Source organism: Pinus tabuliformis, chromosome J, assembly GCF_031772625.1.
Source record: "Pinus tabuliformis cultivar Carrire ecotype Pingquan chromosome J, CPIR1, whole genome shotgun sequence".
Lineage (NCBI taxonomy): Eukaryota > Viridiplantae > Streptophyta > Pinopsida > Pinales > Pinaceae > Pinus > Pinus tabuliformis.
This window is the reverse complement of record NC_142295.1, coordinates 628,657,524-628,721,202: the sequence shown is the minus strand read 5'-3', so window position 1 is coordinate 628,721,202 and position 63,679 is coordinate 628,657,524. Positions and strand designations below refer to the sequence as shown.

At 38.8% G+C, this 63,679-nt stretch overlaps 1 protein-coding gene across 1 annotated transcript; it reads right to left on the bottom strand.

Moving 5' to 3' along the window:
• Positions 1 to 17,146: 17,146 nt before the first annotated feature.
• LOC149228520 (uncharacterized) lies at positions 17,147 to 54,792 on the bottom strand. Its single transcript, XM_089375694.1, has 5 exons — positions 54,579 to 54,792; positions 54,410 to 54,480; positions 17,760 to 17,784; positions 17,500 to 17,615; positions 17,147 to 17,362 (listed from the first exon to the last, which is right to left on the bottom strand). The coding sequence occupies exons 1-5, from the start codon at positions 54,744 to 54,746 to the stop codon at positions 17,260 to 17,262; spliced, it is 483 nt and encodes a 160-aa protein (XP_089231820.1). The 5' UTR covers positions 54,747 to 54,792; the 3' UTR covers positions 17,147 to 17,259.
• Between the last annotated feature and the right edge of the window lie 8,887 nt (positions 54,793 to 63,679).

The following is a 63,679-nucleotide window of genomic DNA, read 5'->3' as shown; positions in this document are numbered from 1 at the left end:
CTAGACCCAAATAGACTCTATCCCAAGAGAGGCCTATTCTTAGAACCTTATCACAATAAACAATATATCCTTTTACGAAAATTAAAATACAAATCTCTCTCTCTCTCTCTCTCTCTCTATATATATATATATATATAATTTAATAATAATTCAATTGAGTAATAGCCCCATATATATATATATATATTAATAATAATTCAATTGAGTAATAGCCCCATATATATATATATATATATATATATATATATATAATTTAATAATAATTCAATTGAGTAATAGCCCCAAGGGTTAGCTCAATTGGTTGAGTTCCTTTTGTTAAGTATCTCGTCAATCGGGAGGTCACACGGTCAATTATCTTTGATGCACTTAGGGTTAGGTCCTACTAGTCTGGCCGACGGGCGTTAAAAGATTCCCTTCGGGGTTGATCTACCTAGATTTTCCGTGGATGTAGCAGCCACCCGTAAACCACCTCTAAAAAAAATCAATTGAGTAATAAATTAAATAATAAGTTAGTAGCTTTTTTTTAGATAGAAAGGATGGAAATTCAAGTAATAGGTATATCCATCTTGTAACCAATTAGTTATTAGCTATTATATTAATAAGACTTACTGCTCTTTTTTTCATTAACATAAAAATTGTCAATAGATTTATCTAAATTTTTAAATAAATATATGTAGCATAGAAGAGGTTTGTGGATAGATACTTTTACTATGGAAAGATAAAGTTGTGCCTTACTACCATGCATGTCTATGATATATATTAATATGTGATAATCTTTATGCATGTGTATGATATATGTTGCTATGTGATAATCTTTATGTAAGGAATGCTCTTCAAACCTCCATGCTCAATTACAAAGTCTAATTGTAAAGTTAATGTTAAATAAAACATTGACATAAAGTGATATATCACCCCCACAAATTTTACTATGTACCACATGGTTTACATTGACATAAAGTTGACATACCACTCTAAATTTTACTATGTACCACATGGCTTAATATTGTAGTAGTAACAACCTTTATCATTTTTCATAAAAATAAAAAAGTTTAATAATAAAAAAATGTGAATGTGATGAGGAGCAAGAAGAGGAGATGTATTAACATGGAACAAAATTTTAATATAATTTTTTGTGAAACAATGTCTCACATAAATAATAATCAATATAAAAATATGTATTCTAAATATAGTAGATATAAAGATATTTGATTGTGTATTTTTTTTCAGTAAATTAACAAAAAAGTTCTCATGGAAATGTTGAAAATGGCAACAAGAAATGCTAAAAATAGCATTGCTATAAATAGCAGTTTGGGTACCTGTGTTGGGCATAGCAACAAGGAATGAAAAATTGGAAGTGCTAAAAATAACATTGCTATAAATAGCATTTCGGGATAGATTCCTATTTTAGTTAGTCCATGAACTAAAATTGAGAAGTAAAATTCGAATTTGTTCTTAGTAGCTGTTTGATTAATAATTAATTAATTCATCTTTAGTTAATTAGTTGGAGAAAATCAAACATGAAGTCTATGTGAAGACATGCAACAATTTCTCCATTGATTGAGGAATTTATCCCTTAGTTAAGGAGATGAGGATGAGTTGTAATTAGTTAGCTTAGTTAACTGAGTTAAGTCCAGTTAGATTAGTTCTAACAGTTTGTAGAATTAATTGTGAGTTCAGTTAGTTAATGCTTGCATGCATGTAACTGCTGCTCTCCAGATAACTGAATATTCTCTCATAAATAACTCATGCATGTCAGTTCAGTCAGAGACCCAGTTGAGATCAAAGGAAGGGACAGTGTACTATCAGTTGGAGGAATTTTCCTATATAGGAAACTCATCCATGCAAAAGGAATTATCTCCTTCAGGATTGCGCAGTTACTACTGAGCCAAGTGAGCAGTGTGAGGTGGGAATTCACACAAGTGGAAGCACTGAACCCCAGGAAAAATTGCGCAAGGAAATAGGAGGCTTGGAGGGCAAAGGAGAAGGTTTGTGAGAAGCCTTTGACTGTCTATGAGCAGCAGAGGGATTGTACTGAGAGCTGGATAGCTTCCGAGCTAAGGCTTTGTGTAATCTGGACTATTTTCCACTTGTATGATAATACAAAGATTGGGGTTTTAGGCTGAGGCTTTCCCCAGGATTATTCTTTTGTGTTCATGTGTGTATGCTTTCTCTTCATCTGTTATATGTGTTCCATTTGATCTTGCTCATAATCGATTAAGCTTCCGCAAAGTTTGTTGTAGAAGTAGATCTAGTATATTGCTTTAGTACATTGCATTATCAGTTGATCTACAAGTGAAATTTCTACATGGTATCGGAGCAAAGGTGATCAAAGCGGAGAACAGTATACAAAGAAGGGAGAAGTACGAAGTTTAGAGTTCCTGATTATAGAAATCGAGTTCTTATCACATCTCAATTTCATCAATGGCGGTCAACGATTTGAGACTTGAGTATGCCCTTGATGGCAACTCAAATTATATAGCCTAGAAGGATTGCATGGAAGCGGTATTAGAGGATAACGGTTTGAAGGACTTCATTGATCAAGAAGTCCCCAAGCCTGCAGCAACTAGTGCCCAAGAATTGATGGAAGGGAAGAAATGTGTGGCTAGAGTAAGGAGAATCCTCCTGGAGGGAGTTCGAGACCACATTGTCTCGAGCCTCCATGAGAAGGAGACACCGTTTTCGATGTGGAAAACATTGAAGGATCTATATCAAAATAGCAACAATCAGAGGAAGTTGGCGTTGAAAGACAAGCTTCGGAAAATCGTGTGAAAAGGGCGACACAATCTCTACTTTCCTTAACAAGCTCACCACCTACAGAGATGAGCTTGGAAGTGTAGGGATCACGATAGCCAATGATGACATGGTGAGTCTAGCTCTCCTCAGTCTTCCTAAGAGCTAGCATAGCTACCAAGACTCGGTAAACGGAAGAGAGAAACTGCCAGATTTGGAACGACTTTGGTTGGATCCGATGTAGGAGGAGATAAGAAGCACCAGAGATGGTTCTTCATCCAAGGAAGATGAAGAAAATTGTGCCTTAGCGAGTAAGGCGAAGAAAGGGAAGGAGAATGATTCTCATCCCAAACCCAGTTCTTTCCATGGTGGGAAGAAGTTTGACAAATCGAAAGTGCGATGCTTTCATTGTCATGAGGTGGGCCAATTTGATACAAATTGTCCACTGAAGAAATCAAAGAAGGGATCCTTGGAAGGATCAGAAGATGAGACACTGGCCTCATAGTTCGAGTTGGATTTCACACTCATCGCATGCATGGTTTCATCCATGGTGGGATGTGGTTGGTTTCTTGATAGTGGAGCTTCTTTCCACATGACCGGCGACAAGAGTTTGTTCAGTACCTTGGAGGAGAAAGATCTCCAGATACTTATAGTGATGGGTAATGATGAAAAATATAGTGTCTCAGGTGTAGGCATGGTTGTTTTTTAGAGGGAGCATGGAGCTCGCATTACCTTGACCGATGTCAAGTATGTACCAAGACTGAGGAAAAATTTGGTGTTGATTGCAATGTTGGAAGATAAGGGCTATGATGTAGTCTTCAGTAAGGGAAAGGTTTTCCTTAGACCCATCACCACTAGACAGGTGAAGCAGATCGGTTCATGAGTCAAGAACCTGTATGCTCTTGAGGTTCAAGATGCATGCAAAGCCTTGAGGAGCAAGGCGACTATTAGAGACTTGGTGGTTGAGACAGAGAGTACACTACCTCTCAACATGCAGCACTAGAAGAAGTCTCAGACAATTGTAGAGGAGCCTCGATTGGTGAAGCAGCTTCAGGAGACAGAGTGGAGGCATCCACTCATGCAGAGACCTCTAGTAGGGGGAAATTTCGAGCCAAGTGGGCAGAGGGATCACATGCAGCCATACCTCCAGGTGTGAGGTGGGGCGATGTGACGAGATAGTCTCATGAAGGCCGAAATAGGGGCAGGATCCTCGAGGTACCCAACCTCTTGGATTAGACCTTGCTACAGGATCCCCGACAAGGGAGTACCAAGACTCGATGAGTGGGTAGAGACAGATGTAGATGGAGCGACAGAGAGAGCTATAGTGCAGGAGTCCCAAGACTATGCAGAGCTAGCAAGTTGCAGCAATGCGAGAGGCACAGGAGTGTTGCACCAATGCAGGATGGCACAAAGACGTGTGCAACGGTGCGAGATGCATGGAGTGTTGCTACAACTCAGAGGTCAGAGAGAGAGCACTTGTCAGCGGCAGAGGGAGCTTCAGCATCAGAGGATGTTTCTAGCCCAACAGAGAGGTCAGTTGGGAGTTTTTTTGTTTCTAGAGTTGCTGGAGCAATAACACTTGGGCGACGTGTTGCATGCAGAACATTCCAAACGTTCATGATCAGGTTCAAGTTGAATGCATTTCTTGTTGAGAGGGAGTGTTGAAAATGGCAACAAGAAATGCTAAAAATAGCATTGATATAAATAGAAATTCAGGTACTAGTGTTGGACATAGCAACAAGGAATGAAAAAATGGAAGTGCTAAAAATATCTTTGTTATAAATAGCATTTTGGGATGGATTCCTATTTTAGTTATTCCCTGAACTAAAATTGAGAAGTAAAATTCAAATTTTTTCTTAGCAGCTATTTAATTAATAATTAATTAATTCATCTTGAGTTAATTAGTTGGAGAAAATCAAACATGAAGTCTATGTGAAGACATGCAACAATTTCTCCATTGATTGAGGAATTTATCCCTTAGATAAGGAGATGAGGATGAGTTGTAATTTGAGTTATAATTAGTTAGCTTAGTTGTTGGACTATTGAAGTAGTTTTCCTTCACCTGAGTTCAGATCAGCTACCTCATGTGTCATCTTCTTAGAGAAGATCTTTGCTCTTATTATGACAAGTCAAAATGTTGATTTCTGACGTATATGTACTATCTCTCTCTCTGCTAAACTATTGAAGAAGATAAAAAGAATTGATCAAGGGTTTCCCCACATTGGGGTTTGTCCTTGGCTAGCGCCACATCTTATGTCCTCTTTTCTTGGCTTGTTTTTTGCGATTTATATTTAGGTTCTATCTGCATTTTACTATCATGCTAAATGTGATTGCTAATCTGGAATTGATATTGAGCTAATATGGAAAATTGAAGTAAATTTACTCTCAGCATAGAACACACCTAAAATTAACAGTTACCCAGGTCCCAATGTGTATGGATGGGTGACAACCATCAAAAGCATAATTTCATGAACTGAAAGGAGTTTAAACACAAATTGTGCCTCAAACATGCTGAAAAAAAAAAATATATATATATATTTCAAAGAATTTGTGAGCTTTTCTGATGAGATCTTCCCATAGCCGGCCATTATGAATTATGCTAATGGATGGAGGTAGTGAGATTAGAGGATTTCAAAACCCCTTTTCCCCATCTCTATTGCTCATATTTATAAGTGCTTTCAGAGTCACATGGGCCTGGCAAAGAAACTCGACCGAAGATGGAAATGTTAGGCCCTTGTTGGCAAGTAGGCTATAAGATTTCAAGTCATTTGGAGGGCCACCTCTTGAACCATTTGCATCGTCTCTAATTCACTGAGGACTAGGAATCAAAGATAGGTTGTCTACAATGGGTCTCTAAAATCCTTATTGTCCTCTCTGTTATAAGGAGAAGAAGACTATTTGTTCTAAATTCTGCCCACTTGCCAAATATGCCTAATCATGGCTACCCAGTCTTGAAAAGCCTCACTTGTATGATCAACTATACTGGTTGGTAGCCTTTTCAGGAGATATGATGCACTGATCTATATCACTTTCCATTTTCATGGGCAACTTTCGAGGGTGGAATTCTTTGTTGCATTTAGAAGCATTGCAACAACGTCATTTTTAATTTTGGCTCCCTTCAGTTGAATGAAAAAAGATGTAATGCATTCTTGCCTTTTACAAATGCGTGCACTAGGCCACTGGCTAATAAAGTACGGTTGGAGCTCAACCATTTGGTATAGTCCTAGAGAATTGGAGTTTATCAGCCTGTTCCACAAGCAGATAGCCATCAACGAGCACCCTGCCTCCCCCCACCCCATAGGGCACCGCGGGCACCAGAAAAAATAAAAGATGGAAAGAAATCAGATGCAAAAGTGACATAACAGAGCAGACAGAGGGGTAAAGTCCTAAGGAATGCGCTTTAACAGCAAAGGCCCATTATGTGTCAATAAGTGGGAAACTGCACCATGTGACAATCGACAGCAAGAAGATCCGAAGTTCAACATTTTGATGACTAACCCATCTCCCTGGCATTGGAAGGAAATACAGGTGGTCGGGAAGGTGGGGGTATGAATAAGGACATAGCTCCGATGGGACTCTAGGGGTGGAGAATTAAACCACCTGTGACCCAATATGGATAACCCTGCACCCCCAAAATGATTAGTTGCTTCTTGCAGTACAGTTGTTATCGACTTATATTTTGAAGGGCCTAAATTTCTTTTATGATCTTAGACTCATGCCTATGATCCAATATTTTTTCTGTGTTATGGCTTTTAGACGGGTCCGTTTCGTTTCTGTATGTTGAATTTGCTGACTCCTAATTTAGAATTTTAAGTGTAGGATGTCTATCATTTTTTAAGTCTGCATATCCTACCTAGGCCCTTTGCAATCTACAGAGAAGAATTTGTGCTTGTAAGCTGATGATATTTTCAATTAACTGAAGCGTCGTATTTAAGACAACAAAATGGAAAGAAAATAGGTTATCTTTAGGAACTAAACAAGTTACAGTTGAAAAAATCTAATCATTTCTCAATGAAGAAAAAAAAGTAACCACATGGCCTTAACCGTTTTCAAAAGACATTTAACATCCAAAAATAGCTTTGAAGTTTGAACAAGCCTAAACAACAATGCTACGGAAAATTTTCATTGCAAAACAAACCTTAGGAGCCCACGTAATCGAAGACTTCGAGTACAGTATACCGTAATCCCTCCATTATATAAAGAAAATCTTGAGGGGGCAACCAAAGGTATCACTGGCCAAACAGGGGATTAGGTCTTGGGAGTACTAAGATTTTGGACGGAGTGTGATTACCTGTAGAGAAGGATTGAATCATGCCTCGAGCAATGAGGCAAAGCTCACAAAACTTGCTTTAATGAAACGAGCCTTGTTGTTGGGGGATCAAGAAGTTTGTGGTGGAGGAATCCCCTTATATTTGTCAATTTGATGAAAGGCACCTAGACAAAAAATAGTGGAAATCGAAAGCTTTTCGAGGAAATTAAAGGCCTCCTTACACAGCTTGAGAAAACAAATCTAGAGAATATTTGAAGAAACAAAAGCAAGTTGGTTGATCAATTAGCTCATCGAAATTCAGAGCTCATATCCACACGAGAAAAAAATTAAAAGAATAATCTTGTACACAAATTACCAATTTTTTATTGCATAATGGCGTGAAGTTATAGTATATAGTTTTGCTTTTAAGTTTTCCTAATGAAGATAAGGATCAATCTTCAGCCCATGCTAGATCAGCCCGGGATACATATATGGTATGTCAAATTGTCCATAACAATCCAGAGAGGAAAAAACGTACCAAAGCAATCATGCTTCACCTATTCGCCTGTATAAAGGGATACATATTTGACCTTGCTTTTGCTCAATGATGTGTCATTCGTGATAAAATTTTCTCTTGTATGGTAATGAAATGTGGAATATCTGACCATTTACAAGAGTAAAAGAAAATTGGAGTGTATAATACATTTGAACTAAAATGAAAGGATGAATATCTTACTTCATTGTGTTGGATGTGGCACTGTGTACTCTATTGTGTCTTGAGGCTTGCATATTCTTTGTACAGAACATCTGATTTAGAAGTAAAAGACAAAATAAACAAAACAATAATTAAAGATCCAATTTAGGCATCCACGGACGAAAATTATTTATTGGGGCAACACACTCATGAATTGTAGGCGAGGCAATAATATCTTCTTTCTGAGGCGGGTGACCATTGCTTTTGTGGAAGCTGTGTTCCTAGTCTTTAAGCTCCTTTCTGATGCATTTAATCAGCTCTTCGTTCTCTTCCTGAGTAGCTTCATTTGCATGAGAATTCGATGAATTTGTGCATGCCATTTTGGCCCTCACTCATACTATAGGAAGAATGGGTTTTAGCGAACAAGTGCAGAGGCTCCACGGACAAAAAGCCTGCCAAAATGTTGAGATTTTAGTTAATGCATTGATATGGCAGGTAATAAGAGCAGGGTCACATGGTGGAGGCGCTGGAATTTGTAACTTGAATCATATAGAGAGGAATGCTATCTACATATTAATGTGATTATCACTCCATCACAAATTGATAAATCCTCCCTTATATCTTCAATTTAAATTTATAAACTTAAGGTGATTTACAAATGAGTTGTATCTTAAAATTCAATTTAAATTGATTTACAAATGAGTTGTATCTTAAATTTCAATTTAAATTGATTTAAAAATGAGTTGAAAGGGGGATTTTATTTTAAATTGATTTAAAAATGAGTTGAAAGGGGGATTTTTATTTTTTTATTACGATGAATTAGTAAATTGTTTAAGTAATTTACTAAGTTTACAATGAAAATTTTCAATTATCATTATAATTGGAGTATATTTATAATGAAAAATTCCAATTGTCATTATAACAGAGAGTATATCTCATCGGTAATAACCCAAATACATCAATAACTTATTTAGCAAGAGTCTAGACCCAAATAGACTCTATCCCAAGAGAGGCCTATTCGTAGAACCTTATCACAATAAACAATATATCCTTTTACGAAAATTAAAATCAATTAAAAAACAAATCTCTCTCTCTCTCTCTCTCTCTGTATCTATATATATATATATATATATATATATATATATATATAATTCAATTGAGTAATAGCCCCAAGGGTTAGCTCAATTGGTTGAGTCCCCTTTGTTAAGTATCTCGTCAATCGAGAGGTCACACAGTCAAGTATCTTTGATGCCCTTGGGGGTAGGCCCTGCTAGTCTTGCTGACGGGCTTTAAAATATTCCCTTCAGGGTTGATCTGCACAAATTTTCCATGGATGTAGCGGCCACCCGTGAACCACCTCTTAAAAAAGATAAATTGAGTAATAAATTAAATAATCTGTTAGTAGCTTTTTTTTAGATACGAAGGAATGGAAATTCATGTAATAGGTATATCCACCTTGTAACCAATTAGTTATTAGCTATTATATTAATAAGGCTTACTGCTCTCTCTTTTCGTTAACATAATAATTGTCAATAGATTTATCCAATTTTTTAAAGAAATATATATATAGCATAGAAGAAGTTTGTGGATAGATACTTTTACTATGGAAAGATAAAGTTTTGCCTTACTACCATGCATGTCTATGATATATATTACTATGTGATAATCTTTATGCATGTGTATGATATATGTTGCTATGTGATAATCTTTATGCAAGCAATGCTCTTCAAACCTCCATGCTCAATTACAAAGTCTAGTTGTAAAGTCAATGTTAAATAAATCATTGACATAAAGTGATATATCACCCCCACAAATTTTACTATGAACCACATGGTTTACATTGACATAAAGTTGACATACCACTCTAAATTTTACTATGTACCACATGGCTTAATATTGTAGTAGTAACAACCTTTATCATTTTTCATAAAAATAAAAAAGTTAATAATAAAAAAATGTGATTAAAAGTGGAAAGTCAAAAATGAATGTGATGAGGAGCAAGAAGAGGAAATGTATTAACATGGAACAAAATTTTAATATAATTTTTTTGTGAAACAATGTCTCACATAAATAATAATCAATATAAAAATATGTATTATAAATATAGTAGATATAAAGATATTTGATTGTGTATTTTTTTAGTAAATTTACAAAAAAAATTCATGGAAATGTTGAAAATGGCAACAAGAAATGCTAAAAATAGCATTGCTATAAATAGCAGTTTGGGTACCTGTGTTGGACATAGCAACAAGGAATGAAAAAATGGAAGTGCTAAAAATAGCATTGCTATAAATAGCATTTCGGGATGGATTCCTATTTTAGTTAGTCCCTAAACTAAAATTGAGAAGTAAAATTCAAATTTGTTCTAAGCAGTTGTTTGATTAATAATTAATTAATTCATCTTGAGTTAATTAGTTGGAGAAAATCAAACATGAAGTCTATTTGAAGACATGCAACAATTTCTCCATTGATTGAGGAATTTATCCCTTAGTTAAGGAGATGTGATGCAGGAGCATTCAACTCAAGGAAAATCATTGTCTTTTAGTAGACATAGGGGGTCATGCGTTTTCAATGAAGTTGGTTTCCTAAGAGTGAATTAAATGTAATTATTAATGTTTTGAGTTATTTTAATAAGAGAAGCTAGAATAGAGAATTAATTGAATATTGTGAGGCATATTTGTAAATGTTCTCGAATGTAGGAGAACATGAGAGAATTAGGATAGTTGAGAGATTGAGGGATTGAGAATTGATTGTAAAACTCAGATTAGGAGTCAGTTCATGAATTTATGGATTAGAGAGGAGTTTTAGGAATGAGGAAGAGATTTAGGAATTTTGTTAAGGAATTTATGGATCTAAACCAGAATTGGTTTTAGAATCCCTTTGTATAAATGTAAGCCTAAAAGGCAAAGACAGAGGGTTAGAAAGTTAGAAGCTAGATAGATAGGTGTGACAGGTTTGATTGTAAGCCTACGGGCAGAGTGTGCAACAGAGGCCACTGACATTGAAGATCAGGCCAAAGAGAGTCTTTTATGTAAATATTTGGTTATTAATACAAACAACTCAATTCTGAGTTCGAATGTGTATTTCGAGTGTTGAATGATGAGTGATGACTGAATTGGAATTCAGTATAAATATGTGTGCAGGCAGAGTCGAGGCGAATACACAGAGGAGGAGAAGAGATAGAGGATCTTAATGGGCGTTGAACGATTGCAGAACCAAAGTAATGGTTGAATCGTTCGTGAGTGAAGAACTCACAAAGTTAAGCCAGGAGGAGTGCACAACGGAATAGCGAGGACGAGAAACCTTTGAAGAAAACCCAAAACCCCAAAAGAACATTGAAGAAAGGCGGATTTATAAAACCACAAGTGGATATCGGGCGGAAGAAAGGCCGTAAGTGGTAATTTCCCCATTGGCTCCGATTCCATACACCATTTGACACGTAGCACTCGAGAGGAGAGAGGAAACCGCTTTATCGGGCGGTTATCCTCCGTGCTTGTGTCTCACCCGAATTTGCTGTCAGCCATCGGATCCGCTAAGTGCAGATCTACGGTGGAAGATCATCGGGCGACTTTTGGATCGGGAAAGGAGATTGATCGTTGGATCGGAACCAGATCAACAGTCGTGATCTAATCACAAATCAAAGATCGCAAGGGCAAGCGACAACGGACAATAGAAATGCGATGTTGCGATGGGCCGATACGCCGATCGCCGATGAAGCGCTGATCGGAGGTATCGGGCATCGGCGATAGCGATGAGGAGATGAGCCGATAAGCGATTGCGATAAAGGGCGGACCCGAAGGAGTTATAGATGCGGGTGGAATCTATTTGAGATCCAACCTTGGCTTTCGGTCAGGTTTCCACGTATTCTTGTGTATTGTGATAAAGGGTTGTTGTTCGGGTTTTTATTACAAAAGCGCAGTTAACGCTTTCGATAGAAGCGATGAAGTGATGAAGGGAGCAGACCCGAGAAGGTTATAAGCACAGTTATATAATATTGGAATCCAATATTGTGTTATCGCATATCGGATGCGACAGAGAATGTGTTAACAAAACCCCACGAAGGAGCGATTAGCAATAGCGATAAAGGGACATCTCGAGAACTGTGCAAAGGCTAGGGAATAAGCGAAAAAGGTATGTTACGCATGGGTTATGTGATTTCCATTATAAAAGAATTATAATAAAATTAAAGCAATATGAAGGGTTGGTGGTTTAAGTCATATATAACCAATGTTAAAGAGTGGGGAGAATTATACATGCGAGCATAAAGTTAATGAAGGTTTAGAAGGGTGAATGAGTCCCGATATTAACCTTAACGAAGGTTATGAGGAGTTTTAAAATTCCGATAGTAATTAAAGGATGGATTTAAAAACATTAGACTTTGTTAGTCTATAAATAATTTTGGGCTGTGAGATAAAGGGGCCCAAACCATTGATGGTTGAAGATTTGACTCCTTAGAGAGTTAAAATTCCTAGGACAAACAGCTATATGCATAGACATATGCATACTGTGGGTAAAGCAGGGGTAACCCTACGTCATTTGGTATCAGAGCATAATTGTTATTGGAACAATTGATAACAGAACAGAATAAGGGAATTCTGTAGAAAAGAACTTAGAACAGAGTTGTGTTTTAAGATGTGTATGCAGGCAAGGGAGATCAGATTTTAATCTGACAAATAGTAGGCACACAGAGATGATGTGGAGCAGAACTTGCAGATGCAAAAGACAAAGGACAATCCATTCAAAGTACAGGAAATGGTAGAACAAGATCATGCAGAGATCTTGAAGGTGAGATGACATGTTTTGTTTAATTTGATTTGAATACTGGAGAGTTGTGGTTTTTTATATTGACACACAGGTGACAGCATAAGGAGGTGAGAAGATTGCAGCAAGCCTAGAGCAAGGAGTGCTCAATTGGTTCCAAAGGAAAGAACCAGAGAAATGCTAAAAGACTGAGCTCAGAGGAGAGAAGCTTAGTGAAGCATATGTAGCAAGGAGGAGACTTGTTACTACAGAGGTATTGTTGCAGCTCACAAAGGTAATTCCACAAAGGATGTGGGTAGAATTGCCAAGGTAATGAAGGAAACTAGTAAGACTTTCTAAGTGAAAGAAAAAGTGGTCAGAACCAAGTATTTCATGGTGATTGAAATACAAGAGGACAGTTGTGTTCTTGAGAAGGTGCAGATGAGTTGAAGCCTAAAGGAGCCGTCGAAGATGGTGTGTTCTCAAAGAAAAGTTAGTCCAACACTCCCTTTTCTATGGTGGTCAACTTAATCTAAATGTTCTCATGTAAGGTACTTCTTTAGTTGTGTGGCGCATGCCCTCATATGTGCCCAATGCCACTCCCATGTATGCTAGTGTGTTCATAAAGCTCCAATGTTCCTCCTCAACAAATGTGTCTATATCCATCACCAACCTAAATCAAGTATGTTCCTCAACCTAAGTGTCCTCAAGTCAGGTGTCCAATTTCCCAGATGTGTATCACATGGTCCCAAGCTCTAGGGACTAAGTGCCCTCCTCTAAGTGCCAATGCTCCTTCCTAGGTAGGTCCCTCTCTTAATTGACCATCCAACTCCCCCATTATGTGTACCCAATGGGTTAGTCAATATGTTGATCAAAGTAACAACCTCCTAAGTAAGGGCACCATGTTAGCACTATAAAGTCACACAACCACCTACATTAAACCATTCATATGTCCATAAAGCATCACCAAGGGGCTAGGAATCCCAACGTACTCCTAGCAAAGTAAAACACTTATGGAACAACCCCAAAAGCTAACACAACCTTCAATGGAAGGTAATATGCATTACATGATGCAAGAAGAGTGGGTCAAGAAGTAAAAATTTCAAATCTAGCAAAGGTTTGAAACCATATCCTTCATATTAAACAAATTACTTTACCAAAATACTTGTGAAATTAATTGAACCTTTCAAGTATGATAGTCAAACCCCAAGTTTATGCCTACACATACCACATTATAAATCCAATTGAGCTTAGAAATTATGTTTTCCAATGTCAATTTGACAAAAATCATGTTGGTGTAATTTCGACTTAGATCTTCTTGTTATTATGATATATTATAATAATCAATAGTGTGTATATTATCAATATTAGTATTATTATAATAAACTTGAGTGTGGGCCAAAAAGTCACAACCCTTCCTATTTTGTATTATATATTCGGCCTTGTACCCTCTTTATTACAACCACAAATATTGATGCATATTGAATATTTATCTTCTGAGCATATTTCATCGATCATCATGTTTATTATGTGGAGTCCTACTTTATTCAATCTTTATTGCCTACATCAAAGTATATAGTAATTAGTGGCACATAAAATGACATGAATGATATTGCATAATAACATTGTAAGAATGTATACAAATTATGAACTAATATCACTTGCAGTCATTCCAAAAATAGTAAGTATTCCATATGTGCAAATATAAACATATAGAGGCTTTAGATCACATGTGCCTAACTTAGGATACAAAGCACTGGAAAAGGAAGGCTTGGATGGACAACAAGCTTGGTGGTGGAGAATTATTTGGAAAGTAAAGTGCCCATTCAAAAATAAAATATTTGTGTGGTGACAAGGCTCCTACATGGGAGGTTCTCCAGTAAAAAAAATAATTTTAATGGTCCAAGTTGTAGTTTATGTAAACAAACAAATGAAACCATATGCCATCTAATTCTTTCATATAAATTCACTATAGAGGTTTGGAAAGAAGTGGATCAGCACGATAAGACATAAAAGCGTATGGAAAGGAGATGTGGAAGAAGCCTTAGGATCTTTGTATTCCAATAAGGACACAGAAGATCAATGCCCTCCCCTTGGGGAGTATGGCTTTCTAGGAATCTGCTTATTTGAATGATATTCTCCATCTCGAATGTGTGATTCAGTCTCTCAATATCACAAATGCTTACCCACAAGCGGAGGAAAAACAAACTAGACCCGAACTCAAAACTCGAAGAAGAGGTAATAAAAAGGCTCTCCCCTAGGCAATTTTGATGGAGCTTTATCAGGAAATCCCCTAAAGGAGGTGCAAGAAGAATTCTATGTCTATCCTCCACCCACCACATCTCCTTCAGAGCAAAAAATGGTCAAGAATCAAACAATTTATGTGCACTAATGGCACTCAAATTCTTCGGCTGGCACAAGAACATGGTCTCCAACAAATTCAAGATTGTTGTGACTGTGTCCTAGACATCAAACGGATTAGAAAGGAAGCACAAATCAGAAGTTTCACCTTGCAGCCCTTATATGATGATATACAAATGCAGATGACAAATTTCTCACTCCACAGTTTTGGCACATGCTCACTGGATACCTTTTTTTCTCCGATCACAGCCTTTCTTTTTCTGATGTAACCATCACCAGCATATATGCATGTGTAATGCATATATGTAAAGATATATTATCTGCTCTAACAGAGCACTAATTTCGATCGATCATCAATAGATATTACATATGATGGTGGGGAGTCCTAAAAGCTAACTTTGGATGGGTTCAATCTTTATATATGCCTTTGACCATGAACAATTTCAGTACATATAGTTAAAATGGATAGTGGCTCACAATAAAATGTAACATCCATGTAAAAGAATGTATACAAATTCCGAACTAATATCACTTGCAAGTGCATTACCAATCAAATCATAACTTAAAAATCTTTGGGCCACAAGATGCACAATGTGAACTAAATTAGCACTACCTTCAACATGAGGCTGGATCCAAAGGAAATGGCTTGGAACAACAAGCTTGGTGGAATGGACAAAAGAGTATTGGGTGGTAAAAATATTTTTGGATGAGGCTCCACATGGGAGGTTCTCCAGTAAAAAAAATAATTTTAATGGTCCAAGTTGTAGTTTATGTAAACAAACAAATGAAACCATATGCCATCTAATTCTTTCATATAAATTCACTATAGAGGTTTGGAAAGAAGTGGATCAGCACGATAAGACATAAAAGCGTATGGAAAGGAGATGTGGAAGAAGCCTTAGGATCTTTGTATTCCAATAAGGACACAGAAGATCAATGCCCTCCCCTTGGGGAGTATGGCTTTCTAGGAATCTGCTTATTTGAATGATATTCTCCATCTCGAATGTGTGATTCAGTCTCTCAATATCACAAATGCTTACCCACAAGCGGAGGAAAAACAAACTAGACCCGAACTCAAAACTCGAAGAAGAGGTAATAAAAAGGCTCTCCCCTAGGCAATTTTGATGGAGCTTTATCAGGAAATCCCCCTAAAGGAGGTGCAAGAAGAATTCTATGTCTATCCTCCACCCACCACATCTCCTTCAGAGCAAAAAATGGTCAAGAATCAAACAATTTATGTGCACTAATGGCACTCAAATTCTTCGGCTGGCACAAGAACATGGTCTCCAACAAATTCAAGATTGTTGTGACTGTGTCCTAGACATCAAACGGATTAGAAAGGAAGCACAAATCAGAAGTTTCACCTTGCAGCCCTTATATGATGATATACAAATGCAGATGACAAATTTCTCACTCCACAGTTTTGGCACATGCTCACTGGATATAAGGAATACTTTCTTTTTTTCTGATTAAGGACCGATCACAGCCTTTCTTTTTCTGATGTAACCATCAATGTAACTTTGTTTGAGAAAAGAAACAGCTTGCTGATATATGCACCTGTTCTATGTAATTTTTGAGGAAAGAGACACCTTGCTGTTATATGTATCAAGATAGGAAAAATATGAAAAGGGTATCTGCTCTAACAGGTTCTTGAGCACTCTTTTGAATGCCAGGAGGCATACAACTTTGTAATTTTGTTTTCGATAAATAAAATTATGAATTTTTCTCTTTGAAAAAAAAATTAACTATATAAAAAATTAAGATTAATTCAATAGATATAAGAAACTACATATGAAAAATTTAAAATCATTAAATAACTTAGGTGAATAGGGAACTAAACCACTGAAAAAAGAAAAACTAAAATAATTAAACAGAGAACCAAATTGAAAAGCTAACTGAAATTGGAACTGGGTTCTTCAATTAAGTCACTTTATATATGTTATTTCTTGAATGTAGAGTGCAAAATTTGAGAAAGGTTTGAACCATGAACAATTTCATCCATCTCAATGATTGACATATGTGGAGTTAAAATGGATATAGGCTGGTTAACTCACAATATAAATGTGCCTCTCAAGATTTACGATGCTGACCCGTCTGGATCATTCGAACAGTCACTCTGAAAAAGTGTTTCCCCTTATCAGAGCTGGCAAAATTTACATCCATAACTAAAAGGGAATTGAAAAGAATTTTAGTAAAGGCAGAGATCCAAGTCAACTAGAAACTTCCACCAAATTGTGTTCAAATCTGAGCACTGCAGTCGACTGGATCACTTTGATTGTGGAAAGCGAAGAACAATGCACAATGTACAAAAAATCTGTACATAGGCTGTTGGCATAGTAACATACAATGTTCCAATTGACAGATTCTGAATATCTGCTTAGCCATCAGGACAGACTTCCGAAACAACATATTCATAATGTGGTATAGGTGTTGAATAATTATACTAAGCAATTGAAAGCATCACTTTAATCACAAAGGAAAGAAATTAACTTATTGGCTGTAAAATCTTTGACCCGCCTCTAAATGCCACAAGCTCTGAGGCAGCTGCCTCTTTGACAATATTAAAGTCAATTTTCCAATATCGCCCCCTGTCAGAAGTTAAAATATGCTAAATTATGTAGTAGAACACTCTCTTAAGTGTGAATGAGCCTTCACCACATGAATAAACTACCAAAAGGCTCTTTAATGAACACAAAATGATCCAAAGTGAAATGGTTTTACTTACCAGAAATGATTTTTGGACCAAATTGCAGCTGGATATGCAGGGTTTGACATGCCATGCATAATTCTTGCAATAACCCTGGGAGTAAAGTTCATCTCCGTGTTGCTCTGTAAGAATACCTGAGTAAGGACAAACGATAACAGAGCTGATTGGTCACACTTCAGTAACCTGAGTAGTTTCCTATTCAAACAGCAAAACGGATCACGCTTGCAGGGCATGAGAAAAGCTGTACAACCTCTAAATATCCACAATGACAACCTTACCTTGATGTCTGCTGGCAAAAAGGGACTGCAATAAAAGAGAAGTTCAGATGATTAGACCCGCTTTAATCCCCTCTTCCAAACAGGCACAATTTCAAAACAAAACAGCCAATAGTAAAACTCATTGCATTGGTCATGCGGCATACTTGTAAATAAAATCTTAGACCAAAAACAAGGCACCTTTTATGCTTTGAAAACGCTGAACACAGCTCCCAAAAACATCTAATATTGGTCAATATTGCATAGCAGATGTTTACAACTAAAAAGACAGAAATAGAGAATATGGATAAAAAGAGTCAGTTTCTAGGATTAACCCTCCGAGCAATAGTGAAGAACAGAAATAAATGACTCGTAAAATTTAAACACTACAACAAGAGACAGTCTTCATGTGTTGCTAACTGCTAGTTTTGATTCTGTAGTTTTGCTATGAGAAACAATATGTTTTAAAAACGTTTTAAATCAAAGTAAAGACCCTGATTCAAATTGAAATGAGAATAAACAAAAACCATTATAGGTAAATCAAATAAGATGTAGGATTTTAGACACAAGCTCAAGATCTATGTGTGAAAAAATACCAGACTAGCTACTGCAAAACAAGAGAGAAGAGAGAGAACCAGTTCAGATTAGGAAGAAGAACATGGATACAATATATAGACCCTCCAGGAGGAAGAACCAGTTCAGATTAGGTTGTGATTTCCTCATGCACTCTCTCATATAACTAGAGTAGTTTCCTAGAATTAGCCAGAAAACCAAAAATTGAAGTGGGTGGCCCTTAAATTAGAAAAATATCTAGTAAGAGTTAAATGAAAGTCAGTGAAGATAAAAATCAGTTAGAACTGATGCAACAACTCTCACGTGCAATCAGTGCCCATGCAAACTCCAGAAATGGCACTGAAAGACAATAAAAAGGCTGGTGGGTGAGTGGACAAGGTTGTGGATAAGGAGGTTTGCCGAAATAAGGGAGGGAAATTGTGTTAGGGACCTTAGGGATGAAATAATGGAGAGGAAATTGACATGTCATAGCTCAATCAATGTCCAATCACTGCGACATGTCATCGTAAGTGTCACACCCTACTATAAGTAGAAAATAGGAAATGATCTCAAATGGTAAGAATTGTCTAGTAGTGAAAGAAATGTGATCATATATGGGCCCTCCATAATGTATGGAAGAGGGTCAAATAATGGCCACAATAGAGGTCTTGATAAGGTCCCAATGAACTACCAAGTGCAAGGTCCTTGAAGCACAACCGAGTATCCCAGTTAATGAGTCACAACAATTTTCAGTCATGTTAAGTACTCATGTACAAAATCAATAAAAAATAAAGTGAGGTAAAGAGGTAAAACCTAGTGGGAAGAACCCCCCTCCCCCTCAAAATAAGAATGCTTATGCCAAGAAGTTCAGCTACTAAGTAGTTTTGTCCTTTACTCCGAAGAGCTTCTACAAAGCTATGAGCCTTTGTTGAGTGAAACTCTCGGTGTTTGTAGTTTGTGCAGAAGACCAATATTGCATATCAATGCCTCCTGTATGGATCAGCTCTCTAACGTAGTGCATGTGAGCCTCAATGTGCTTGCTCCACTGTCTTCTAAACTAGCTCTCTACAAAACATGGGTGTACTTTGGTTATCACATCATATCAGTGTAGTGCATTGAATCCGTACACCAAACTCTGCCAAAATGTTTTGCAACCATATATTCTAAGAAACAATGTTCATTGCACCCCTATACTCTGCCTCTGTTGAAGAAAGAGCAATAGTTGCCTACATTCTCAACCAACATATGGGACCAAAACCAAGGTAGAGAACATATCTTGATGTGGACTTGCAATCTGTGCATCACCAGCCCAATCTAAGACAGTATAACCAACAAGATCCAAGGAAGATCCTATTGCATAATGTAAGCTATAGCTAGTAATGCCCCTGACATATCTAAAAATCCCCTTAGCTGTTTTCTAGTGTAACTCATGTGGCTCCTGCATGTACCTAGAAACTACTCCAATTGCATAAGAGATTTCTGGTATACAATGTGTATGGTATAAAAGAATCTCGATCAATTGTCGATACCTAGTAGAGTGCATCAATGTTGGAGCATCACCATCATCTAGCTTAACTCCTAAAATCTGTCAAGAATGTCCTTGGCATATCTAGACTTAGTCAACTTGATCCCATTATCATCCTAGCTAATCTCAAGGCCATGAAAGAATGACAATCCCATATCAGGGATGGCAAACCTATCAGGAGGAAGAGGTACCAATTCCCGAGAATTGTTCTCCATGAGGGAATTGTACTCCTCTCTCATATATGCTTCCCAAGATGGGTTCCCTTTAATCTTTGCACAGGTCTAATGCTCTAATCCAAGCATCAAATAACAAAGAATAAGATATGAAAGATTCATGATAATTAGAGCTTGCAGAGGCTCCACAAACTATGAATAGGTTCTCCGTGGATCAATAGGATCACCCACTAGATCACCAGCTGCCTGAAGTGTCTATTGCACCCATCAAGGCATCTACTATGGACCTGCGAATTCTTGCCATTGTTCTGAAATATCATAATCTAAAATCTAACATGATTTCTGATTTGAAGAAGTATAACTAGGATCTAGCACAAGCAGAGGTGGGGAGGATGAAGTACGGTGCTCTGTAAGTGCCTATAGGGTACCTTTTTCAAATCTAACACTTCTCTGGATGAACAAAATGTCTGATGAAGAGACTAATAACTTGTATCCCTTAACTCCCCCTGGATATCCCACATATATGCAGTCCTATCCTTTAACTCCCTCTGAATATCCCACATATATGCACTCCCTGTTGTGAGGCTCCATAGCCTTCCTCCTATCAGAGGGAATACTAGCCCACGCCTAGGAACCACAAACTTTGGAGTAACATTCAATTTCTTCCCTGTCGAGGCCTCAAAAGAAGTGATCCCCTTTATTGATTTACGAGGAATTCTATTATGAATGTATGATGCACAGCTAATAGCTTCAGCCATTAGCTTAGGCGGTAAATATCTAGCACGTGTTGGAAACACTGAGAGGGGGTGAATCAATGTTTCTTTTCAATTGTTACTTTTACCAGTTAGATCACTTATATTTAGAACACAAAATGAACAATGATAAGAATAAATGCTTTTATTAATTGAATCAAGTACAAATGAATGAGTACAATAATTGTTGCCAAGCTCCAACTTGGACTTTAGTGAGGCTCCGACCTCTAGGGCTTCGACCCTATTTTATCCAAGGCACCAACCTTGAGTTTAGGAGCACCAACTCCAAGGACACCAATCCTCAATCTTCCAGGCTCCAACCTGTATTTGCCAAGCACTGACTTGGACTTCCAAGGCTCCAACCTTGTCAATTTTGAGGCACCAAACTCAAGGACTCCAATCCTGTATCTGCGTCAAGTACCGACCTGGTTTCTTGAGGACTCCAATCCTCTAGGGCTCCAACCCTATTCTCCAAGGCACTGACCTTGTTGTTCGAGGCTCCAACCTCCGGGAACCAACTCTGGGCTCCAACCCACTCTTGTACTTTGTCCAGATGTGTTTGATAGTATTTCACTGCTCCCAATATCTTCTTCACCAAGCCCTACCAGTGTTCAAGTTCATTAGTGTCTCCATGTCACTTCATCAATGATAACCTTGTCTTCTTAGAAGGTGTCGCCACTGCTCTTCATGTTACTCAAACAAAGATCTCCAAGGTTACTCCATGAGGACTTCAGCTCTGCATCATGTCTCCAAAGATGTCTCCAAGTCAGCTTCAAAGAAAGTTCTTCAAAAGGTCTTCAATACAAATCTTCAAGAGTGTTTTAACCAGGTTGTTGTTCAATTGCTCAACAATCACAATGATTTCTGAACAATGATTGAATCACTGTCACATAAATCTGTGTAAAGAAACAATACCAAAATTGAATGCTCTGTTCAGCATTTAAAGGCACTGTTGTTCGATAGGTGATGAGACCATGGGGGCACTGTCTGAGTCCACTGTATTGTTTTAACAGATTCGCATAGAGTCCGAGCCAACCATTCTGAAGACTGATCCGAATAGAAGATGAACCAATCGTTCTGATTACTAAAGTGCACTTCGTTAGTCTTCAAGTCTGATCCGCATACAAAATGAGCCACACGATCTGATTTCAACAATGTGCCACGTTAATCTTCAAGTTCGATCCGCATAGAAAATGTGCCACACGTTCCGATTGCAGCAATGCTCCACGTTAGATCTGCATAGAAAATGAATTCTTTGGTCAGCCTTAGACAGATGCAGTCTCTAGTCCAATCCGTATAGAAAATGAACCATGCGTTCTGATTCTTTGGTCAGCCTCAGACAGATGCAGTCTTTTTCTGGAAGTTTCCTCGATAGTTTTGTTCACGAGATGTGAAATGTTCTTCTCTATACTTCGATATCTTCGTTAGAAAATCTTATATCTTCCAAATGAACTTGTGTCGTAATATATATATGCCAGCCACGTTCAAACTTTGAAATCGACCAATCAAATTTGGAAAGCCGACAAAACAATTTTAATTTAATTAAAATATTACCACGAGGCTTTCATATTGTGCATATTAGCCAAAAAAAATCCCGTGCCACTTTCGCTGTCTATTTTGGAGTGAACGTGTATTGTGTATTGTGTGTGGGACCTTTTTTTTATTATTATTATTTATTCATGTCCTTATAACCCATCAATACTACTTTTATTAGTGTATCCTATTATTAATATGCTTTAGGGTTAGGGTTATAGGTTTGAGCATATTAGGGTTTTCATTTAGCCATTAGGGTTTAGTAAAGCTAGGGTTACGGTTTGAGAGTTCTAGGATTAGGGTAACATAAACTAGGGTTAGGGTTATGAATCATAAGAATATTTGCCATCTTGATAATGCCATATTGACATTAATGATAACTTTGATTAACAATCTCCCCCTTTGTCATTGATGGCAATATTCTTGTGCTTCCAACATTCTCTCCCCCTTTGACATCAATGGCAAACGGGGTCCCCAAGTACCCCAAGTACTCCCTTTGTCATGTTGTTTCTCTTCTTCATGAATAGTAGATCTTCATGGGTATGTTACTCCCCCTGTCATGGTGCTCTTCTTTCTCGCAATGTGGTCCATAATAGATGTGTTTACATTCCTTCATGTGATGAACCAACGTCTCCCTGTCTGTACAACCTCCTCTAGCTCATGAAATATTATCTACTTAGTGATCAAGTGGAAGAGATCTTCAATAATAGTTCATGGATGAATAAGGGATCATGTTCTTCACTAGAATTGCTCCCGAGAGACAATCTATCAAAGGATGATTGTCCATGTGGCTCATCAAGGATTTCATAGGGTCCATTCACGAATAGCTTTTGCAAGAATGTTTAATCATCATAAGCTCCCCCTAACTGTATGCATGATCTTCCTTTTGGCAGAGTCTTCCCATCAAATGCTTAGATTGTCGAAGATTAGGTCAATGACATGTGTTGTTGGCTGGAGAGTTCAAGAGACTTCTAGATTGTATTTGCTTCCTTCTCCATACTTGTGTAACCTTTTTCTCTGGTATGGTTCTAGCTTGTGTAGGGGCCCAAGTCAAGTTACAATCACGTGCCATATGTCCAATGTTATGACACTTGAAGCACTCTATATTGTTCATGTATAAAAATTCATGACTTCTTCTTGCAAAATTGCTTCTTGGAGATTGACGGGGACCATAATAATTATCTTTGTGATATGCCCTACAATCTTTTGCCATGTGCCCAAAGTTTGTACAAGAATAGCAATAACCAAGAAATATACTTTGGTACCTGGGAGAAGAAGGTTTCCTTGATGTACTTTTGAAGTCTTTTTGCCTTGGGATTATTTGATGATATTCATTGCCTTTTGTATTCTTGACACCATTTGCAAGTCTTCTTGGAGTAGGATTTCTTTCAATGTGTTCTTGATTCTTCTCCTTGCCTTTGCTGGAACTGGGAGCATCAACATTTCTTCCAAGCTTCCTCACATCCTTGTTGTTTGAAGCATTAGGGTTTGCATCATTCTTGCTTGAGGATTCACCTACATAGCCGAGACCTGATTTATCAAGGGGAGACCTTTGATGACTTAGGATGTCATCTAGGGTTTGAGAACTCTTCAAGTTCTTATTCAGCAAGTCAACTTCCTTTTTAAGAAAGAAAATTTCTTCTTTCATGTTCTTGCATTCTTCATCCTTCTTTGATAGTATGAGCTCCATTTCTTCCTTCATCTTAGTTGCTTCACATGATTGAGCCTTAAGAGAAGTGATTTCTGATTTTAACTTGGTGATGTTATCATCCTTTTCTTCTAGTTAGCATATCATGGTGTTTCTCTCCTTTTCTGCTTCATCAACTTGTCCTTCTATGAATGTCAAAGCTTCCATCACCTTCTCAGCTCCTTGCGCTTGTTTCCTTGCTTCTTCTAGTTGAGATCTAAGGGAGGAGACCTCTTCCTTGTATTGACCAATCTCTACTTCAAGCTTGTTCAAGCTCTTGTGCCTTTGTTCAAGGTGGCTTAACAAGGTATATTCCCATTTCTTTTCCTTATCCAATTGATTTGTCATGGATATGACTTCTTCATGATGCTTTCTTTTGTTTTGATGAAATTCTTCCTTAATCTTGGTGAGCTCCTCATCTCTTTCTTGTACTTGAAGCTTGACAAGGTCAACTTCCTTCCTTGTCTTGTCCTGGTCACCAACTTGCGCTTTCTTCTTAAGTTCCTCATTTTCTTTTTTCAAATTGTTAATCTCTTCCATGGCAGCCATAAGTTTACTGAGGAGATCTTCTTCATTCGCTTCATCTTCTAGGTCTTCTTTAGCATTGATGTCATCACTCTTATCTTCAACTTCCTTGATCGGCTCTGGATTTCCTTCTTGTTTTCCATCATTTTCTTTACTAGAGATCATTGTCAATGCTCATTTTGAGTGAAGATCATGAAGTTTATCCCATATGCCTTTTGCTGACGAACATTTTTCAAAATTGGCCTTCATAGAATCAGGTAGCCCATTCAAGATTGCTTTTATTGCTTTTATATTATGTTCCTTGGATTCTCCATCCATCATGCTATCAGTGATTACTGATTTCCAGACTTCAATGCCTCAAGTCTTTAAGAAATTCCTCATTCTTGCTTCCCATATATCAAAGTTTCCATTGAACAATGGAGCCTTCACAAATTGATTGACTTCGATTTCGGTGGTTGAGGGAGACACATCTTTAGGAGGATTGGAGACTTTCTTCCTTGGCTTCGCCATTTGTGTTCTAATTATCAACCTTCAAGCGATTAGGCTTTGAGTGAAAGTACTAGCTCTGATACCAATTGTTGGAAATACTGAGAGGGGGGTGAATCAATATTTCTTTTTCAATTGTTACTTTTACCAGTTAGATCACTTATATTTAGAACACAAAATGAACAATGATAAGAATAAATGCTTTTATTAATTGAATCAAGTACAAATGAATGAGTACAATAATTGTTGCCAAGCTCCAACTTGGACTTTAGTGAGGCTCTGACCTCTAGGGCTTCGACCCTATCTTATCCAAGGCACCAACCTTGAGTTTAGGAGCACCAACTCCAAGGAAACCAATCCTCAATCTTCCAGGCTCCAACCTGTATTTGCCAAGCACCGACTTGGACTTCCAAGGCTCCAACCTTGTCAATTTTGAGGCACCAACCTCAAGGACTCCAATCCTATATCTGCTTCAGGCACCGACCTGGTTTCTTGAGGACTCCGATCCTCTAGGGCTCCAACCCTATTCTCCAAGGCACCGACCTTGTTGTTTGAGGCTCCAACCTCCAGGCACCAACCCTCTAGGCTCCAACCCACTCTCGTACTTTGTCTAGATGTGTTTGATAGTATTTCACTGCTCCCAATATCTTCTTCACCGAGCCCTGCCAATGTTCAAGTTCATTAGTGGCTCCATGTCACTTCATCAATGATAACCTTGTCTTCCTAGAAGGTGTTGCCATTGCTCTTCATGTTACTCAAACAAATATCTCCAAGGTTACTCCATGAGGACTTCAGCACCGCATCATGTCTTGGAAGATGTCTCCAAGTCAGCTTCAAAGAAAGTTCTTCAAAAGGTCTTTAATGCAAATCTTCAAGAGTGTTTTAACCAGGGTGTTGTTCAATTGCTCAACAATCACAATGATTTCTATACAGTGATTGAATCACTGTCACATACATATGCGTAAATAAACAATACCAAAATTTAATTCTCTGTTTAGCATTTAAAGGCACTATTGTTCGATAGGTGATGAGACCATGCGGGCATTATCCGAGTCCACTGTATTGTTTTAACAGATTCGCATAGAGATCCGAGCCAACCGTTCTGAAGACTGATCTGAATAGAATATGAGCCAATCGTTCTGATTACTGCAGTGCACTTCGTTAGTCTTCAAGTCTGATCCGCATACAAAATGAGCCACACGTTCTGATTTCAACAATGCACCACGTTAATCTTCAAGTTCGATCCGCATAGAAAATGTGCCACACGTTCTGATTGCAGCAATGCTCCACGTTAAACTTCAAGTCCAATCCGCATAGAAAATGAACCACGTGTTCTGATTCTTTGGTCAACCTCAAACAAATGCAGTCTCTAGTCCAATCTGTATAGAAAATGAACCATGTGTTCTGATTCTTTGGTCAGCCTCAGACAGACGCAGTTTTTTCTGGAAGTTTCCTCGATAGTTTTGTTCACGAGATGTGAACTGTTCTTCTCTATACTTCGATATCTTCGCTGGGAAATCTTATATCTTCCAAATGAACTTGTGTCGTAATATATATTTGCTAGCCACGTTCAAACTTTGAAATCGACCAGTCAAATTTGGAAAGCTGACAAAACAATTTTGATTTAATTAAAGTATTACCACGGGGCTTTCATATTGTGTGTATTAGCCAAAAAAAATGCCGTGCCACTTTCGCTGTGTATTTTGAAGTGAATGTGTATTGTGTATTGTGTGTGGGACCCTTTTTTAATTATTATTATTATCTATTCATGTCCTTATAATCCATCAATACTACTTTTATTAGTGTATCCTATTATTAATATGCTCTAGGGTTAGGGTTATAGGTTTGAGCATATTAAGGTTTTCATTTAGCCATTAGAGTTTAGTAAACCTAGGGTTAGGGTTTGAGAGTTCTAAGATTAGGGTAGCATAAACTAGGGTTAGGGTTATGAATCATAAGAATATTTGCCATCTTGATAATGCCATATTGACATCAATGACAACTTTGATTAATAGCACGAAGCATATGGTCACCATTCCTTTTAGTGTTTTATTTTTCCTCTCTACAACTCCATTTTGTTGTGGAGTGTAAGGAACTATATTATGCAACTCTATGCCCAATTCTAAACAATGATATTTAGCATTCTTATTTACATATTCACTCCCATTATTTATTCAAAGGCATTTAATCCTCTTCCTTGTCTGACTTTCCACAAGTTGCTTGAAATGTTTGAGATGCCCAAAAACTTCAAATTTCAACTTAAAAATGACAAATCATCAATGAATGTTAACACATACCTTGCCTTACGTATTGTGGGTGAAAAAAGGACTGGTAATGTCACTGTACACTAGTTCAAGTAGTGAGAAGGCTCTACTAGCCTTACTTATATCAAACCTCTCTTTAGGATGCTTTCCAATTATGCAGCCCTGACAAACTCCATCTGTGTATTGGATATGTGGAAACCCTTCAACCATTCCATGTTTGGGTAGCTGATCCAAAAGCTTAAAATTAAGGTGATCAAATCCTTCATTCCATAACTTGCTTTCTTCAATAGCATGTGTTAGAAGAGGAAAATCATATTTAGGGATAAACCGAGAGGGTGTATAACCTAAAATGGTGGTTCACCTCTCCAATAGCAATTCTAGAACCATCTAACATGTTGGAAATCACCATTGTATCTAGAGTGAATTCTACTTTCTTGCCTAAAAATGTATGAGTGATTTGATAAATGGAAAGGGAGTTAGTTGAAAGCTGAGGAACATGAAGTTCCTTGTTAAATTTTGTGAAATTTCCTTAATTGCAGCAACTAGAAATTAATCTTGTAACTTATGCAGTTTATTTTTCAGAAATTATAATGGCAAATAATGATTAATTCACTACTACAATTTTCACAAATAAATACAGGAACTAAGAAATAATGCACACACAAAATTATGGACACCAAGATTTTTGGACAAATCATCCTTGGAAAAAGCCTAATGTGAGGAAACCAATCTGCAAATGAGGGTTTATATTAATTCTTCAGCAAATTAAAGAGTACACTAATTTCTTTCCCGAGACTAGCAAAGCTCTGGTAATTTTCTCCACTATAAAAATCAATCTGGAAATGCAAAGTTTCCTTCTGCAAATCAATTCGGCCTCCTGCTTGCAACTCACACCCGCAAAATATGGAAGTGTGTACAACCCTCCAAGAATTCGCACTGCCTCAGGAAATCGTTCCTGCAACTCAACTGAGCTATTCTCTCTTCCTCCCAGCAACTGGAAATCAAACAACTGCTCAGTAATGTGCACTAGCTAATGCGACCTCTCTACAGAATAATTCGGTCATTATTCCCTTCTCTCATAATGCTAGAATATCGTGAAGAATTCCTCCAACAATCACTCAATTCTTCCTACTAAAACCCTTGTTGTTGATGTCTCCCTCTGCTTTAACTGCGCCCTTCCTAATCCCTGCAACTAGGTAAGTCGAACTGCTTGAGTTGATCTCAAATGTCCCATTGACTTGCTCTTGTAATCTCTCGTTAAGAAACAAACAGTCACGATCTAATCACAATCGATGGTTAAGATCATCTTGACCCCATCAAGTGACTTTTCCAAAAGTTTCTAGAGCAAAATCGATTTTTCTCAATTAATTCAATTTAATTAACCAAATTTCCTAAGTTAGACTTAAGAAAATAATTAATAATTGGTTAATTAATCTAATTGAGGTGTTTCTTGCGAAACCTTTTCAAGGTATTGGAGAAAATGTGTTACCATAGAGACTAGAACACATGTCTGCTACTACCAAAATCTAACACTGCCTCTTAGCGAGAAAGGTGTTCTCCACTACTTCCATCTTATCCTTGAAGTAGACAAACTTTGCCTTACCCAAGGCCTTCGTGAGAATATCCACAACCTGTTGATCTGTGGGAAAATGTTGTAGCCAAACTGATCCATGTTGCACACAATCTTTGATGAAGTGGTAACTTATGTCAATATACTTTGACCTGTCATGAAAGACTGGATTCTCAGAGAGCCTGATGCAACTCTAATTAACACAGTAGATACTGGTTGAATCCACCTGCTAACCAAACAAACCCGCTAGCAGCTTTCGAAGCCAAATAGTCTTGCATTGGCCATGCCAACTACCATGTATTACGCCTCTGTAGAACTCAGTGCCACGAACTTCTACTTCATATTGCACCAAGAGACAACCCCTAATCTAATAATCAAGCAACAACCTGACGTGCTTTTTCGATCCACTGAACTACGCCCAGTCTTCATTTGTATATCCACACAAACTAGCACCATCACCCCGAGCATATCTCAATCCATACTCGATTACGCCACACAAACACTTCAAAACTTGTCTCACTATTTTCTTATGCACCCTCTTCATCTCCACCATAAACTTGACCGCGAAACAAATGTCTGGCCTTGTGTTGACTAGATACATGAGAGATCTGATGAGCTTCCTATACAAGGTAGGGTCTATTAGCCACTACCTGTGGGCAGTATCCATAGGAGAAATTTTTTCTCATAGATGGACCTCAACCGATAGCCAGCAGCCCCTTGCGGCCACCAGATGGCTCGATGTGCCACTATATCTGCCACTTGAGCCAGCCATATGCTCCCTCACCCATTTGTTATGATTGTATCTTTGAAGGTGGGCCTTCCAACCCCGAAGGTATGGCTTTTCATTGTGTAGTTGGGTAATTTTGATTACTTATCATGGACACTTTTGGACATGAATCAGTGGGGGGATTCGACAGAAAGAGTGGCCTTGGTTTGTACTCCTGTCTCCTTTGTCCAATTTGATGGTTAGCCTTGTATCCTATTCCCGTGGGATCTCCTTTATTGGCTACTAGCTTTTGGAGTGGCACTACATGGGAAACCCCAATTTTGGTTGCATCGTCCCACTCCCTACACCATATACATCACTCCCCTCCGCTCATTATAACCCCATTCACCATATTTCCCATCCAGGTTCACATTTGTCCATTGGATCCACAAGGAGCTAGCCTCCCCCTCCCCTTGTCCACACCTTGGGTCAGGCCTGGAATGATGCCCCAGAGGTTGATCCAGCTAAAAAGAAAGGAAAATCATAATTTGGCCACTCTCAATAGGAAATGTACCATAAAATGCAAAAAATGGTCGGGACATACAAATTTCGCACGTGGGCAAAAGACAACACAAGCTCTACCCCTATGATTATGGCCATCACCCTAGTTCCTAGGGCCCCTCATATCGACCCCTTTCATCATTAAGGAACCCATGATTGTCCCAACCCCTGGTGGGCAATGAACTGCCCAACCTTAAGGGGGCATTCACTACTATATCTCACACATCATGTTGTCGTCTCCTGGAGCCCTAAGCAATTATAAAAGAAAAATCAATAAAAGGGAAAAGGCATATGAAGAAGAGTGGAACAACAAAAGCTGAGGTAACTCATGTACCACAATTGCTCCCTCTTACATTCATACACCCAAGTGTGGGCTTCCATTATTATAGTTAACCTTGTATTGTGGCATGTGCCTTGGAGCCTTCCCTTGATGTCCCACTCCATTCCATCATTATATCACACGTCACCTGCCATTTGATGGTTGTACCATGGATATTTCACTCCCCTTAGACGCTGAAACCACCTAATAGGGTCCTTGGTTAACCTTCTTCTTGAACTTGGAGACACTTGTACGTTCTAAAGCCCACTATGGAAGGGCATGCCACTATGAAGCGTCCACTTGGTTCCATGATTTCTAAGCTCATTTACTTAATTGCACTAATGTTTGGTCTTATACAGGATTGCAGGTGGGTCTTCATCTTGGGTTTGGTCTCCTTATACGGGGTCGGAGCCCTTGAGAGGAATGCATTGGCATTTATAGGGTGAGAGTTGAGAGCCATGGGCCTCCACCATAGCAAGGAGCAGATTGCCACTTCATGGGATCCTTCAATTCCACTCATTTCTTACCCGTGTTCCACCTATCTGATGATGATCATGAACCTAGAGACCACCTTACCCAACCAGCTACACTCTTGCACCACACACTTTGTATTTGATCTAAGGCCCAGACGAGGATGTGTCTCACCATGGGAGACAATGGGAGGGCTTGCATCATTCCTCCAGCCCTTACAGATGGGATACAGGCTTGTTCGATCCATTTGGAGACCCATGAGGATGTTTTGTGCCCCCATAGCCATTTAGGGGCACCACAGGTCATTTGCTTGGATGTCAAGGGGACACCCTCTTCATTACTATGTTTGAAGCTCATTCATTCATCTTGGCACACACTGAACTCCACTAGGCCTCTTCAATGGCCCTTCGACCTATTGTATCTATTATTTTGCCCTCTTGGATGCTTAGTCTTGTACTATGGAGCAATCTTGGTGGGCTTGTCACCAAGGAATGTTATTTTTGCACATTATTTTATTAGTTGGGGCATTATTAGACCTTATTAGGCAAATCAAACCCCTTAGGGAGGATATATATTGATGTGATGATCATATCATTTGATCATCACTTGGATTTGGATCATTATCTCTTCTTGAGAATTTCGCTAGACCTATTGATGAATGAAGTGGGTTCTTGATGCATTTTGATGTTTGGAAAGGCTTTTCTTTTATCTTGGAGCTTGGATTTTTGTCTCTATTGATGATTGGAATATTTCACTATACTTGTAAGTTGTAAGTGTCCTTTTCATGGTCTATTTCTCATCTTGTTCGTGTATAATGTATGAAGAATTTCCACTCATGAAGTTGGTGTAGCTGCATTAATGAAATGTGAATTTGTTGATCTTGTCTTTGTGAGGGATTTCTTTATACGTTTCATGCAAAGTATAGTGAATGAATGTCCTAGGGTATATAATTACTGATAAGTCATTATCTGCAGCATTAAAGAAGTATAAATTTTCCTAGTAACCTTGTTGTGGCCTCTAGGACAATGCAAAGCTGTTGGGGAACTCCTTGATTGGGTATAAGAATCTCTAAACATTGAATCTCATTAACTCCATTCTCCTAATAGGCTAGGCACTGGTCTAGTCCTAGGTGATCACCAAAATGAAGATTTTTCTGACCTCCTTTTCCCTTTTCGAAGCCCTAACCCTAGCTGGCTTCCTAGGGCATCAGACAAAATCCATTGTAGCCATCCAAAATTGATGAAATTTTGTCTAGAACTGTGTTGGTGTGTCCTTGAGAGGCCCTCCAATTTTGAAATTACTCCGACAGTGGAATCTCAAGTTTTTCCAAAACCTAGCTCGTAGACCATTCTCGCTAGGTTTCCTTTGGTTAGTGGCTTTATCATGGATTGTTGCATTAAAGTCTCAAGCCAAACCCAATCTATTGATCCTTTCTCCTCCCTCACTTGGTCAAGCCCCTTTGTTTGAAGTTTCATCCAAACCCTTGACCTTGTTTGGGTCCACTAGGGCTTCTTTGTGGTCCTACAAACTTGTCACTCCAATTTCACAAGGATTGCTTAGAAACCCTATTCACCTAGGATTCTATGGTCTAGGGCACTTTTTATCGAGAAATACTCCTCAACCCTACGTCTAAGTCTCCTAGCCCTTTTTGGAGAGCCATTCACCTTGCTTCTAAAGCAAGTAATCCCTATCATTAGAGCCTCTCCTTCGAATAGGCTCTTGGAATCACAACCTTCACACCATTGATATATTCCTCCTAGTGATTTCCTTAATACCAAGACTCCTCCCATCGGTGAAAGTCCGTAAAGAGAAGGCATCTTTAGCTGCAATGTCAGTGGGCTATTGCTCAATTGTTTCCACTTGACCTAGTAGTTTCTCTATAGGAACCCCTCCTAGGACCCCTGCTAGTTTGAGCAGTAACATTTTGGCACCAACCCGGGGACACAAGATGTGTCTTTTACCCCATACGACATATTGACATATCATTCTTAGTGACTCCATTGGAAGAACGAAGCCCTAGTTCTTCATTGAAGTTTAAAGTCAATGCTTGTAGGTTGAAGCAAGCATCTCTCTAGGCATTTCTAATTTCACCCTGGTGACTTCACATTTCTTGGTATGCAAAAATATGAAAAATGGACTTCTATCAAGGGTGTGGTAACCCTCCATCTCCCTATGAAAACCTTGATCTTAGGGAAGTTCTAAAGCTTCCGGAAATAAAGAGATGGATTAAGAACTGCATGCCTAGGTTGAGAGGTAGTCCCGGTCAAGATGCTAATGCCCACATAGATGGTTTCTTCTAGTACCTGGCACCATACAGAATCGAGAATGATGATACAATTATGATGGTATTTGCTCTATCACTTGAAGGTCAAGTTAAAGACTAGTATAACAATCTCCCCCATGAAAGTGTTGTTGATTATGACAGATTTGAAGATATCGTCCATGGAAAATGGAGTAGTATCCCATGCCAAGAAAGAGGTGTTTGTATTCAAGATGCTTGTCTAAGTGACCAAATAGATCCCTATCTACATGATCAACATGAGCTAAGTAATGGCACAAGTAATCTTGAAGGGGATCTTGATAAAAAAGTCAATGAGGATTATGCCTTCAAGGGTGAGGTTACTGGTGTCCCTCTGATTCGTGGGGATATTGTAGCTCCCTAGAAAAATGACATTTTTTATTTCTTATGCATTAATATGGGAAAATGGGATGTAGGTAACCATCATTTTAATAGCGACCCTATCTATGATACCAACAAGGAAAATGAGATTGAGGATGGTTTTCCCATTCACACCAGTAAAAGAGAGAATCATGGTTTTCCCATTCATGACCTCTTCGTTTGAGTACATTTGTGCACTCTTCAGAGAGATCATGTCCTAGATGAAGCCAGATGTTACCCCACCACCTGTGGGTAGTATTCATAGGAGAAAATTTTTCTCCTAGATGGTCCTCAGCCAACAGCCAACAACCCCTTTCAACCACTAGATAGCTCGATGTGCCACTATCTCCACCACTTGAACCAGCCATATGCTCCCTTGCCCATTTGTTATGATCGTATGTTTGAAGGTGGGCCTTCCAACCCCGAAGGTATGGCTTTTCATTGTGTAGTTGGGTACTTTTATTTACTTATCATAGACACTTTTGGAAATGAATGAGTGAGGGAATTCGGCAGAAAAAGTGAGCTTGGTTTGTACTCTTGTCTCCTTTGTCCAAATTGATGGTTAACCTTGTATCCTAGTCCTGTGGGATCTCCTTTATTGGCTTCTAGCTTTAGGGGTGGCACTACATGGGAAACTCTAATTTTGGTTGCATGGTCATACACCCTGACAGCATATACATCACTCTCCTCCGCTCATTATAACGCCATTTACCATATTTCCCATTTGGGTCCACAAGGAATTAGCCTCCCCTCCCCTTGTCCACACCTTGGGTCAGGCCTGGAATGATGCCTCGGAGGTTGATGCAGCTAAAAAGAAAGGAAAAAGCATAATTTGGTCACTCTCAACAAGAAATGTACCATAAAATGCAAAAGATGGTCGGGACATACAAATTTCGCACGTGGGAAAAAACCAACATGAGCTCTACCCCTATCATTGTGGCCATCACTCTAGTTCCTAGGGCCCCTCATATCGGCCCCTTTCATCATTAAGGAACCAATGATTGTCCCAACCCTTGGTGGGCGATGAGCTGCCCAACCTTAAGAGGGTATTCACTGCTATATCTCACACATCATGCTCTCATCCCTTGGAGCCCTGGGCAGTTCTAAAAGAAAAATCAATAAAAAGGAAAAAAACATATGAAGAAGGGTGGAAAAACAAAGGTCGGGGTAACTCATGTACCGCAATTGATTCCTCTTACATTCATACACCCAAGTGTGGGCTTCCCTTATTATAGCTACCCTTGTACTGTGGCATGTGGCTTGGAACCTTCCCCTAATGTCCCACTCCATTCCATCATTATATCACATGTGAAAATTTCATCTATTGCAACAACTGGAAATTATTCTCCTAACTATAAATTAAATTATGCAGTTTCTTTTCTAGGGCAAACAATGAATAAAATCACAACTGCAATTTTCACCATAAAAATACAGTGGAAAATAAAATACTGGAAACTGAGAAATTCTAGCACACATAAAATTTTGACACAATTATTTTTGGACAATTGTCGCTAGAAAAACACAATATGGGAAAACCAGTGCAGCAGATGAGGGCTTTATTATTATTCTTCAACATCAATTTTGAGTACAATAATTTAGATGCTCTATTGGAAATCTAATCAGAGAAAAAATACTGGAAAAATTATTGTGAGAATTTTCTCACCCCACAACTAATCTCTGCCTCCGAAATTGCCTCCCTAATGACACGCAGATCCTTCTGCGTCAACCTTTGCGCAATCCCTCTGGGAATTTCAGTCTTCCTCTTACTGCCTCTCCCAGAATTATAACACCTCCCCTAAAATGATACTGACCCACTCTACCACCTGCTACTCACCCACTAGCTCTATCTTCTCTACTAATTCTCTGTTACTGAGAAAATCGAACTGCCCGGGCAACTGAGTATCTGCACTGGTGTGTTCTCCATCTACCCATTGGCTGCTTCTTATAATCTTCTGTTGGAGCACAAACAACCAAGATTAGAACATAAACAAGGGCCCAAATTAATTCCCTCTCGATCCGTGTGAGTTTCTAGAAAGTTCTCACCTTATCTCAATTAACAATGATTAATTAACCATATTCTCGAAGTTTATACTTAGGAAATATTTTAAAAATGGCTAATAATCTAATTGAGGCACTTCTACGTGGAATTTCCAAAAATGATTTATGGGTTTCGGAGATCTCATGTATTCTACCCTCTCCACTAAATTTCGTGGCTAGAACACATTCGATGCTACAAAAACGAACACTCTCCCTTAGCGAGGAAAGTGTTCTAGTGTTACTAATGCCTGGTTGTTGCTGCCCATCAACTACTGCACAAGTCTGATGCTGCATACATGAGATTCCTTCTCATGTGTTTCAAACCCGCTGGTTGTTCAATGTATACTTCTTCTTCTATCACCTCGTTCAAGAACGTCGTCTTGACATCCATCTGGTGAATCTCCCACCCCATTTGTGCTGCAAGGGATATCGCAGTTCTAATATAAGTATACCTGGCTACTGGGGCGAAGGTTTCTTCGTAGTCTATCCCTTCCTTTTGAGCATACCCCTTAGCCACAAACTTGGCTTTGTATTTCTCCACACTGCCGTCTGCAGCATATTTGACTTTGTAGATCCATCTCGAACCTACCACTGACTTGTCCTAAGGCCTAGGTACCACTTCCCAGACATCATTGACCATTATAGAACTGTATTCCTCCACCATAGCATCTACCCATACTTGATGTTGAACGGCCTCCTGAAAACTAGAGGGTTCCCCAACCTTTAGCTACTAAGGCACAATATCTGTCTGACTGTCTTCACTCCCTTTTATCATTCCTGGGTGCACCAATGAAGTCCTCTGCATCTCGTAGAATCTATCGAAGTTCCCTGCTCGTTCTTCCACTCGTAGTAGGTACATCTATCAGCTCTTCCTCTTCCTAAGATTCTTCCTATTCTGAAGCTTTTCCTTTAGGATAATTATTGGTACGAGTTTCTATTGGTCGAAATGGTTGGACCAACAGATCGTCTTTTGACTGCTCCTCGGAAGGCATTTCTCGGGATTTCTTGAAAGCTCTATCCTCCATGAACTTTACATCCCGCCAAACTACTACCTTCCTACTCCCTGGAAGATAGACTCTACATGCCTTAGCATTCTCGCTATATGCCACAAGATATCCTTTCTCAGCAGTTTGATCTAATTTCTTTCTCTTTTCTTCGGGTATACAGTAATAAGCCAAACTCGCAAATATCCTAAAATGACTGACTTCATGTGTCTTCCCAGTGAAGACACTTTCCAGAGTGATCTTGCCCAATGCCTTGTGTGGAGTCCTGTTCTAGACATAAACTGTCGTGCTGCATGCTTCTGCCCACAGGAATTTGGGCATATCCTGATCATACAACATCGCCCTAGCTGCTTCCACAATAGTCTTGTTTTTCCTTTCTACTACTCCATTCTGCTCCAGATTGTAGGGAGTTGTCCACTCTCTTTTGATGCCTTCCCTAGCACAAAAATCGGTGAAGTCCTTGTCAACGTACTCTCCACCATTGTCTGAGCACAACACTTTTATCTTCTTTCCTGTTAGATTCTTTACTAGAGCCTTGAACTCTTTGAATCGACCAAAAACCTCATCCTTGGTTTTCAAAAAGTAGATCCAAGTCTTCCTGGAATGGTCATCGATGAAGGTGACGAAGTATTCGGCACCACTAAAGAGATTTTCTGGACATAGGTCCGCAAATATCTGAGTGTATCAATCTAAAACACTCTGAGGCCTATTGTTACTTCTGAAAAAAATTTGCTTTGGCATACTTGCCTAGAGCACACCCATTGCATACATCATCTCGTTCAGTACTTAATTTTGGAACTCCTGATATTGTTTTCCTGAGAATTTTCAAAGCCACATGGTGTAAGTGTCCCATCCTCCTGTGCCATAGTTCATTCAAATATTTATCACCACTGCTGCCTATCAGTGCCATTGGAGATTTTAGTTGTAATCTATACAGCCTGTTACTTCTGATTCCAATCTAGGCCTTCTTTTTCCAACTTGGGTGTTTGACATATAATTTTTCCTTAATGAAGAAAACGTAATAGCCCTTTTTTTGAAGTTGAGATATGGAGAGTAAGTTCATCCCCAATCCTAGCACATGCAACACATTGGTTGCTTGAAGTTGATCTCCTTCTTCTGTTTGAAAGACTATAGTACCTCTTCCTACGGGGGTACATTTTGCCTTATTTCCCATGGTGATCTGAAAATTCATCCTTTCTTCCTGATAATTCAAAAAACATTCGCATTCCTGTCATATGTCAGGAAGCTCCACTATCTATATACCAAACCTCAGAGGAGGTAGAACTTGCTAGGCAAGCGACTTCTTCTTCCAGTCTGGAAGCTAACATAGAATAATCATGATCCATGTTCTTCGTGCTTTCTTCTTTCTCTGGAGATCTGCGTGAGTCCCTCTGCGTTGGTGCCTCAGCATCATGCTCCTAACTCATAGCAGATTCTTCTCTTATGTTGCTCGATCTTTGCTCCGATACCATGTGAAAATTTCTAAATACGAAATTCTACTGCAGCAACTGATTTATTTCACCAACTTATTTCTCACAATAAGTTATTTATGAAATCCCTTCAGTAAATATTAAAATAAATTCTACTGCAGCTATCACATAATTACATAGTGAAAATAGCAGTGGTATACAAGCACAAGAACCAACCACATCAACACAATTGTTTTTGGACAATTGTACCCGGAAAAACCCAATGTGGTAAAATTGATGCAACAAATGAGGGTTTTATTAATCTTTAGCAACAATCGCTTTACAAGGAATGATTTTACATAGAAATTGAGACACTACTGAGAGAAAACACCTGAGGCAAGGTCCATCCCTCTCCTGGAAAATTTCTGACACCCTGGAGACCCTTCTCCCACTTATGCATCAGCCTGCGTGAGGACTGTGTCTTCCCTTTGCGCTATCTCTCGATAGCCATGCGTCACCTCCTTCTCAGACACTGACCATTGCTGATGCCCTCCTCTTCCTTCACCCTGCAACTCTCCCTCTGAAATCGATCTCCTTCTCTTTGAGAATCGATTTTTCTTCGGATACTGAGTATCTGCCAGTGTGTCTCCAAATGATCCTCAAGTCTTCTCTTATATTTTTCATGTTGATGAATCAATGACCGAGATTAAGTCTCTAATCAATAGCTAATATTAAAACATACTTGATCCTCATCTCTTAGAAGCTTCACACCCTTATCTTTATTAATACCCATTAATATTTTTATTTTCCTAAGTTTATACTTAGGAACCCATTAAAACATATTAATTATTTTAATAACTCTTCATTTGGGTGGAATTTCTCCAAACAATGTCTGGGCCTTGGAGATCTCACATATTCTAGCCCCTCCACAAAATTTTGGAGCTAGAGCACAACCGGTGCTACCCAAACTCAACACTCTGGGGCCGGTTAGGCAAAGGTGAACTAGGTGCATCTTATTCATCTGATAGGAGTATCTTGAGCATCTCTGACCATCATCAGGGATCCATGGAGTGTTGTCTACTGTTGTAGAGGTCAATGGCTCTCAACATACACCCTACATCTGCCAATGCAACCCTCTAGAGGATTAGGACCCTATATAGGGAGACCAAACCCAAGATGGAGACCATCTGCAATCCTACATAAGATTCAATGTGTCCCCTAGCCTTCTAATACAACAAGTCATTTGAGAAATCGAGTAAATGAGATTACCAATCATGGACCACAGGTGGGGACTTCATAACGGCCTACCCTTCCATAATGGGCTTCAGGATGTGTGAATGTCTCCCTAAACTCCAAATGGGGTTAACCAAGAATCCTATTAGGTGGTTTCTACTTCTAAAGGGGATAATATATTCTAGGTACATCCTTCAAAAGGTGGTAGCATGTGACAGACAGGTGAATGAAGTAGGGCATGAGAAGGGGCAGCCCTCGGCCACATGCTGGGGTACAAGGGTAGTGTTGAATTTCCAAAATCTTGGGTCTAGGATAGAATCTTAAAATCTCTAACGCTACCAAACCAAGAATCTCAACAGAACTACCTTGCACAGCAGAATATAAACAACAGTAAATCACACGTGCACAAAATATGGACAAATTTTTACAATTTTCAACCCAACTCCGTTATATTAAACAACATATAATACAATCGTCTAGGGCTCCGTACTAGGGACAATGGCCCTCATACATCCACTAGTATGAGATACAAAACTGGGGCTTAGTGTCAGTGCATTAACGACCAATCTGCCCTCAACAAGATATTTTGACCATCTGGCTGATGAAGTCGACTCTCTCAACTCCCCTCGATCGTACCTTGTAACTGCCTGGTCCTTTGGCTCCCGATCTACAGCACTGCCTCTATCAACGATCCAAGTCCATCTCGTCACTGAACCTCAGCTATCAATCTGCTCACTAGTTGTGCCTTAGTCCTTCAAGGGCACAACACATCGAGACTCCTATCGAGTTATTCATAACTCCACTTGTGAACAACTCTCAATCTACCCACTGCTGTTGCTCAACTGCTTAGGGACCTCAGCTACTTAGGGACTTCAGCCCACTATGGTCTTCCTGCGATGCCCCGATGAAGATCAACATAGGGTACGGAGGGTTGCCACCTATCACTGCAAGACGTCCATCTCCTACAATGAACACGGGCTAGGAGGACTGCCCATCATCTACTGTAGATGTCCTTCTCTACACACACATCTCGGGCTCCACAAACTGCTCCTGGTTTATCAGACCCTTGAGCTCAACAACTGCCTCTATCGCAACTACCTTTGTCCATCAAGGTGTTTCTCACCGAGCTCCAACTTGGACACTATCTCGTTGTCCTCCAATAGACCATAAGTGCCCAATCACGTCCACACTTGGTCCACACTCACGCTGCCCTCCAACAATCCACAAGTGACCAATCCTCGTTGTAGCATTTGTTCCTAGTTAGGGCATCCAACACCTAGGAAACCTTTCCACATGGCTGCTAACAGCTTCCAAACTATCCTCTCCTAAGACATCATCCACTAGCATCAATTCAACCTTAACACATCAATACAATACATACCTAGCCCATTCCTGCACTTACGCATTCCTATACTCACGTTTCTTGCACTTGTGCATTCCTACACTCACGTTCTTGCACTCACGCATTCCTGCACTTACGCGTTCCTGCACTCGCATGCGTGTACTTGTGTTCCTGCACTCGCACGTTCCTGCACTTCACGCATTCTTGCTTTCGTGTGTTCCTGCACTCGTGCGTTCCTGCACTTCACGCATTCTTGCTTTCGTGTGTTCCTGCACTCGTGCATTCCTGCACTCGTGCATTCCTGCACTCGTGCGTTCCTGCACTCATGTGCTCTTGCACTTGCGCGGTTCTACACTCGTGCGTTCCTGCACTCGCGTTCCTTTATTCACGCTGCCCACACTCGAGCTAGCTTTCTTGATGTGTAAACTATGAAAGATGCTTCTTGGATGTATTAAATGACTCTCCTCCACCTTGTATTTATAGACAATAAAAAGGGTTCCACGAATTAGTGAAGAAACACATCTATTGGCCAAGTTTTACTTCAAGCCTACATGACTTGAAAACCAATAATTACTTGTCAACTTCAAAAATTCATTTCTCCAATTCTACAACTCAAAATTCGATGGTTCTCAAAGCATTGGATTCTCCTTTTCGCCCTTTATCATCTCATGCCATCACATGTAGAAATGTGCTTCCAAAATTTCCCCAAACATGATTGGGTGCAAAACCCCAGGCTTGGGTTCTAAGCCCACAAGCCTACTTTTGGCGCTTTGACCTTGAACACTAGGGCTTGGAGTACCTCCCAAGGTACAAAAATCAACAGGTAGCTAATAAAAGGGAAGCCCATACTTGGATTTATAATGTATTGGAGGGAGAAATCGTGGTACATGAGGTGCCTCGGCCTTGAATTTTCCACCCTTCTTTATATCTCTTTTGCCTTTTTATGATTTTCTTTGATTAACTACTCGGGGCTCAAGGGGTAAGAGCATGATGCATAATATATAGCAGTGAATACCCCCTTTTAAGGTAGGGCGGTTCATTGCCCACCAGGGGTTGGGACAATCATGGGTTCCTATATGATGAAGGAGTTTCATAGAACCTATAAGAACCAAGGTGATTGCCATGATGATGGGGTAGAACTCATGTATTGGCTTTTTCCCACATGCTAAATGTGTTTGTCCTAGCCATCTTTTGCATTTTGTGGTACATTTTCTTGTTGAATGTGGCCAAATATGCTTTTGTCTTTCTTTTTTGCTGCATCAACCTCCAGGCCTCTTTCGAGGCCTGACCCAAGGTGCAGGCAAGGGGAAGGGGCGAGCTAACCCTATGTGGACTTAGTGGAGGAATGTGGAATGGGGTAATAATGTGTGGAAAGGAGGTAATATAAGCAGATAAGGGAGCAAGACCATGCAACCAAAATCGGGGTTTCCCGTGAAATGCCATTCCTAAAGCCAAATGGTCAGTAAAAGAGATCCCATAAGACTATAATGCAAGGTTAATATCCAAAAGGGGTCTAGAGGACAAGGGAATAGACCTAACCCATTATTTCCACCGAATCCCCCCATTAATCCATGCCCAAAAGTGTCCATGATAAGCAAACTACAATACTAAATTACCAAATGATAAGGCATACCTTAAGGTTTGGGAGGCCCACCTTCAAACATACGATCATGGCAAATGGGCGAGGGACCACATGGTTGGCTCAGGTGGCGAAGAAATGGCACAATGAGCTAGCTGGTGGCTACAATGGGTTGTTGGTTACCAGCTGAGGACCATCTTGGAGAAAAAATAATTCTCCTAGGGAAATCACCCACAAAAATGGTGGGTAACAAAGCCCTCTAAGCCTGACGACTAGGCCAAATTAGACTTTAAACGCAAAAACTTGCACTCAAACACAAGAATCCACCTACAAAACAACTTCAAAAAATATTTGCTCAAGAAAAACCCCAGTTGAAGTTGCAGAAAAGCCCTCTAGGGCTAGCAACTTCCTCTTCCAAGCCCAGCATCCAAATTTGGGGACTTGGGTCTTGCAAATCTTGGTCTCCATACCATAGATCTATCTTCCCCAACCCAATGCACCTCCTAGAATGGTTGGACGACTCCTAAGGCTCATGTTGGCCTTAAACCACAGCGATTTGGACTAAAGAATGGCTAATCACTTCTGCTTTAGAGTTGCCTTTGAAATTTTGAAATTAAGTGCCTACAAGATGAATAAATATTGCCCAAGAAAAATATCTAGAAATTTCTAAAATAAAACCCCAAAACTATTATTTACAAGTGATAAAATAATTTATAAGAGTTAGAAATAATTTACAAAATATTCACAAATTATTTACAATCATTTACAAGAGAAAATTAGCTCTATTTAGCAAATAAAACATTATTAGCCCAAGTAGATTTTGAGAAATTTTTTTGATGAATAATACTTTAATTTATTGTCCAAACCCTCCTGCTAAAAAATAAATCATTAGATTAAAGCTTAAGGCCAAACAAGATCGATTTCTTCCCTCAGTCTGTGTACTTGGGATTTCCAAGGGATGGAGCAACCTGTAACTCAATGCACTTCGAAAGAATATATTATTAGATCAAAAGGAGATCGCCAATGATGGTATGAAGTATTTCTCACTAATCTTCTGCTAGCTAGATTCTCTGTATTGGATAACCAACAAGGCATCCCAAGATTGTATTCAAAAAACTATTGATTAATAATGCCAACCCTTAGTTGCTGCATCGGTTTTCCTGCATTAGGTTTTTTTCAAGGACATTTGTCCAAAAATAATGGTGTCATGTGTTGTTTATTTCTTGTTTAGTTTCTTGTTTTCGCGTTTAATTTAATTGGTGAAGGCTGCAGTGTATTAGTTTCAGTATTTGTTGTAGGATGTAGTATATAATTTGTTCAGTAATTAACAAATAGAAAGAACTTAATCAGTTGCTGTAATAGAAATTTGGGCTTCCAAATTTTCACATAGTTTAGTGTGTATGCGATAGGTTTAGTTTAGTCAATAAGTTTTAGGTTGCGATAGGGTTTAGGTTTCAGTTTTTGTTTTTAAATTTTTTGACTTTAAAGTCTAGAACTTAGGTTTTAATATTTTTTTAATTAAATAAATAAATTATTAATTATAATCAATTAATTAGCAAATAATTAATTAAATGAAGAGGCATTTTTCCCCAAGGGACATGTCTCTCTGATTAAGCATGGCCAATCAACTCCTATTTAAGGAGCACCCCCTCAACCTTGTAAACAACATTCAATTTTTATTAATATATATATATATATATATATATATATATATATATATATATATATATATATATATATATATATATATATATATATATATATAAACTCAGAATTTACTTGGTGTTTTATTATCAGTGATCAGCAAATTAGACATTTATATTGCTAACAGTGGTTTTACAACTGTGACGCTGAACCAAGAAGAGGAATCCTCAGAAGACAACTCTGACGAAGAGGACAATGAATAAAATACAAACCCTAGTCCATAATCAGAAGATGATATGCCAAAAATTTCCATAGCAGCCATCACAGGGATAGCTCAACCACAGACACTGAAGCTTAAAGGTTACATCAAGAAGCAAAGCGTTATTGTTATGGTGGACTGAGGAAGTACACACAACTTTGTAGATGTCAATGTTGCAAAAACACTGAACATCTTTGCTTACCCAGTAGCAAACTTAAAAGTTATGGTAGCAGATGGAAAACGTATAGATGGAGTTGGCAAGTGCCATAAAGTTAAGTTGCAATTAAGCGACTATGCAATGGAGTCCAGTTTTTATACGGTTCCCTTAGGAGGAGTAGATGTTGTTTTAGGTGTACAATGGGTAAGAACACTAGGCACATATCTATCAAATCACATAAAACAATTCATTAGATTCAAATGGGATGGACGAAAATATCAATTCTTTGGGTTTCAGGCACCACCAACACAAGTCATCTCTGCTCAACAGATGAAGAATCTTATTCGCAAGGGGGCACCAACATTTGTTGCACAATGTCAGCACTTGGAATTATTATCGACAGAAGGGACTCATCAAACATCAGAGATTTCATCCTTGATCCAGAGATATGAGAAGGTTTTCCAAGATTTACCAATGAAGTTACCTTGGGAAAGGCAAATTGAACATATTATCGAAGTCAAACCCGACTCAACTCTAGTTAATGTTAAGCCATATCGTTATCCCCATCACCACAAGACAAAAATAGAACCCTTAATTCAAGACCTGCTGAAGCATGGAATCATTACAAAGAGTAGAAGTCCATACACTGCACCCGCAGTATTGGTCAGAAAGAAGGATAGATCTTTCTGATTATGTATAGATTACAGAGGCTTAAACAAAATCACTATTAAGCATAAGTTTCCGATTCCGTTCATTGATGAAATGCTAGATGAATTACACGGTGCAGAATATTTTTCCAAGTTAGATCTAAGATCAGGTTACTACCAAATACGAGTAAGGTTAGAAGACATTGAAAAGACAACATTCATGACTCATGAAGGGCATTACGAGTTCAAGGTCATGCCATTTGGATTAAAAAATGCACCAACCACCTTCCAAGCAACAATGAATGAGCTCTTTCACCCTTATCTTAGGAAGTTTGTATTAGTTTTCTTCGATGATATTTTAGTCTACAGTAAGACTTGGAAAGAACATCTCAAATATCTAGAAGAAGTGTTGTCTATTTTGGAAAAGAACCAGTTTTACGCCAAGCGATCAAAATGTACGTTTGGGCAGAAGGAAGTTGAATACCTAGGTCATATTATATCAAGGGAAGAAGTCCAAGTGGATTCCAACAAAATCAAGGCAATCAAAGAATGGCGCAAACCCAAGAGCATGTCTAAGTTGAGGGGATTTTTGGGTTTAAAACGGTATTACAGAAGGTTTATAAAAAACTACGCACATCTGACAGCACCCCTGACAAATTTGTTAAAGAAAAATATTTTTAAGTGGGATGACCAAGCAGACAAGTGTTTTGAGAAATTAAAGGAAGTGATGTCAATCACACCAGTACTAGAAACTCTTGACTTCTCCAAACCGTTCGTAGTCGAATGTGATGCTTCTGGGTTTGGAATTGGAGCTGTATTGATGTAGGACAACCACCCTATAGCATTTGAGAGCAGGAAACTTAATAAAAAAGAAGTATTAAAATCAACATACCACAAGGAGATGCTCGCCATCATACACGCTCTGACGAAATGGCGCCAGTAGTTGCTTGGAAGTAGATTTTCAATCTGAATCGACCACAATAGTCTTTAATTCTTACTTCAGCAAAAGACATTATCAACAGAACAACAGAAGTGGATGGAGAAGTTGTTAGCTTTCGATTTAGAATTATTACACAAGAAGGGAAAAGAGAATGTCATCGTTGATGCACTCTCACGTAAAGATGACGATCACACAACATGTGCTGCCATGATAGTTGTTCCGGAATGGTTGGACGAAATATGAGTCGAATATGCCAAGGATAAGGATTGTGACTCCATGATTAACAATATCAGTCAATATACCAACTTCGAGTGGAAAAATGACATCTTATGGTACAAGGGGAGAATTTACCTAACACCCACATCCAAATTTAAGGTGAAAATACTAAAGGAGTCTCACAATTCACTAGCAGCCGAACATGTCGGATTCTACAAGACTTACTACAACGTCCGATAGTCATTATACTAGAAGGGGATGTGTAAGGAAATTCATAAATATGTTGCAGAATGTGATATTTGTCAAAGAAACAAGAGCGAAAATGTTCCAACTCCAGGATTGCTACATCCACTACACATTCCAAATCAGAAGTGGGAGGAGATTTCGATGGATTTTATTGAAGGACTACCTGCATCTGATAGAAAGGATAAAATATTTGTAGTAGTCGACAAGCTCACTAAATATGCCCACTTTATGGCTATTAAAAAGATGGACACAACCAAACAAATCGCTAATGTGTTTTCTAAAAACATTTACAAACTACACTGGTTTCCTAAGGTCATAGTCAGTGATAGAGATGTAAGGTTTAAAGGGAAATTTTGGAAGGATTTCTGCCATCAAGCAGGAATATCCCTCAATATGAGTTTAGCCTATCACCCCCAAACAGATGGGCAAACCAAAATCGTTAATAAATGCTTGGAAACATATCTTCGTTGTTTCGTTACAGATAAACAAAACAGATGGACATAGTGGCTACACCTGGCAGAATGGTGGTATAATACCACATACCACACATCAGCTAAGATGACACCCTTCCAAGCCTTATATGGTTACGAGCCACCCAGGTGGAAGGAATTTGCACTCCTTGATTCTAGGGTACCAGCGGTTAAAGACCACTTAGCAGAAAGTCAAAGGATCATCAACTTACTAAAAGAAAATCTAACCATGGCCTGTAATAGAATGAAACAACAAGTTGACCAACACCGTTCTGAAAGAGAGTTCGAGGAGGGAGATTGGGTCTTTGTTAGACTCCAACCTTATAAGCAACTATCACTAAAACAGCAAGGGAAGAATAAATTTCCACCTAAATATTATGGATCGTACCAGATAATAAAAAAGATAAGTAGTGTAGCTTATGGGTTAAAGTTACTGGACAACTGTCGAATCCATAATAACTTTCATGTATATCAAGGCTCAAAAAAGTATTAGGGAAAATCAAACAGCACAAACAGAAATACCAGAGACCAATACAGAAGGAAGAATAATCCTTGAACCTGAAGGTATACTCGCTACCTAAGAAAAGGTTTTACGATCTAAAACCATAAAGGAATACCTCATCAAATGGAGGAGGTTACCAAAGGAAGATTCGTCTTGGGAATCAGAACATTTCGTGCATCAACACCCAGGCCTACCTATGCTTTGAGGACAAAGCATCTTAAGGGGAAGGCAATGTTATGAACTTAAAATCATAACAATTAAATAAAATATTAAAATATTATTTAAATAAATAAATTATTAATTATAATCAATTAATTAGCAAATAATTAATTAAATGAAGAGACATCTGTCCCCAAGTGACATGTCTCTCTGATTAGGCATGGCCAGTTAAATCCTATTTAAGGAGCACCGCCTCAGCCTTGTAAACAACGTTCAATTTTTATCAATATATATATATAAACATATTACACTCAGAATTTACTTGGTGTTTTATTATCGGTTATCAGCAAATTAGGCATTTATATTGCTAACATTTAATGTGCATGATATTGGGGGACGTCCTAAAGTCCCCCAAAATGTCCCCAATTTTTCGAGGGATGACTTGGGGACAACCTGGAAGTTGTCAAGTCCCTGATGGAGTCCCCGATCATTTGGAGCTTGGAGACATTAGCACATGCCAAAACCCATTATGGAAGGGCATGCCATTATGAAGCCCCCATCTAGTGTCCATGGTTTGTAAGCTCTTTTACTCGATCACGTTGATGACTTGTTGTACTGGAAGGCTAGGGCACACATTGGATCTTCTGTAGGATTGCAAGTGGTCTCCATCTTGGGTTTGGTCTCCCTATACGGGGTCCTAACCCTCCAAAGGGCTACATTGGCACATGTAGGGTGTGTGTTGAGAGCCATGGGCCTCCACAATAATAGACAACACTCCATGGATCCCCAAAGATGTTTAGAGATTGCTTGAGATTCACCTATTGGACGAGGAAGAAGCACCTGGTTCACCTTTGCCCAGCCAACCCCACGGTTGTACCATGCACTTGGCACCAGGAATTGTATACTGATGTGGCATCATTTACACCATCATCTGAGCCCTTATAGATGGTCTATAGGCATCTTCGACTTATTTGGAGACCCATGAGGTTACTTGTATGCCCTCACAACTGGACCACCCCAGGTTTATTGTGTGGAGAACAAGGGGCCAACCTCTTGTCCATGACTTTTGGAAGTCCAACTCAGCATTTCAGCACTTATGGACTTATTAGGCCTCCGAGAGAGCCCAACCAATTGCATTATTGATTATTCGACCTCTTGGGAGGCTTATTAATTTATTTATGAGCTAGTTTGTTAGGCTTGTCACCAATAGTCTGTTATTTGCACATTATTTTAGTTGATGGGCTAATGTAGGCTCAAATTAGGTAATTCAAACTCCTAATGAATGTATGAATAGGAGAGACATGAATCTATTTGTATCATCTCTTTGGATTGGATCATTCTCTCTCTTGAGAATTTCACATTTCTTTCTTGGAGGATGAATTGGAGCATGGATAAATTTTGATGTTTGGATTGGATTTTCTTATCTTGGAGCTTCTTTATTGTCAATTTGTTGATATTTGGATATGTTCTCTTACATGTAAGTACACACATTTAATGCTTTTTTTGTTTTACTATCATGTGCATTGGAATGGGATTTTTGCTATATTAGGGCTAATTGTTGCATTGCATAATTGCGAAATTGTGGAATTATTGTTTCTATATAGCATCTCTCAATGTATGGGCCATGTATGTGAATGAAATCGCCTAGGGATAATTCTACCATTGATTTTGTCTTGATAAACCATCTCTTTTTGCAAAGCGAAGTATAAAGATTTGAGGCCACTTCTTCTTGCCCTAAAGGCTAGTTGAAGTAGTCCATGAGGCATCCTTGATTGAGAAACGAAGTCCTTTCTCATCATTCTCCTAGACTCCATTCTCCCCAAGGGATTAGGCATTGATCTACCAATAGGTGGTCATTCAAAGAACCATTTTTCTTCACCTTTACCCTTCTCTTCTAGGTCTAGCTAAGTTGGGTCACCTAGAGCATCACTTTATTGATAAAGTAGCCATATAAAAAGTTTGATCTCCTAGCCTCTACTGTGTTGGTGTGTCCTCAAGGTCTCCTCCAAATTGAAGAAATTCCGACAATGGGGTTGTGAGATATCCCAAGCCCTTGCTCTAAGAACAAAATTTGCCCTAGTGTTCCCTAGGCTAGTACCTCATAGGATCAATTTGACAACTTTAAGAGGAAATTCTTGTTTTGATCCTTTCCCCTTCCTTTTCTGGGTTAAGATCATCATTGGTTGCTAGACTCCCTCCCCTTAACCTAAGCTGGGTCCACTTGGTCCCATATGGTCGCATACCTTTGAAAAGTTAATTCTTCAAGAACCACTTGGGAAATCAAGTTCAATAAGGATTTTAGGGATTGGGATACTCCTTTACAATACATATTCCTTAAACATTGCACTTAAATCCTCACCTCCTCCGAGAATGCTTTGTACCTTGCTTGAAGAGCAAGCAAGCTCCATTCTTAAACTCCTTCTAGGAAATGGATTATTAAGGTCACTTCACATCCATTTGTTGATTCATCTTTCACAGGTGACTTTCCATATACTGGGTCTCCTCCCATCGGTGAAAGTTCGTAAAGAGTAGGGAGTCTTAGTTGAGGCGACAATGGGCTAAGTCTCCATTGTTTCCCTTGATCTAGCAAGTTGACCCTTTGAGAGTCCCTTTTAGACCCCTTGCTAGTTTAAGCAATAACAGGTCCAAAAGAAAATAATTTTATGAGGTCCTCCAAGAAAGGAAATGTCAAATTTTTATGAAAAATTTAGTTTTTGGGCCATGGTGCTTGAGTCAAGATCATTTTTCAAGGAAAAAATCTTGGAAAAAATATTTTTTGGACCAGGATCAAGGCCTTCATCAACAAATTCGAATTTTTTCAAGATCAAGGGACAAGATTTGATTTTGGCATGGATCAAGAAGCAACTAGCCGTTATTCTCCAGGATCAAGTCAAGCTAGCTATTATTTCCACTTGGAGGGGTTATTCCCTCTCATTTTTTCTATATAAGGAAGCCTTTGAGCTCCTCATTGTAACTTCAACTAGAACAATGTTGAAAATCTTTTGTACTGAGCTAAGCTCTGCTGGAATTTTGCATTAATAAAGACTTTGGGGTTCAATTCAAGGTGTTTCTGTCTCGTTGATCTATGGTATGTGTTGGATGATTTATTTTTATATGCTCTGAACTATTATATTGCATGATTGTTATATAATTTCCAGTAGTAGGAAAATTTACTAGCACATGTATCTTGCTTTAGCTGTTGGGCTAGAGTAAGCACTCTAGGTCTAGTAGATCTGGCAGGTATCTCCTAACCTCTAAATCTCTTGTGTGGATACAACTCCTGATGAGATCACTAAAAAAATATTTTTCAAAGAATTTGTGAACTTTCCTGATGAGATCTTCCCATAGCTGGCCATTATGAATTATGCTAATGGATAGAGGTAGTGAGATTAGAGGATTTCAAAACCCCTTTTTCCCATCTCTGTTTCTCATATATATAAGTGCTTTCAGAATTACATGGGCCTGGTAGAGAAACTCGACCAAAGATGGAAATGTTAGGCCCTTGTTGGCAAGTAGGCTATAAGATTTCAAGTCATTTGGAGGGCCACCTCTTGAACTATTTGCATCGTCTCTAATTCACTGAGGACTAGCAATCCGAGATAGGTTGTCTACAATGGGTCTCTAAAACCCTTTTTGTCCTCTCTGCTACAAGGAGAAAAAGACTATTTGTTCTAAATTCTGCCCACTTGCCAAATATGCTTAATCATGGCTACCCAGTCTTCAAAAGCCTCACATGTATGATCAGTGTTGGGCCTCAGTTTTGATCTCATTTTGATTTGAGAAACTTACCTAACTATCCATTTATCCTTCATTTTCACTTCATCCATTTCATTTTAATGAATATTTGATGTCTAATCAGGCATTTAGCTTTAATTTGTCAATTTCTAAAGTTTTTATGAAATTTTGATTTTAAGTGCAATTTTGGCAATATCAGAAATTCCCGTAATCACTTCATGGTTGATATGGATGCAGGCCACTTCAGCACGAATGGGATGCATGAATGGAAAGCTTGGGAACTAGGACCAAGCCACCTATGCTTAGTTCCAACAGAATGAGCTTTATTATGCCTTTTTGGAGCTAGTCAATCATGACTAGTCATCCAGAAATCCCATCTAAATAGGGCTGTTTTGGGATTCCAAGATATTAGTCATATTTCTTGGGATGAGGGAGATGGATTCGACTTGGATAGGTGGATTAGAGTAGATATGTTTTTTAGAGTGATTTTAGATCAGTTGGTTTCATGAACTCCTTATTTAAGAGCCACACTTTGATGGCTCAACACAATTGACATATGATACTTTTATGCTGTAATATTTTTGGTTTGAAGACTTAAGTTGGAGACTTGTGTTACTCTCATTTTGCTGATCAATACATGGATGTGTAACTGATATAAAGCTTCTGATATCATCTTCAAAAGTGTGCAAGGCAAGGGTGGAGGGCCCCCACTCCAAGCTAAGTACACTTCCAAGTTAAACTAGTTTTATTTCATTGCAAATCTGGTTGATTGTAGCTTTAGTTTTTCAAAGTCTTATTTCAGATTGCCTTATGGTTACTCATAGTGATTGATTTCATTTGTTAATGGTTTATTCATCATCTAATTTAGTTGGAAAACAAGTGTTCAAGTTGGGCATTCCCTCTATGAAATGGTGAATCAGAACTAGTCTCTTTTGTTTACATGCAAATAGTTTGTTTCCATTTAGATTTATATCTTGAGATGAATGAGTTATGATGGAAAACTTTAAGTGTCTCTTAAGTTAAGAGCCTCTTTCATGTATAATTTATGCATCTTGAGTTTTTGGTTACAATCTCTAATTCATTAAGTAATAACTGAGGTGGAAGTGGACTTCTTGAGTTCAAAAACCCTTTCAATGCTTTCTCTTTTAAGCTAATTGAATTGGAGTGATGAGATGTATTTTCTTTAGCTTTTAATCATTTATCTTTCAAGACTTGTTAGATCTTCATACATAGTGAATTTGCCTCCAAGAATAAACAAACCCGGATTGATAGTAAATAATTGTGTTAATTTAGTAACATAAATTAGCTCAACAATCAACTATACTGGTTGGCAGCCTTTTCAGGAGACACGATGCACTGATCTATATCACTTTCCATTTTCATGGGAAACTTTCGAGGGTGGAATTCTTTGTTGCATTTAGAAGCCGCAACAACGTCATTTTTAATTGTGGATCTCTTCAGTTGAATGCAAAAATATGTAATGCATGTTTGCCTTTTACAAATGCGTGCACTAGGCCACTGGCTAATAAAGTATAGTTGGAGCTCAACCATTTGGTATAGTCCTAGAGAATTGGATTTTATCAACCTGCTCCACAAGCAGATAACCATCAACAAGCACCCTGCCTCCCCCCACCCCATAGGGCACCGCGGGCACCAGAAAAAATAAAAGACGGAAATAAATCAGATGCAAAAGTGACATAACAGAGCAAACAGAGGGGTAAACTCCTAAGGAATGCCCTGTAACAACAAAGGCCCATTATGTGTCAATAAGTGGGAAAGTGCACCAAGTGACAATCAACAGCAAGAAGATCTGAAGTTCAACATTTTGATGACTAACCCATCTCCCCGACGTTGGAAGGAAATACAGGTGGTTGGGAAGGTGGGGGTATGAATAAGGACATAGCTTTGATGGGACTCTAGGGGTGGAGAATCAAAACCACCCGTGACCCAATATGGATAACCCTGCACCCCCAAAATGATTAGTTGCTTCTTGCAGTACAGTGCTTATGGACTTATATTTTGAAGCGCCTAAATTTCTTTTATGATCTTAGACTCGTGGCTTTGATCCAATATTTTTTCTGTATTATGGCTTTTAGATGGGTCCGTTTCGTTTTTGTATGTTGAATTTTCTGACTCCTAATTTAGAATTAAGAGTAGGCTGTCTATCATTTTTGAAAGTCTGCATATCCTACCTAGGCCCTTTGCAATCTACGGAGAAGAATTTGTACTAAAGCTGATGATATTTTCGATTAACTGAAGCGTCGTATTTAAGACAACAAAGTGGAAAGAAAATACATTATCTTTAAGAACTAAACAAGTTAAAGTTGACAAAATCTAATCATTTCTCAATGAAGAAAAAATGTAACCACATGGCCTTAACCGTTTTCAAAAGACATTTAACATCCAAAATAGCTTTGAAATTTGAACAAGCCTAAACAACAATGCTGCGGAAAATTCTCATTGCAAAACAAACCTTAGGAGCCTAAGTAATCGAAGGCTTCGAGTACAGTATACCGTAATCCCTCCATTATATAAAGAGAATCTTGAGGGGGTAGCCAAAGGTATCATTGGCCAAACAGGGGATTAGGTCTCGAGAGTACTAAGATTTTGGAGGGAGTGTAATTGCCTGTAGAGAAGGATTGAATCATGCCTCGGGCAATGAGGAAAAGCTCGCAAAACTTGCTTTAGTGAAATGAGCCTTCCTGTTGGGGGATCAAGAAGTTGGTGGCGGAGGAATCCCCTTATATTTGGCAACTTGATGAAAGGCACCCGGACAAAAATAGTGGAAATCGAAAGCTTTTCGAGGAAATTAAAGGCCTCCTTGAGAAAACAGATCTAGAGCATATTTGAAGAAACAAAAGCAAGTTGATTGATCAATTAGCTCGTCGAAATTCAGAGCACATATCCACACGAGAAAAAAATTAAAAGAATAATCTTGCACACAAATTACCAATTTTTTTATTGCATAATGGCGTGAAGTTATAGTGTATAGTTTTTCTTTTAAGTTTGCCTAATGAAGATAAGGATCAATCTTCAGCCCACGCTAGATCAGCACGGGATACATATATGGTATGTCAAATTGTCCATAACAATCCAGAGAGGAAAATACATACCAAAGCGGTCATGCTTGACCTATTCGCCTATATAAAGGGATACATATTTGACCTTGCTTTTGCTCAGTGATGCGTCATTCGTGATAAAATTTTCTCTTGTATGGTAATGAAATGTGGAATATCTGACACATTTATAGGAGTAAAAGAAAATTGGAGTGTATAATACATTTGAACTGAAATGAAAGGATGAATATCTTACTTCATTCTGTTGGATGTGGCACTGTGTACTCTGTTGTGTCTTGAGGCTTGCATATTCTTTGTACAGAACATCTGATTTAGAAGTCAAAGACAAAATAAACAGAACAATAATTAAAGATCCAATTTAGGCATCCACGGACGAAAATTATCTATTGGGGCAACACACTCACGAATTCTAGGTGAGGCCCCGATATCTTCTTTTTGAGGCGGGTGACCATTGCTTTTGTGGAAGTTGCGTTCCCAGTCTTTAAGCTCCATTCTGATGCTTTAATTGGCTCTTCGTTCTCTTCCTGAGTAGCTTCATTTGCATGAGAATTCGAGGAATTTGTGCCTGCCATTTTGGCCCTCACTCATACTGCAGGAAGAATGGGTTTTAGCGAACAAGCGCAGAGGCTCCCTAGACAAAAAACCCGCCAAAATGTATATATATTTTAGTTAATGCATTGAGATGGCGGGTAATAAGAGCAAGGTCACATGGTGGAGGCGCTGGAATTTGTAACTTGAATCATATAGAGACGAATTCTATCTACATATTAATGTGATTATCACTTCATCGTGATAAATCCTCCCTTATATCTTCAATTTAAATTTAAATTTATAAACTTAAGTTGATTTACAAATGAGTTGTATTTTAAAATTCAATTTAAATGGGTTTACAAATAAGTTGTATTTTAAATTTCAATTTAAATTGATTTACAAATGAGTTGAAAGGGGGATTTTATTTTAAATTGATTTAAAAATAAGTTGAAAGAGGGATTTTATTTTTTATTTTTATTTATTTATTTTTTAATTATGATAAATTGGTAAATTGTTTAAGTAATTTACAGAGTTTACAATGAAAAATTTCAATTATCATTATAATTGGAGTATATTTATAATGAAAAATTCCAATTGTCATTATAACAGAGAGTATATCTCATAGTTAATAACCCAAATACATCAATAACTTATTTAGCAAGAGTCTAGACCCAAACAAACTCTATCACAAGAAAGGCCTATTCTTAGAACCTTATCACAATAAACAATACATCCTTTTACGAAAATTAAAATCAATTAAAAAAACAAATCATTATATATATATATATATATATATATATATATATATATATATATATATAATTCAATTGAGTAATAGCCCCAAGGGTTAGCTCAATTGGTCGAGTCCCCTTTGTTAAGTATCTCGTCAATCGAGAGGTCATACGGTCAATTATCTTTGATGCCCTTGGAGTTAGGCCCTGATAATCTCGCCGACAGGCTTTAAAAGATTCCCTTCGGGGTTGATCTGCCCATATTTTCCGTGGCTGTAGCGGCCACCCGTGAACCACCTCTAAAAAAAATCAATTGAGTAATAACTTAAATAATAAGTTAGTAGCTTTTTTTAGATACTAAGGAATGGAAATTCAAGTAATAGGTATATCCACCTTGTAACCAACTAGTTATTAGCTATTATATTAATAAGACTTACTGCTCTTTTTTCATTAACATAAAAATGTCAATAGATTTATCCAGTTTTTTAAAGAAATATATATAGCATAGAAGAGGTTTGTGGATAGATACTTTTACTATGGAAAGATAAAGTTGTGCCTTACTACCATGCATGTCTATGATATATATTACTATGTGATAATCTTTATGCATGTGTATGATATATGTTGCTATGTGATAATCTTTATGCAAGCAATGCTCTTCAAACCTCCATGCTCAATTACAAAGTCTAGTTGTAAAGTTAATGTTAAATAAAACATTGACATAAAGTGATATATCACCCCCACAAATTTTACTATGTACCACATGGTTTACATTGACATAAAGTTGACATACCACTCTAAATTTTACTATGTATCACATGGCTTAATATTGTAGTAGTAACAACCTCTATCATTTTTCATAAAAATAAAAAAAATTAATAATAAAAAAATGTGATTAAAAGTGGAAAGTCAAAAATGCATGTGATGAGGAGCAAGAAGAGGAGATGTATTAACATGGAACAAAATTTTAATATAATTTTTTGTGAAACAATGTTTCACATAAATAATAATCAATATAAAAATATTTATTATAAATATAGTAGGTATAAAGATATTTGATTGTGTATTTTTTTTTAGTAAATTTACAAAAAAGTTCTCATGGAAATGTTGAAAATGGCAACAAGAAATGCTAAAAATAGCATTGTTATAAATAGCAGTTCGGGTACCAGTGTCGGACATAGCAACAAGGAATAAAAAAATGGAAGTGCTAAAAATAACATTGCTATAAATAGCATTTCGGAATGGATTCTTATTTTAGTTAGTCCCTGAACTAAAATTGAGAAGTAAAATTCGAATTTGTTCTTAGCAGCTGCTTGATTAATAATTAATTAATTCATCTTGAGTTAATTAGTTGGAGAAAATCAAACATGAAGTCTATGTGAAGACATGCAACAGTTTCTCCATTGATTGAGGAATTTATCCCTTAGTTAAGGAGATGAGGATGAGTTGTAATTAGTTAGCTTAGTTAACCGAGTTAAGTCCAATTAGATTAGTTCTAACAGTTTGTAGAATTAATTGTGAGTTCAGTTAGTTAATGCTTGCATGCATGTAACTGCTGCTCTCCAGATAACTGAATATTCTCTCATAAATAACTCATGCATGTCAGTTCAGTGAGAGACCCAGTTGAGATCAGAGGATGGGACAATGTACTATCAGTTGGAGGATTTTTCCTATATAGGAAACTCATCCATGCAGAAGGAATTATCTCCTTCAGGATTGCGCAGTTACTACTGAGCCAAGTGAGCAGTGTGAGGTGGGAATTCACACAAGTGGAAGCACTAGACCCAAGAAAAATTGCACAAGGAAATAGGAGGCTTGGAGGGCATAGGAGAAGGTTTGTGAGAAGCCTTTGACTGTCTATGAGCAGCAGAGGGATTGTACTGAGAGCTGGATAGCTTCCGAGCTAAGGCTTTGTGTAATTCAGACTATTTTCCACTTGTATGATAATACAGAGATTGGGGTTTTAGGCTGAGGCTTTCCCAGGATTATTCTTCTGTGTGCGCGCATTTTTTTTGTGAATACTTGAAAAGGATGGCATTCCCTGATGGTCGTGACGCAATATTTGAACAAGGACAACCAGTAATAGCATGCGCCCAATATTTTTTGTGCAGTAGATATGGCAGAAAGATGACAGCCACATGCCCCAGCATGACATTCATTTAAAACTTGTTTCGCCTCTTCATGAGTGAGGCAATGTCGAAGAACAAAATCCGCACCGCGACGATATAATGTATCGTTAATCACTAGATAGTGTCGCGCTTGGTGACGGATTCGACGACGGTCACCGGATGATAGTTCTACGCAAAACCATTGTGCTTGGAGGTAGACAAGGATATCTCCATACCAAGGGTCACTGGTGTCGATGAGATAGATAGCTTCATCTAGAAGAGGATCGTGGGCTATCTCGTTAGGATGGATAATGGGAAGATCCGATAAAAGTTCGACGAAGACTAAGGAGTTCTTCACCTTGGCAGTAGTGAAAACCAAATCAAATTGTTGAAGGATTACGATCCATTTTGAATATTTTCCTCCAATTACTTGAAGAGAAAAAATATGTCTCATGGGATTCTCCAAGGCGATGACAGTAGTCTGTCGCAGCAGTATATAGTGTCAGAATTGGTTGACAGCAAAGACGACTGCCAATGACAGCTTTTCCACATGTGAGTATCTGATTTCAGGCCTAGCTAGGCCTTTCGATAGATAATAGATCACATGTTCACTCCGGCCATCATGAGTTTGAACCAAGACCATTTTGAGAGAGGATGGCGAGGCGGCGAGGTATAGAAGAAAGTCTTGGCCGTAGTTGGGAGCGCTAAGGAGTGGGGTTGATATAAGTGCCTTTTTCAAGGCATCAAATGATCGTTGAGCTTGATCATCCCACAGATACGACACTCCCTTCTTAAGCAGGTGCATGAAGCCTTTCATCAACTTAGCATAGTACATGATGAATCGTCGTAAAAATTTTGCTTTCCCTTGCAAACGTTGGAGCTGTAGAATGGATTGTGGTTCGGGAAAATGAGTAATTGCAATTACCTTATCAGGATCAACCGTTATCCTGTACTTGGAGACAATGAATCCAAGTAAGTGTCCAGACTCAACGAAGAATATGCATTTATGCAGATTCAAACATATGTTATAGAATCAACAGCTAAGAAAGATGGCTCTTAAATGTTGAAAATGCAATAAGATGATGGAGCTTAGTGAAATGAAGTCGCCTTCACTAAGTGGGCCCGCAGGCTATTTTTGGCGCAAAGTCTATTTTTAGATGTATGGATCATGGTCTATGAGTTGCAGGATGATATTTATGGATGATTGGTCATGTTGGTAAAAATAGACGGACCTCTATTTTTAGACATATGCGTGGAGTCTATTTTCAGACTGCCAGTCTAAAAATAGAACAGTCGAATATTATTAGCTCTTAATAATATTTGGACTATAAACATTATCTTATACTCTTGCAGCACTTGAGTTCAAGCTACGGATGTGGCGCATGCAACTGCCAGAAGGAAATACGCTTTTCCTATGGGTTAGTTGAGCTATTGCATGATGGACTTCAGTTAGAACTCAAGTGACTGAGTTTGGTGGAGTTGATTGAGGAGTTGATGGAGTTGTGTTCAGTCTGACTTAGTTGAACTAGTTGTATTTAGTCTAATTGCCAAATACACTAGTGATGAGTGATGTGAATTAATTATTAATTAATTCACTAATTATTAACTCATAAATCAACTAAAGAATACATCAGTTAACTCAGTGCATGGACAGTTCAGTGGAGACAAGTGTTATAGGTGGGTGAAAGGGTGAGACTACTATCAGTTGTGACTATAGCTGTGCATGAGATTTGCACAATCATTGATTGAGATTGCTAATGAGGATTGCGTAGTACAAGCCAAGGGAATTCGAACTTGGATCAGATCTATTCTCAACTTGGATTGCGCAATAGAGGCAGGTAAACATTGGAGGAGATTTGAACTCGTGACTTGTTCAGATATGAGCTAGTTTGTGTGTAGCATGTCAAGATAGTACTGAGTACTTGTGAGCAGTATTGTACTATGTATTGTTACATGTTCTCTATCATTATAATATATAGATAGTTGGGGGTTTTCAGCTGTATGCTTTCCCCATTACATACTGTGTTGATATGTGTGATTGATGTTTCAATGTGCGCATGCGTTTGTTTTTAATTCTGCAAATTGATGATCAATGGTAGAGGAGGTTATGTATTATGCATGCATTCCGAAAATAGTGTATAATTAGGATAATCTATGTGAATAAGTGTTATATTATTCAAAATTTCTACATGGTATCGGAGCGAAGTTGATCACCAGATTTATTATTCAGAAAGTGATTACATTTTATTTCTTCAGGCAGAGTCTGTAATCGGGCCAAGTAGCCTCTGGATTCATCCTTCTTTTGGAAGGTGAGATATTCAGTAAATGCCCATACAGTCAATCTCTGTACGAGAAATGCTTTGTTCTCATGAATTTTAGATCAGAAGCGGTTGAGTTTTGAGTTGGTGGAATTCAAATTTGCAGCAGTGTTTTCTTGGTGTCGAAGTTGAAATGTCTTTCAACAGATTGTGATTGGAGTATGCCCTTGAAGGCAGCTCAAATTATATTGCATGGAAAGACATGATGGAGGCGGTGTTAGATGACAATGGGTTGAAGGAGTTCATAGATGATGAGGTCCCAAAGCCTACTAATGTTGCTCAATTTGAGGCTTGGAAAAAGAAGACAACAAAGTGTCGAAGGATTCTGTTGGAGGGAATGAAGGATCACATTGTATACAACCTGCATGGAAAGGCTTCTCCATACTTGATGTGGAAAGCGTTGACAGATTTATTCCAAAGCAAGAGTGACTAGAGGAAGTTGGCGCTCAAGGATAAACTCAGAAACATTAAGTGTGAGAAAGGAGACAGTATGCCCAAGTATCTCACGAAGTTCACCCAATGTCGGGATGAGCTGGGAAGTGTGGGGGCGACTGTCGATGATGAGGACTTGGTGAGCTTGGCTCTCCTTGGTATTCTGAAGAGTTGGCATTCCTATCAGGACTTTGTCAATGGTTGGGAGAAATTGCCAGGATGGGAGATACTTTTGTCTGATCTTGTGCAAGAGGAGATTAGGCGGAATACCAGGGACAGATATTCATCAAAGGCATCTGATGAAGAAAATTGCGCTTTGGCTGCCAAAGCAACGAAGGGGAAGAACAAGAAAGCTTCTCATTCCGGTGCGAAAGGCAAGAAGCAGGACATGTCCAAGGTGAAGTGCTTTCACTATCACCAGCACAAACATTCTGTCACAAATTGTCCACAGAAGAAGAAAAATAAGCAAGCTGCTGGATCTGCAGCCGGAGAGGCCCTAGCCTCGCAGTTTGAGCTGGATATTTCAATGATCGCATGCTTGGTATCAAGTGTGATGGGATTAGTATGGTTTTTGGACAGCGGTGCGTCTTTTCACATGACAGGGGATCGAGATTTTTTTTCTGATTCGGATGAGAAAGATCTTAGAGTGCACATCGAGATGGGCGATGATGGTAGATACAGTGTGACCAGTATCGATACCATTTCCTTTGAGAAGGAGTCTGGTAAACCCTTCATATTGAAGGAAGTGATGCATGTTCTAGGATTGAAGAAGAATCTTATCTTTGTGGCGATGTTAGAAGACAAGGGATATGATGTTGTCTTCAGCGAGGGAAAGGCTTTCCTGCGCAGTAAGACAACTAGAGAAACCCAGAAGATAGGGGTTCGAGTCAAGAACCTTTATCAATTGCATGTAGATGGATGCGCAGCAATGGCATGCAAGGTAGCAAGATTGGTGAGCCGGGATGATGGCGAGCTATGGCACTGGAGATTTGGCCACCTTCACCATGGAGCCTTGAAGATACTGCAGCAGATTTCTACTGGGCTTCCTAAAGGCACTCTTGCACAGTTAGATCAGTGCAAGGGGTGTACATTGGGAAAATTTGTGAAAGCCACCTTTCACGAGAAGTATAGTCGTGCCACGACGATCCTTGAGAGAATTCACACAGACATGTGTGGACCTTTCTCAGCAGCTTCGACAACAAAGCACAACTACTATGTGATCTTTGTTGATGATTTCTCTCGAAAGTGTTGGATCTTCTTCATGCAGAAGAAGAGCGAGACATACTCAAAGTTATGTGAGTTCAAAGCACTGGTCGAGAAGGAATCGGGGAAGAAGGTGAAGTATCTTAGGAGCGACAATGGTGGTGAATTCATCTCTAGTGAGTTCAAGGATTTTTGCAGCGCAGAAGGGATTCGAAGAGAGCTCATAGCTCCCCATTACCCACAGCAGAACGGGGTTGCTGAGCCGAAGAACAGAACAATCATGGGTGTTGCACGGGCGATGTTGCATGATCAGGGCCTAACCCTTCACTTGTGGGCGGAGGCATGCAATACTGCAGTATATGTGCAGAACCGTTGTCCTCACAAGATACTTGGCATGAGTACACCCGAGGAGGCTTATTCTAGTAAGAGGCCTGATATTTCCCATTTGAGGATTTTTGGTTCTCTTGTTTGCATGCATGTGACAAATGATGCCAGGAAGAAGCTGGAGCTGACCGCAGAGGTTGAGATATTTGTGGGGTACACTAATATGCCCCACAACTATCGTGTGTATTTGCTAGATAGTCACAAGACTGTTGTGCGATGGGATATCAAATTTCAGGAGGACAAAGCCATGAAGTGTTCACTTGAGAGAGAGCCACACTTGCATGCAGATGAGGAGCTATTAGTTTCTAAGGATGAGCTTCAGGATGTGGATCAGCTACAAGATGAAGTTCATGGAGTGGAAGAGACCATTCATGCAGCGCCAACCATTAGAGGGTGAAAGCGCACTACAGAAGCTGAGCGACTGGCTCAAGATGCAGAGAAGGTTGTAGGATCACCTACAGCATAGCGCAAACAGAGACAGTCACCTGATCGGTACACTGGATACATGGCTCTTGTGAGAAAATGTGTCGTGACTGAGCCATCCTCTTTCGAGGAAGCTGTGGAGGATCCCGCATGGGTAGATGCCATGGTGGAAGAGTATGATTTGATTGTCAGAAACAGTGCATGGGAGATTGTCCCAAGACTGGAGGGGAAATCATTGGTGGGTTCGAGATGGATCTACAAAGTGAAGTAGGCAGCGGACGGGAGTGTGGAGAAGTACAAGGCAAGATTTGTTGCCTGAGGCTTCTCACAGATAGAGGGGATCAATTATGAGGAGACCTTTGCACCTGTCGCAAGGTATTCTTCCATATGGATGATTCTTGCTCTCTCAGCACAGATGGGGTGGCACATCCATCAGATGGATGTGAAGACTACATTCCTCAACAGAGTCATTGAGGAGGAGGTGTACATAGAGCAGCCCGAAGGTTTCGAGATCTTCAGCAGCGAGTCACATGTGTGCAGGCTCAAGAGAGCAATGTATGGGTTGAAACAAGCACCTCGTGCTTGGTACACACGGATAGATAGTTCTTTCACCGGACTTGGATTCTCTAAGAGTGAGGTGGATCCTAACCTATACCAGATTGTGGTGGAGGGTAAGTTGCTAATCATTGTACTTTATGTAGATGATTTGATTTTGACGGGAGATGAGTTGTTGATACTTTCATGCAAGGAGGATCTTTCTAGAGAGTTTGAGATGAAGAACTTGGGCCTCCTTCATTATTTCTTGGGATTGGAAATTTGGTAGCGCAGTGATGGACTATTTGTTTCTCAGGGTAAGTATGCCCGGGAGATACTGGAGAAGTTCAACATGCATGGCTGCAAGCCTGTTGATACTCCTCTTCCTGGAGGTTGGAGGAAGGAGGATGTTACTTCAGCGGAGGTAGTGGATGCCACTGTTTATCGACAGTTGGTGGGGTCGCTTATGTATCTGGTCAATACACGACCTGATATATGCTATGCTATTAACCAGCTTTCACAAGCTATGGTTAAGCCCACCAAGATCTTTTGGAAGGCATGCAAGCATGTATTGCGTTATCTCAGAGGCACATCGGGATATGGATTGTGGTACAGGCAGGAGGATGAGGTGAAGCTATGTGGCTTCACGGATGCAGATTGGGTAGGGAGCCCAACGGACAGAAAGAGCACATCTGGAGGGATCTTCATTATCGAGTCGACAACAGTTTCTTGGTATAGCAAGAAGCAGAGATCCGTGGCACTCAGTTCAGCAGAGGCCGAGTATATGGCAGCAAGTTTGGCTGCATGCGAGGCAATATGGATGAGGAAGATCCTGGTCGGG

Coding starts and splice junctions, on each gene's coding strand:
- LOC149228520 (XM_089375694.1), bottom strand. CDS start 54,746: ATGGCAGGCACAAATTCCTCGAATTCTCATGCAAATGAAGCTACTCAG. Junction 17,616..17,759: donor TTTTGCCAGCAGACATCAAG/GTAAGGTTGTCA, acceptor GTCCTTACTCAG/GTATTCTTACAGAGCAACAC. Junction 17,363..17,499: donor TGGTCCAAAAATCATTTCTG/GTAAGTAAAACC, acceptor AACTTCTGACAG/GGGGCGATATTGGAAAATTG.